The sequence below is a fragment of the Gossypium raimondii genome, chromosome 5, assembly GCF_025698545.1.
Source record: "Gossypium raimondii isolate GPD5lz chromosome 5, ASM2569854v1, whole genome shotgun sequence".
In the NCBI taxonomy this organism is placed as follows: Eukaryota; Viridiplantae; Streptophyta; class Magnoliopsida; order Malvales; family Malvaceae; genus Gossypium; species Gossypium raimondii.
Genome location: NC_068569.1, coordinates 6,597,139 through 6,667,024, shown reverse-complemented (window position 1 = coordinate 6,667,024; position 69,886 = coordinate 6,597,139). Strand labels below are relative to the sequence as shown.

General features: G+C 34.6%; 8 protein-coding genes and 2 non-coding genes across 14 annotated transcripts; 6 read left to right on the top strand and 4 right to left on the bottom strand.

Moving 5' to 3' along the window:
* Positions 1–6,068: 6,068 nt before the first annotated feature.
* Positions 6,069–7,350, bottom strand: LOC105768980 (chlorophyll a-b binding protein 6, chloroplastic). The gene is made up of 4 exons (XM_012589297.2): positions 7,102–7,350; positions 6,917–7,019; positions 6,496–6,784; positions 6,069–6,361 (listed from the first exon to the last, which is right to left on the bottom strand). Exons 1-4 carry the CDS (start codon positions 7,299–7,301, stop codon positions 6,210–6,212), a joined length of 744 nt encoding a protein of 247 aa, XP_012444751.1. The 5' UTR covers positions 7,302–7,350; the 3' UTR covers positions 6,069–6,209.
* A 6,236-nt stretch (positions 7,351–13,586) lies between these two features.
* LOC105768982 (asparagine synthetase [glutamine-hydrolyzing] 1-like) lies at positions 13,587–23,579 on the bottom strand. The gene is made up of 15 exons (XM_052630906.1): positions 23,329–23,579; positions 22,675–22,813; positions 22,448–22,543; positions 22,189–22,330; positions 21,810–22,000; positions 21,616–21,712; positions 18,435–18,447; positions 15,365–15,416; positions 15,196–15,276; positions 14,893–15,114; positions 14,675–14,809; positions 14,507–14,587; positions 14,325–14,411; positions 14,102–14,209; positions 13,587–14,019 (listed from the first exon to the last, which is right to left on the bottom strand). Exons 1-15 carry the CDS (start codon positions 23,406–23,408, stop codon positions 13,786–13,788), a joined length of 1,758 nt encoding a protein of 585 aa, XP_052486866.1. The 5' UTR covers positions 23,409–23,579; the 3' UTR covers positions 13,587–13,785.
* Positions 23,580–28,816: 5,237 nt separating this feature from the next.
* Positions 28,817–30,492, top strand: LOC105768979 (transcription factor FER-LIKE IRON DEFICIENCY-INDUCED TRANSCRIPTION FACTOR). Its single transcript, XM_012589296.2, has 4 exons — positions 28,817–29,328; positions 29,416–29,616; positions 29,744–29,917; positions 30,023–30,492. Exons 1-4 carry the CDS (start codon positions 28,840–28,842, stop codon positions 30,125–30,127), a joined length of 969 nt encoding a protein of 322 aa, XP_012444750.1. The 5' UTR covers positions 28,817–28,839; the 3' UTR covers positions 30,128–30,492.
* A 1,262-nt stretch (positions 30,493–31,754) lies between these two features.
* On the top strand, positions 31,755–34,564 carry LOC105768981 (superoxide dismutase [Cu-Zn], chloroplastic). The gene is made up of 8 exons (XR_008196307.1): positions 31,755–32,101; positions 32,663–32,724; positions 32,827–32,866; positions 32,964–33,059; positions 33,149–33,180; positions 33,293–33,368; positions 33,603–33,656; positions 34,390–34,564. It is a non-coding gene; the product is annotated as a superoxide dismutase [Cu-Zn], chloroplastic (transcript).
* Positions 34,565–42,050: 7,486 nt separating this feature from the next.
* On the top strand, positions 42,051–43,185 carry LOC105770965 (zinc finger protein ZAT5). The gene has a single exon (XM_012592347.2). The coding sequence runs from the start codon at positions 42,206–42,208 to the stop codon at positions 43,082–43,084; it is 879 nt and encodes a 292-aa protein (XP_012447801.1). The 5' UTR covers positions 42,051–42,205; the 3' UTR covers positions 43,085–43,185.
* Positions 43,186–45,559: 2,374 nt separating this feature from the next.
* Positions 45,560–45,632, top strand: TRNAV-UAC (transfer RNA valine (anticodon UAC)). Its single transcript has one exon. It is a non-coding gene; the product is annotated as a tRNA-Val (tRNA).
* Positions 45,633–45,686: 54 nt separating this feature from the next.
* LOC105770492 (50S ribosomal protein L9, chloroplastic) lies at positions 45,687–48,424 on the bottom strand. The gene is made up of 7 exons (XM_052630552.1): positions 48,231–48,424; positions 48,005–48,132; positions 47,774–47,819; positions 47,263–47,360; positions 47,124–47,171; positions 46,154–46,332; positions 45,687–45,874 (listed from the first exon to the last, which is right to left on the bottom strand). Exons 1-6 carry the CDS (start codon positions 48,372–48,374, stop codon positions 46,212–46,214), a joined length of 585 nt encoding a protein of 194 aa, XP_052486512.1. The 5' UTR covers positions 48,375–48,424; the 3' UTR covers positions 45,687–45,874; positions 46,154–46,211.
* Positions 48,425–51,564: 3,140 nt separating this feature from the next.
* Positions 51,565–54,182, top strand: LOC105768948 (protein SENSITIVE TO PROTON RHIZOTOXICITY 2). Of its 3 annotated transcripts, none has more exons than XM_012589249.2 (2): positions 51,565–52,893; positions 53,411–54,182. In XM_012589249.2, the coding sequence occupies exons 1-2, from the start codon at positions 51,699–51,701 to the stop codon at positions 53,431–53,433; spliced, it is 1,218 nt and encodes a 405-aa protein (XP_012444703.1). In that variant the 5' UTR covers positions 51,565–51,698; the 3' UTR covers positions 53,434–54,182. The 3 variants fall into 3 exon arrangements, with proteins under 3 accessions (XP_012444703.1, XP_052486670.1, XP_052486669.1); XM_052630710.1 differs by having other exon boundaries at positions 51,565–52,939; positions 53,417–54,182; XM_052630709.1 differs by having other exon boundaries at positions 51,565–52,939.
* Positions 54,183–54,657: 475 nt separating this feature from the next.
* On the top strand, positions 54,658–55,247 carry LOC105768952 (histone H2B). Its single transcript, XM_012589255.2, has one exon. It carries the CDS (start codon positions 54,691–54,693, stop codon positions 55,114–55,116), a length of 426 nt encoding a protein of 141 aa, XP_012444709.1. The 5' UTR covers positions 54,658–54,690; the 3' UTR covers positions 55,117–55,247.
* A 6,822-nt stretch (positions 55,248–62,069) lies between these two features.
* Positions 62,070–67,373, bottom strand: LOC105768949 (uncharacterized). Of its 3 annotated transcripts, none has more exons than XM_052630106.1 (5): positions 66,634–67,369; positions 66,334–66,546; positions 65,967–66,239; positions 64,611–64,673; positions 62,070–64,508 (listed from the first exon to the last, which is right to left on the bottom strand). In XM_052630106.1, the coding sequence occupies exons 1-5, from the start codon at positions 67,159–67,161 to the stop codon at positions 64,401–64,403; spliced, it is 1,185 nt and encodes a 394-aa protein (XP_052486066.1). In that variant the 5' UTR covers positions 67,162–67,369; the 3' UTR covers positions 62,070–64,400. The 3 variants fall into 3 exon arrangements, with proteins under 3 accessions (XP_052486066.1, XP_012444704.1, XP_052486067.1); XM_012589250.2 differs by having other exon boundaries at positions 64,611–64,658; positions 66,634–67,365; XM_052630107.1 differs by lacking the exons at positions 62,070–64,508; positions 64,611–64,673 and adding an exon at positions 65,320–65,795 and having other exon boundaries at positions 66,634–67,373.
* Between the last annotated feature and the right edge of the window lie 2,513 nt (positions 67,374–69,886).

The window sequence follows — 69,886 nt, the reverse complement described above, 5'->3', positions numbered from 1 at the left end:
AAATCGCAAAAAAAAACAAAAACAATAGAGATAGAGAGTTGTAATCTCGGCTATAAAGGCCTAGAATATCATCCTTGTATTCTTCTTCGATTTTCCTTGTAAAAAACGCACATATAAAAATAAAAAACAGAATAGAAGTTGAAAAGGTTGAGATTCTATTGTTTTATTTTTTGTTTTCTTTTTATTCATCTTTTATTTATTTATTTTCTTTACAAGTGTTTTAACAAATAAAAGGAAAACAAACTTACAGAATCGGCCGTGGCCCCTCCGTGATGGTCTTTTTCCGCGTCGAGATTGGTAAAAATGGGGCAAAGGTCGAATCTTTTCTTCTTTTTTTTTTTACTTTTCAGGCATTTGTCTTCTAGATCTAAAATCTAGGCTTAAAACGGGCTAAAAGGGCACTTTTGGGTTTCCAGCCACCATGCACGGCGGTGTTGTCACCGGTGGCCGTGGTAGCCGACAGACGAGATGGTGGCCCTATTGGCGGGAAGAGGAGAGGAGAGAGGCTTTGAGTCACTCTTCGTTTTATTTGAAGCAAGGCTGAAAATGAATTTATGTTTTTTGGGCTTTTATAATAGCATGAAACGACGTAGTTTCATTTACACCAAAAGCAGCTGCGTTTTGAGCTTTAACTCACATGACCCGACCCGACTTGAAAGGATCCGCGTTTTCTCCTTAGGGATATTTAGCCTTGGTTCCTCGCCCTTTCAGTGGGTTTTATTTTGGTCCTGGTGGCCCTTTTTCATTTATTTGCACTTTAGACCCCAAGTTTTGTTTCTAAATGCAATTTAGTCGATTTGTTTTATTATTTTAATTATTTTACTAATAATATTAATATTTTGATTGCTATCATGATTATTATTATGTGTTTTATTGTTGTTATACGTTATTTATATTTACTTATTTAAATATCAAAGATATTTGTCTTTATATTAATTACTATATTTACATTATATTGATGCTATTTATATCTTTCTTATTCTTCAAACTTTGTTATATATGTGTAATGAATGTGTCTACATACATAGGTTTTTTATTATTTTATAACATATATACATACATATATTCGTTATATATATTTTATAATCTTAAACTACGTACATCTATACATTTTATAATACGTATATGTACCTATATCTTATAATTCATACATTTGTTATATTTTATTATTTTAAAATATGTATATAGAAACACACTTTTTTTATTTTTATGTTTATTTATATATTTGCGTATATGTTCATTATTATTTTAAAAGAACATTTTAATTCTATTCGTTTACTTACTTGTTATTAAGTGTTTGATTCATCTCTTATATTTATTTATTCCATTTTTTATGATTGTCTGTACTATTTATCCTTAACTTGTTATATTCGTTATTGTTTTGTCACATATGTTAACACCAAACATCAAAAGGAAAGTTTTTCTAAATAAGGCAATATTTCGCGTTTGAGAAATCGAGAAAACGTGCCCTAACGTGCTGGGTTTCGATTTCTCGTTCGACTAAATAACCAAATATCATTTTTAAACTTTTAAAATAAGGCAATATTTAGCGTTTGGAAAATCGAGAAAACGTGCCCTAACGTGCTGGGTTTCGATTTCTCATTCGACTAAATAGCCAAATATCCTCTTAAAACTTCAAAGTATGGTTTCATTAAACTATAAGGTGATCTTGGTTTCGATGGTTTAGAGTATCGTGTCCTAACGTGCTAGATGTGATATTCCTTCGGAACAAGAGAATCTTATATTTCAATTCACGTTATCAGAGTTTCTTTTAAGGATCGTATTTTTAAAACTCTTCAAGGTTTTCAATTTTCGACACTAAGACACTAATTAATCAACTAGGTACCAATTTTGGGCGTCGAGGGTGCTAATCCTTCCTAAATGCGAATCGACTCCGAACCCGTTTTCAATTTCAGAGACCAAAATCGTTGTTTTAATAAAAATTAAATCGTTTATTAAAAACAACCACTTTTCGAGGTGACCCGATCACACCTCATCAAAAAAGGATTGGTGGCGACTCCCGTTTTCATTCTTTTTTTCAAAATCCAAGTCGACCCCGTTTTATCAAAAAAATGGTGTCAACAGGCTGGAGGTGAGTATGCCCTGAATCGTGGATCTTCTTCTTCATCTGAACTCCCTTCAACATCTTCAGGTTCAGTTGGAATAGACTCCGGTTCAGAAAATAATCCAACTTCTGCACCATCTGGCCCGGGCTCTCGAGGTGGATCCACATCAGAGTCATCTTCTAACCCACCATCATTTGCAACGTAGGAGGTCTCCTCACCGGTGGACGTCGTAGGGAGTACATCATTCCTTCTTCTAAGCGTTTCGTAACGTCCAAAATTGGATGTAGATTGCCAACCACTAGAAGTTAATGTCGTTCCCCAGTACGTATTTCCAGCATCAAACATCGACCCACCGAGGTGCATGTCCCATGCACTGACAGAGTGTCGTGCAGGGTTGTGTATTCCACACCGCTACCAAACATGGGTTGCTTCGTGTTTTATAACCCACTAACCGAGTGTTGGGCAAGGGTCGTGTATAACTCTCAAACACCAGTCGCAAGTGCATCGTTTTGCGATGTAAATTGTACATATAACTCAATATAGGGTGCTCCACTAGCGAGATGAGTCTGTATCATTGCCTCCAAGCTACGAACACCTTTTATGTCGAACAAGTCATATGTCACCGGATCAACAGAAGAACAAAATCGATATGTAATAGACAAAACTTTCATTGGCGTCGTTCCGAATATTTTACGCCTAATTCTTTTACGAAGTTCTGTCAAATCTATGTTCTAGTTAAAAACCAGTCGCACTGTATTCTCCGATAAAAAAAAAACACCGTTCTCGGTGTGGCAAACCTTACCATCATAGTAAATAACAGCACTAATACGTTCACTCATCTTCAATTTCTATCCTTCTTAGCCTCTCTAAATTTTTCTTCTGTAATTTATGCAATCTGAGGGAAAATTTTGCCTTATTTATAGCCTCAGGCAATGCGCTACTGTAGCAAAAGCGCGTCCACGCGGGAGCTTTTTCAAAGGCTACTGTAGCAAAAGCGCGTCCATGTGGGAGCTTCTTTTAGTACTTCTGCTGATAAAGCATCCTGCTTAAAGCGTTTTTGACACTGTTTGCTCAGAAACGTCTACTCGAAATTATTTTTTCAGGGGATACTGTAGCAAAAGCGCGTCCACGTGGGAGATTCTTTCAGTACTTCTACTGACAAAGCATCCTTCTTAAAGCATTTTTGACACTATTTGCTCAAAAACATCTACTCGAAATTATTTTTTCAGAACCTACTGTAGCAAAAACGCGTCCACGTGGGAGCTTCTTTAAATTAACAAATATATTAAATTAAGTAACCTTAAACCCCAAACCTTAATTTATTTGAGTTTTTACTTAAAAACCCTAAATACTAAACCCTTAACTAATTTATTAAAAATTTATAATTAATTTACTCAAGTAACCATGAACCCTAATTTATTTGATTTTTTCTTAAAAACTTTAACTCTAAACCCTAATTTGATTTTTAAAATTTTTTTAATTAAATTACTTAAGTAACCTTAAACCCTAATTTAATTAATTTTTCTTAAAAACAATAAACACGAAAACTAATCCAATTTTGAAACATTTATAATTAATTTAATTGAAAAACCCTAAACCCTAATTCTTTATTTATTTAATTTTTTTCTCTTAAACCCTAAATTTAGAAACACCAAAACCCTAATCCTAACCCTAACTCTAAACCAATAACCCAAAACCCACCGTAGGAGACACGGGCAAAACGTGTCCTTGAGGAAGCGTTTTGCCTACTTAGACATAAAGCGCGCCCTTAAAGGAGCGATTTTTGTCCACGTAGGCAAAACGCTTCCTCAGAGACGCGTTTTTCTACCACGTCCCCTGACATCGCGTTGACGTGAACGCACTTTCGCTAAAATAGGGTCATTTCGGTAAATAATTATTTACCGGACCCATTTCGGTAAATTTTTAAAAAATAGGGTATGTAATTTGCCCCTTCCTCCTAGTATTTCACTCAATTTTACATTTTAGCGGCAAGCAAATTTGAGACTTTTCTATTTAGCAATGGCTTCATCTCTAGCTCTCACGAGGCTCGTCTCATCCAACATCCTCCCCAGCCCCTTGCGTGTTGCCACCGCTCCATCCACCTCCAGAATCTTTAACACCAACGCTGCCACACGTGATGACCGTGACCTCAATGATGATCGGTGTTGTGCTTACGGTTTCTTCTCAATTTAGCCATTTGTTTTTCATTTCGACTTCTTTTTATTTTTGGTTATCTAAAATTGATGTTGATTTTGTCCCTTCCGATTTCACTGTGCAGATCGGTAGGGGTGGCGCCAGGGGACCAAAAAGGGTAAATTTTCAGTTTAGTCCTTACAAAAATTGTAAAATTATAATTTAGTTATTTTTCCCCCTCAAGAAAAAACTTTTTCGCTTGGCTTTGGCCTCTGTAGATGTGTTTGATTCTGTGTCTCCAACAAGGAGCCTGAGCCAAGTGTTGAACATGAAAGTCGAGGGGAATCGATTTCTCTCCCCATCCCGTGACATTCCAGGGCTTGGGAGCAAGACCAGAGAATCAAACCTTCGTCCATTATCTCCTCATCTTCCTATTTATAAGCCACAGCTTTCTGCAACTCTTTCAATTACCAATAGGATCTCCGGTGCTTTTCTAGCCACTATGTTTTTGTTCTCTTATCTTCTTTCTCTGAAAATGGGTTCAATTTGTTTAACCTTGTCCTATGATCTGTGTTATGGGGTTTGTCATTTATTGGTAGATTTTTCAGGAAAGCTAAGGTGAAGAATGGTGTGCTCAAAAGTGGTCCTTCCTTCCTAAGACGAAGGAGGAGAGGAATGATGTGATTCAGCTTCAAATACACTGATTTGCTGGCTTGGCGAGCTGTTCTCTGGTTTAGGTACGATTGTTTGGCAATATAATAGTTCGAATATTTAACTTTAAATATATCAAATGGATTCCATAAAAGGAAAAAAATAATTCAAATTTTTCATAAAAGGAAATAAAGAAAGAAAGGAAATGACAGTACATGCCTTCCATTATTGGCCAAAGCTCAAGATACGCATATATTTTCCAAATAATAAGCAGATTTACTATCCAAAACTTCATATGGTATATGAATCTCCAAATTCACTCCTTTTTTGGAAATACAGCAATAGATTATTTATGGTAGGATTTGAACAACCATTGACATGTCATCCGTTGGGACACATGAAACACACTTTAAATACCATAGTTTTTGGTCACTCAAATAACCCAACATTTTGCAGTCTATAGAAAATCTAAGGATAAAAGGTTTAAAAAAAAAAAAGAGGCAAGGGAGATTTCACTTGAGATGGAGATGAGGGGTAAAAGAATGGTGGCAATGGCAGCTGTTATAGCTTTGGTGATGTTGACATTCACAAGGCCGATCGAGGCCGATGGGGTGATTGTGATTACATGTTCTCAGCCCGATTGTCAGAACAAATGCTTGAAGGCTTATGGAAGTCGCTTAATTCGATCCGCTTGCGAGAAAGACCCTACAGTTTTTGGAGGAACCCTTTGTGTTTGCTACCACACTCCACCAGCTGATGTTTAATCATCTACATTGCTATCAAACTTAATTGGTTTTTCTTTTGGGGTTATTGTGATGTCAATGACATAAATCCTTTGGATATTTACCTTAAAACTAAGAAATAAAATATTTCTTTCTTTTTTGAAGTTTCTTGTCTTTGAATGTTTTGTGCCTAAATCAGACAAGTTAAATGTGAAATTCATGCTCTTCATTTCGCCATTAGAACATATACACCCTCCTTTGAAAATATAATATATTTTAGAATTTTCGAAGGGTAAAAGAAAAAGAACTAATATCGAAGAAATAACATCAAAGGTCTTTTCCCATTTAAATAAATAATAATAAAATATATTTACCAAATTTCTAACTTACATGTCTAATGAGCTATTTAACCTTTAATTTTTTTCACACAAACAATGATAATCATTACATATGAAATTTACAATAATCCAATTGTAAGTTTTTGATAGATAAAAAGTTTGCAAAATTTAAGACATTCAGATCATATAAAAATTATAATTACACATAACAAAGCCATCAAATTAGAATTCATTACATATGTTTTACGCAATGGAAGAACGGACATTACTTTTAAAATATTCTATCAATCTATCATAATCTAAGGGTAAAGTGATCTAGGAATGATAACATCTCCAATGTTGTTGTGCCATGGATCAGCCAAATGTGTAGCCAAATTCTCCAATGGTCCAGTGCCTGGGTAAGCTGATTGTTGAACACAGAATCCCACAAATGCCAACAATGCTAGACGACCTATTCCAAACAAACAAACAAAAAAACGAATTTAAATTACGGTCAGAAACATGTTTTTAATCGTCTCAAGTTTATTGATATCACATTAAGATCGGCGTTTAAATCCAGAGAAAAGGTGATGAAGGTTTATTTACCGTTCTTGATCTCTTTGACCTTGTATTCTTCGAACTTTTTGGGGTCCTTGGAGAATCCCAAGGGGTCGAAAGCGCCGCCGGGGTACTTCTTCTTCTCGGTGTCCTTCTCCATGCTTCGTTGGTGCTCAACGAAGGCGATAGATAGGAATTCAATGACCAAGATGGTGGGGAGGGTACCCCATGGGACTGGGTTCCCTAAGTAAGTGGCTTGGCCACCTGGAATTGCTGCCCATTCTTGAGCTTTTACCCAGTTTCCTAACCCTAAGCCCTCTGGTACCAATATACCTGGCTGCAAAAATTAACCCAAATTTGAAATAGGAATTGAATAATTAAATGAGACTAAATTTGTAAAAGATGCAAAGCACATGAACCTTCTATACAATTTGTCTGCTAATTAAATTAACAAAGATGGAACACTTACAACAGCAAGCATAGCCCATCTGCAGTGAATCAACTCAGATTCTTTGTACCTCTCAAGGTTCTCAGGGACCTCACCTAGTCTTAGTGGGTCAAACCCAAAGTCACTGAAAAAAAAAGCTTTAGGTGTAAGAAAAATGGCTATAAATACATTTGTTGTTAACTTTTGTAGCTACTTTGAAACCTTACCCTGGTGCTGACCCATCAAGGTAAGGTGGTCTAGGTTGACCAGGCATCCAGTCAGCTGACATGCTAACACGGTGGCCATGATTGGTACCAACAGCACTAGGCAACGATACGGCGGCGCCACTGAACTTGGACTTTGATGAGGAAAGAAGTGAAGGAAATGTGGTGGCTATGCCACAGCTCATTAGTGTGTTGGCGGCCATTGTTGTGTGTTCTATTTTTTTTTTTTTGGGAGATTGGGGGAAGTTTGAACTGTGTGTATGAAGGTTAAGAGAAAGGAAGTGGATAAAGTTGGTCCAAGGATTTGGAGGGAATCAAAAAGTGGAATTTTATTGGCTAAAAGATGGTAGCAATTTCTTTGTTATTGGGCCACGTGGAATTATCAATCTTGGAGTGGATACATTAGATAGGATAGAATATTAAAAGGAAAATTAGGGCATCACAAACGTTCATTCCTTTATAGTTTTTAATATATTATATAAAACACATGTTATATTTTCAATTTGTTTATAAATTTTAAAAAACTCCTAATTTTTTGTTACATTTTCATGCTAAAATGCTCATAAAATTTATCCGTAAGTTATACTTTTTACTCTTAAATAAATCTTTTTTATCTGTATTCAAGTAAATTTTATTTTAATTAAAATGTTAATTTTATTAAGTGATTATAGGACTTAGTGATTTGTTGGAGTTTATTGCTAAAAAGTATCTATTCAACACCTATCTAAACTTCTTAATTGTCAATTTTTTCCTTTTCTTGAAAAATAAATTTGATTTTTTTTAAATATGACCTTTTTTAAGGCAAAAGAAACGGTGTCATTTCGGTTCTAATTCTTTTGTCTTCCCTTTGCGTGAAACGAATTTGTTAAATTTTAAATTTAAAACACTTGAATATTCGTATAATTTCATATAATTTGATTGGTGTTTTCTTTTGTCATTTCCATGTTCATTAATTTGGTTTAAAGTTGAATTGATTGTTGATTTTGTAATTATATTATATTATTGACATTTCCTCTCTAAACATTTTTTCTGGCTAAATACTTAAAAACATAGAGAAGTTAGCCCGTGAGGGCGATTTTATTAAGCTATTTAAAATCGGATTGATGATTAAATTAATTGAATTATTGATTTGTTGATTTAATTGATCTAGACACTACAATTAAATAAATTATTAAATTATATCTCTGGTAAAAGCTGTTGTAGTAAATAGCCAATGTTTGGTGCCTGAGATTTTTCAAATGCATACTTAGTTTTTCTTTGTCTGATACAAGCAGGAGCTTTGAAGGGGTCTAGTAAAATTTTAAAAAAATTTAGAAGTTTAATGAATTTTTTTTAAAAAAATTGGGTTTAATTGAAATTTTTGTGAGATTAATAAGAAATTTCAAAAATTTTAAGAGAGGTAAATTAAAATTTAAAATAAAATAAAAGGTATAATAAGAACTTTAAAAAAATTGAAGGGGCCTAATCAAAATTTTCTAAAAGTTTGAAGGGAAAAGTCAAGATTTTTCAATATTTGGGGGACCAAGGCTTCCTAGGCCCCAAAAGGATCCACCTCTGCATATACAAATACCTAAGCTTGATTTCAATATTTAATTTGTTATCTAAGTTTTTCTTTTATACCAATTAAATACCTATATTTTTACTAGAGTACACATGTCTAATAATTCATCGGGCCATATGATGTTGTTTAGCTTGGATATCTAATTGAACATTGACACCAAACTTAGATACCAAATTGAGATAAAAAAAAACTTTAATACCAAATTGAATATTGAAACCAAATACAAGTACCAAATGAGATATTAGCCCTTATTAATTGAAAATGTGGAGATGGTGGCTTGCGTTATACGTAGGTTACTATATCTTGAATTGGGTTGGGTAAAATAGTTCACATTTGGGTTGGATTGGTCTATTGGATTGGGTTAAATAATTAATAATTGCGTTATTGAATTTGGATTAAGTTTGTAATTTGGGTTGAATTTAATTAAAAAATATAGTATTAATATATTTAAAATAAACAAAAAATAAATATAAAGCCAGAAAATTATTTTAGGGGCAGAATTAAATTGTAATTTTTATGATAGTAAAAATGTAATTTTTAAATGATTAAATCAAAATTTTATCATTTTTAGAGAGGGCCAAAGTGTAATTTTACCTTTACTAATTTAGAATTTTAAAGGGCTTAAATAAAAAAATTTTCATTTTAGGGCGCTGGCCCCTGCCAGGCCCCCTGGCACGCCCTTGTATATAAAGTTAGTTAAGTTAATCAACAAGCGAAAATCAATCAACCTAGTCAAACTTTTAATCAATCTAATCGATATAATAACCTTAATTGAAATTGGAAAAACCAAATATGATAGATAAATTAGTTAAATTAATCTAAACCTATTTTTTTTGTCGCTCTAACCAACAATAACATTTAGTAGAATAATACAAACAATATCATATAAGATTTATCTCATGCGATGCCCGTTAAATTTATATTTGAATAATGAGATTTTTATATTTATGTTAAAGTATTAACACAAAACAAGTAAAAAAACAAAACAAAATCATATTAGAAAAAAAAATATAAAGAAAAATAGAGACATGACATAGTATAATTCAAAGTAGAAATAAACAATCTAGTCAAACAACTACTAAGAGTATTAAGCCAAGTGTCCGGAAGTTGAGGGAACCGATAGGCAACATCCGAGATATGCTCATCCAAAAAATTGTACCGATCATTAACATAGATGATTACTACATCAAACTGAGCATTAACACGGAGAGAAACCCATGTATAGCAGCAAAAAGACTAACGGTACAAGGAGACTAATGAGCCATCAAAGCGGGAATATACGTTCTCGGAGGCGGAGGGTCATCTTCACGTGACACGCCTTCCTCCTGTTGATCAGTAGCCGCTCCTTGTGCTTATTGACCAACACAATCGGGATTGCCAATCCATTAACTATCGCGTTTAATCCAACCACAACTATAAGAAGCTGATATATCGAAATAAAATGTACTAGCTCGACCGAGATCAACATGGACTTTTGACTTCAAGGCTCGAAAAATATTGGAAAAGAAAGTTCCATACCTAAGCTTTTTGTTACTAGCTAGACACAGAAAAATGGATGATGTCGACAATGTTAAGAAAAATAATTGAAACTAAGTCAAAGTGATGGTTGATGTGAAAGCATTGATGCATCCAATTATCGAAATGCTCGTTGGTAGGGACCATTATCCAAGTAAAAATAAGATGAAAATTCCTATTGTGCAAAGGTCAACAACATATTTGTTAGGTTAGATAAGGTCCGGAGAGAATAGGCCATCCGCCATAATTGTTACTGTCACCCTCGTTAGGAATGAAAAGATGTCTCGCAAAGAAGGAAACAAAGATATCATCCTATCCACCCATAACAAAAGAACTGACGAAAATGAAAGTTCAACTATCATCGTCATAGCTAAACTTAATTTTGGAATAGAAAGCTCAAACAAAGTTCTCATAACAAACGCCCCTAATTCAAAGATGAGATAACCAACCCTAATCGCGAAATTAGTTGAAGTACCTAAACTTGAGTTGGTCGGATAAAAAATAAAGGTCTAAAGGACAGGAGATTTGCACATTGCGTAAGCTGAGAGATGGACTTCCAGGGCAGCCCTCCTTAAAGGATCAAGGTTGTTCTTACAGGAAACATCTCACTCAACAGCTTTAGCAGTGCTACATGCCACGCTAACTCCTCCAAGGACTGTCAATCTAGCCGAGTTCTGTTAAAACCAGCAAATAAGGATGATCACTTCAGAAATCAGATGCTATTGACAAATTTAACAACTTCAAACCAGAAATCACCTGAGGAAGAATCTCTCGAAAATTGTTAAGAGTATATTTTGGTAGCCAATTCTGTTATTGAGCTAGACTATTGGCTGTTAGTTTGTTATTCAAGAAGTTGAGTTTGTTAACATCTGGGCCTGGTCAGGTTCATGGGTCGGCTAATGTTAGGCCAACTAGGCCTGGTAGTTTTAATGGACATATTCCACCTGGTCCAAGTCAAGAGTTTGGGCAGCATGGTACTTCTCGTATGAATGGGCTTGTTTCGAACTGTGCTGAATTTGCTGATTCTCGTGGTCATGATCGAGAAATTGGGGCGTCCAGTGATGGTGTTTGCAACATGTCTGGGCCATCCGTTCCTTGGTGGACTAAACCAAGGGCCCATGTGTACACTGGGTCTGATCCGTGCATCGGGCTTTCTCGTCTACCTGAGTTGCATACATCTGATGTTTCTGACTCCACCACACCTCATATAAATGCAACTCAATTCGATTCAAACTATGATGACACTGAGTCTTATATTCCTATTCCCGTTGGAGAAGCATCTTGGTATCCAGTTTCAGGGGACACTTCCCAAGGCGACACCCGTATAAATATTCATCCCCACCATATTTTCACGCATATTTTCAGAGGTAAATGAAAATATATATATTGTTGATTTTTGGTGCCGTCCCCTTTAATGGAGGCATCAAATTGAATAAAATTTTATTTTTTGGTTCCATGCTTTTGTTGGTTTGAAGCAACCAATATCAGGAAAAAAAATTCTCTCTAGTGACTACTTGAAATGTGCGGCACCAATATTTTTTCTGGAATTTTTTGGCACCACCACTATTTTTAGAGACTCCATGTGAAGTGGCGATACCAAAAAATTTCAAAAAAAAAATGGTGCCGCCACATCTAGAGTAGTCACTAGAGATAAAAAAAAAATACTGGTATTAGTGGCTCCAATGAAGGAGGCGGCACAAACAAATATTTATTTTAATCCAATTTGGAGCCGCCACTTAAAAGCATGTAAACAAAAAAAAATTATTCAATTTGGTGCCTCCATTAAAGGAGGCGGCACCAAAAATCAATAATATATATTTTTCATTTACCTCCGGAAATACGCAGGAAAGTACGATGGGGTGAAAATTTATATGGTTGCTGCCTTGGGAAGTGACAACACCAAAAAATAATTTTTTTTTAAATTATGAAGCAATGGTTGTGTTACATTTTGGGATGTTGTCGCCATGGGAAGTGGTTGCACTCATTGCCAATGTAGAAACTAGGTCATTTTTATAATAATATGGTACTATGGTCATTTTCATAATTTTTTAATATTTTTGGATTATTTATCTAAAAAAGCCAAGATAAGTAGGTAGGTAGCTACTTATCACTTAATGTAGAAAATATTAAGTTGATTTAAAAAAACTACTATTTAAAAAATTGAAATATTTAAATTATCATATTTATCTTTTATCCAAAACTATCCAAAATAATATAAAATATTAAATTAATAAAATTAAAATTAAAATATATAATTTTTAAAATAAGTATTTACTTTTATCGGACAATAAAATTATATTAAGTAGTTATATTTACTAATTTATCAAACATTTTTAAATATATATTCAACACTTATAAAATTTAGTATTAAAATTCAGTAATTAAATTTAAGTCAAACAAACTCTTATAAAGGAAATATTATAATTTAGGTCAAATTCGCTAGTAGACCACATATTTTACATAAGTTGTGGGTTTAGTACTTATACTTTAATCAAGTTATTTTAGTCCTTATACTTTTAAAATTTGAAAATTTTAGTACTAACCAAATTATAACATTAAATTCATTAAGTTGTGTTATTTTTAAAATTGATGTATCAAACATATTACCACATGTGTAATGCTATGTACATTTGTTATTTTTACATATTACTCATAAAAATCGTTAATAGATTTAATGCCTATCATTTGCATTAAGACTAAATTTTGAAATTAAAAAATATAGTCACTAAGAATGATCCAATTGGTGAATGTAGACTAAATCTATAACTTTACGTATAATCTGGGACTAATGGCATAATTTAACCAATCGATTTAATTGTTACCATCGATCAAGACTAAAATTTAAAATTGAAAAGTATAGAGACTAAAATTAATCAAATTAAAGTACATGTACTAAATCCAAAATATTTACAAAGTCTAGGATCTAATAGAAGAATTTGAACTATAATTCATAAGTTATAATCACAATTTCACTCGTTTGCATATTTGCATATATTTTCAAAAGGAACTTAATAATATTAATTGTGGGATTTGGATAATTATAAATCTAATTAATTCTTCAAAACAAATTAATAAATCCAATTAAGACTTAATATTTTCAAAAGAAAATTTTGGTGGTTATAACCAGTTGGTATCTTTATCTAATTAATCAATTAATATTCAAAAAAGTAAAAATGAAAATTGGTGGGCCAGTCTCAGGGATAAGAGGTCCAAGCCCAACACTGGCTCGTGCTCAACTTGGTCCCAATCCAACACTAATGATTTCAGTTCCTTGCATAAATCTTCCCTTTCAAATTCAACTAGAAACTTCCTCGATCACCTCGATACTTGTATGGTTCCTTAGCTCATGTCTGATATTGATGTTTAGAATCTAGACTTGTTAATGCTCCATTAAACCAGTAGAGACAACATATTTGGTTACACACATTCAAATATTTGATTGACTTCCACGATAACAGTTACACACATTCAAACATAAGCAACAAGAATGGAAGATCCAAACAATCATAAAGTATTTTAGTAAATGAGAATTTTGATGAATATGCCACAATATACTACTATCACTTATTGATTTCATCGATTCCGATCCCTTTCCAGTAGGCAGGCAGGTACTAAGTGTGTATGGCAACTCCTGGAACTTCCACCATCCGTGGTATACTATCGATAACCTTGGATGGCACGTTGCTGATGAGAGGAGGCTCTGCATCGTAAGCCGAGAGATGGACTCCCAGGGCAGCCCTCCCTGAAGGATCAAGGTTGTTCTTCCAGGCAACATCCCACTCAACAGCTTTAGCAGTGCTGCATGCCACGCTAGCTCCTCCAGGGACTGTCAATCTAGCCGAGTTCTGTTAAACCCAGCAAATAAGGATGACCACTTCAGCAATCAAATGCTATTGACAAAGTTAACAACTTCAAATCAGAAATCACCTGAGGGAAGAATCTCTCGAATATCATCCTGTAGTAATATGCTTCTTTTGTCGTTGGCGTGTTGTGAGGAAATATGTAAGAAGCATTAAGCATCATCTTATCAGTAACCTGAAAGTATAAGGTTGGGATTGATTAATCCTAACACCAGTCTGTTTATTGAGATTCCAAACGGAGATAATTATTAAATTATAAGCAATATGAGGCCAAATAGAAAGGTTTTTACATTTTTGGCAGCATGCGCCTTAAGACCATCGATCCAACTATAACCAACGCCATCGCTAAATTGTTCTTTTTGTCGGTAGAGGATGTGCTGCAGGTCAGGTCATCAAATAGGACTTGTTAGTTGACTTGGGTACTAACGTTAAAATTAACAAATACTACAGACAACAAAAGATTCAATGACACCTTTGGCAAATATGGACGCTCTTCATCGTCAAAGGCCTTTCTAAGAATCCATTTCTCGATGCGTCCTTGATCCTTTTTGATCTGTATCATAATATAGAAAAAGTATTCTTGGTCAGTCTGTATCATAATATAGTTGTCGTTTTAAGGAGAAATTTCTTGTTTACATACCATCTTTGATTCAGGGTCTATAGACATGGCAGCGTTGATAAATTCTATGTCTAAGAAGGGTACTCGAGCCTCCAATCCCCACGCTGATGTTGCTTTGTTAGCTCTCAGGCAATCATACTGATGAAGTGCTTTGATCTGTAAAAGTTTAAAAAGACCAGTTCCATTATATCCTTATATTCCAATTCCGATGGCTACTCCCGTGTATGGTGATCTATTACCTTGTGGCATGTTTCACGGTGGAGTTCTTCCTTATTTGGAGCCTTATGGAAGTACAAATATCCACCAAAATTCTCGTCGGAGCCTTCACCGGAAATAACCATCTTCACTCCTAGTGACTTGATCTTTCGTGACATCAGAAACATAGGAGTGCTCGCCCTGATTGTGGTCACGTCATAGGTTTCAATGTGGTAGATGACATCTTCGATCGCATCAATTCCATCCTGCCATATTAGAGCGAAAATTAGCGAATGTTGGACCACCAGGACTCGAATTAAAAGTATGACTAAATCTTGGGTAGTTACTTGAACGGTAAAGTGAAACTCGTGATGAACAGTGCCCAAATAGTCTGCAACCTCCTTTGCAGCCTTCAAATCTGGTGAACCCTGCGTAGAAATCCATAAACAAATTTTAAGAAAAGTTAATTCCTTTAAAACTATGCTTCAAGGTTTCATCCTATACCACGTGACTTACCTCAAGTCCGACACAGAAAGAATGGAGCTGACTTCCCCATTGTTTGCCTGATCTGAGCAATGGTTGGATTTACTCTCAATGGTGGTGGCTCGACATCATTTTCAACTGCACTCCACAAATCAAGTGCTTGGAGGTAAGTTTTCATTTTAACTACCCAAATGTGGTAGTTTTCTCCAGCAAAAATTGGTGGTGGAGGAGGTGCAAAGCTCATGTTGCTCAAACTGGTTTGACAAACACGATTTTTTGAGTTTATTTTGAAACAAAAAAAAAACTTAAACAACAGAGGTCCTCAAAGACAAGAGGCTCTGATTACCATTTGTTAGAAAAAAGCGTGACAACAATGAACAACAAAGAGCATAAGCTCATGAAAAGCAGGAAGCAAAACAAAACAAAAGAACAAAATGAAAATCCAAGAGAAGCGACAAAGTAACGAATGAGAAAGTCTTCGCTTTCATTTCCATTTCAAAATATAAAGGGTTACAAAATAATAATAATAATAATAATAAGTAAGTTACCTAAGCGTAACTTCTCCTACCAAATTTGGCAAGTTGCCAACTAAAATAATACAAGTCAAAAGTGAAAATAAATCAGCTATTACATCCATCATTTTCATATCTTACTAACTCTAGAAATCAAGTTACATGTCAACTTGATTGCTTTACAAAAAATCAAAATAAACAAAATGAAACAAGCGGCTCCTATTAGATTCTAAAATTTGATGCTGCTGCTTCTTTGGAAGTTTGTTGCATTGCAGTCAATGCTCAACACTCCTCCTTGAATATGTAGGCAACAAACACGATTGAATCCTTAGAAATTCAAACTGATTGTGCCAAGAGGCTTTGTCAAAATGTCGACCAATTGATCTTGTGAATTTGCAATGTGTTAGACACACTTCTTTGGATTGAACAACTTCTCGAACAAAGTAAAACTTGAGCTTAAAATGTTTGGTTTTGCCATGAAAAGCAGGATTTTGGAGATGGCAAGCTAACATTTGGTTATCCACCATAATTTGGTTGGCTCAAAGCATTCTCTTCTTTGAAGCCAAATACATAGCGGCAATTTGCAAGTGATGAATCAGCCCGAAGTTGCTATGTGATTTGAATGAAGAACGACTTGAGCCAAGCTGAAATTATGGTGGATAACTTGAAATGATTGCCATCTCCAAAATCCTGCTTTTCATGGCAAAACCAAACATTTTAAGCTCAAGTTTTACTTTGTTCGAGAAGTTGTTCAATCCAAAGAAGTGTGTCTAACACATTGCAAACTCACAAGATCAATTGGTGACATTTTGACAAAGCCTCTTGGCACAATCAGTTTGAATTTCTAAGGGATTCAATCGGTGTTTGTTGCCTACAAATTCAAGGAGGAGTGTTGAGCATTGACTGCAATGCAACAAACTTCCAAGCAGTATTCAAACTTTAGAATCTAATAGGAGCCGCTTGTTTCATTTTGTTTATTTTGATTTTTTGTAAAGCAATCAAGTTGACATGTAACTTGATTTCTAGAGTTAGTAAGATATGAAAATGATGGATGTAATAGCTGATTTATTTTACTTTTGACTTGTATTATTTTAGTTGGCAACTTGCCAAATTTGGTAGGAGTAGTTACGATTTAGGTAACTTACTTATTATTATTATTATTATTTTTGTAACCCTTTATATTTTGAAATGGAAATGAAAGCTAAGACTTTCTCATCTTGTTACTTGTCGCTTCTCTTGGATTTTCATTTTGTTCTTTTGTTTTGTTTTGCTTTCTGCTTTTCATGAGCTTATGCTCTTTGTTGTTCATTGTTGTCACGCCTTTTTCTAACAAATGGTAATCGAGCCTCTTGTCTTTGAGGACCTCTGTTGTTTAAGTTTTTTTGTTTCAAAATAAACTCAAAAATCGTGTTTGTCAAACCGTTTGAGCAACATGAGCTTTGCACCTCCTCCACCACCAATTTTTTCGGAGAAAACTACCACATTTGGGTAGTTAAATGAAAACTTACCTCCAAGCACTTGATTTGTGGAGTGCAGTTGAAAATGATGTCGAGCCACCACCATTGAGAGTAAATCCAACCATTGCTCAGATCAGGCAGCATGGTGAGGAGCGAGCCAAGAAGCATAAAGCCATGGCTTGCCTACAGAATGGAGTGTCTGATGTTATTTTCACTCGTATCATGGCCTGTGACTCTCCCAAGCAGGCATGGGATAGGCTGAAAGAGGAATTTATGGGATCAGACAAGACCAGACAGCAACAAGTCATCAACCTGAGAAGGGAATTTGAAAATTTGAAGATGAAGGAGTCAGAAACTATCAAGCAATATTCTGATAGGATTATGGCTACTGTCAATAATATTAGACTCCTTGGAGAAGATTTCAGTGACAGTAGGGTTGTTGAGAAGGTTATTACCACCTTACCTGAAAGGTTTGAGTCAAAAATCTCCTCATTGGAGGACTCGAGAGATCTCACAACCATTTCTTTGTCTGAGTTGGTTAACTCACTCTATGCACTTGAGAGAGAAGAGCAAGTAGGCGGGAGGAGAGTCACGAAGGTGCCTTTCAAGCAAAGGTCGAGAAGGCTCCAGCTCAAGTCGAAAGCTAAGAAGCCTTGGTTTGAAAAGAGGAAAGATCAAAGAAAGATACTAGGTAGAAGGAGGTTTCCACCATGCGTTCACTGCAAGAAGACTAATCATTTGGAGAAGTATTCTTGGACGGACCGGACATACTGATTACAAAAAGTGTAAGAAGTATGGCCATCATGAGAAAATCTGTAGAAGTCATGAGAAGGCACAAGCACAACCAAGACAAGCCAAGTCTGCGAAGATGTCCAAGCTCGGGAGGAGCATGTATTCTGACTTCATGTTTTGCGACTAACGGCAAGAAGCGGTTGGCTTGTGGATAGTGGTCACTCACATCACATGGCATCGATGAGAGCCTTTTCAAGAACCTTGCGGGACCTATGTCTCGAAGGTCGGGATAGGCAATGGCAACTTGATTGAAGCAAAAGGCGAGGTGATGTGGTGATTCACTTGGTTCGAGTAACAAAATCATTTCGATGTGCTCTATGTGCGAAATAGACCAAAATTTACTCGGTGTAGGCCACTAGTCAAGAAAGGCTTTTCACTAGTTTTCAAGAATGATTCTTGTGTTATAAGTGATGCTCATGGTAGGGAGATTGTCTCAGCACCTATGGGAGACAAATGTTTTATGCTGGATGTGAGTCAGCTTGAGAAAAGTGCCTATACAAGCTCAGTTGACAATACTGATCTTTGGCACAAGAGATTTAGCCATGTTAACCTCAAATCACTTGATTTGCTGCACAAAATGAACATGACAGAGGACATGGTGAAGGTTAGTGCAAGTGAAGGTGTTTGTGAGGTGTGTCAGCTTGGCAAACAAGCCAGGTTGCCCTTTTCAGCTAACCAGGCATGGAGGGCTCGAGAAAGACTTGAGTTGGTGCGCTCAGATGTCTGTGGACCAATGAAGACTCCTTCACTGAATGGCAGTAAGTATTTTATCTTTGTTTATTGATGATCGACCAGATTTTCTTTGGGTTTATTTCATGAAAGCGAAGTCGAAGTGTTTGAAGTTTTGGAAAGTTCAAGGCATTGGCGGAAAATCAAACAGTGCGAGGATTAAGGCCTTGAGGACAGACAATGGTTCTGAATACTTGTCTGAAAGATTTCAGAAGCTATGTGAGCAGGCTGGGATTCATCATCAGTTAACCACAGTGTACACTCCTCAGCAAAATGGAGTGTGTGAGAGGAAGAACAGAACAGTGATGAACATGACCAGGTGTTTGTTGTTTCAAAGCAAGCTTCCAAGCATTTTTGAAATGAAGGTGTCAACACCTCGGTGTGTACTGCTCAATAAGTCGCCAACACATCTTGTGAATGATAAAACTCCTTTTGAAGCATGGTATGATCTTAAACCAACTGTTTCCCATTTAAAAGTGTTTGGTTGCATGTGTTTTGTACTTGTCCCTGCAGAAAGAAGAACCAAGCTCGAGAAGAGGTCAGTTCTCGGTATATTGTTGGCTCTGATGAGGCGCAAGAAGGGCTCTGAGTATTTGATCCTTCAACCAAGAAGATTTTGGTAAGCAGGGATGTCAAATTCGATGAAGGAAGGTTTTGGAGTCTAGATGGCTCTAACACAAGTCAGTTTGAAGAAGAGCAGATTGACAGCAATCTGGAATTGGCAGAAAATGAAGTCAGTAATGCCAATGTAGATGATGCTCTTGTGAGAGGGACCAGGTCTATTGCTGATATCTACCAAAGATGCAATGTGGCCATTGTTGAGCCTTCAAGCTATGAAGAAGCTGCACGAAGCAAGAGTTGGAAGAAGGCTATGGAGGCTGAAATCGACATGATCCATAAGAATGACACTTGGGATCTGGTAGACAGACCTGATCAGAAGAAGGTCATAGGTGTCAAGTGGGTTTTCAGGACCAAATTCAATGCTGATGGCTCTTTGAACAAACACAAGGCAAGGCTTGTGGTGAAAGGGTACAATCAACAGTTTGGCATTGATTTTGAGGAGACATTTGCTCGAGAGCAAAAAGGTGGACACCATAAAGCTCCTGTTTGCTTTGGCTGCACAAAAACAGTGGAAGGTCCATCAACTTGATGTCAAGTCAGCTTTCCTGAATGGCTTCCTTAAAGAGGAAATTTATGTTGAACAGCCTGATGGATTTAAAGTCCAAGGAAAGGAGGACAAGGTTTACAAGTTGAAGAAGGCACTCTATGGACTAAAACAGGCTCCTCGAGCCTGGTATGACAGGATAGATGCTTACCTGTCTAGGCTCAATTTCGAGAAAAGTTTAAGTGAGCCAACTTTGTTTATAAAGAAGTCCAAAGATGAGACTTTGCCGATTGTCTTAATATATGTGGATGATCTATTAGTGACTGGAAGTAGGGTCGATTTGATTCAGGAGTTCAAGAAGAATATGCAAGACATGTTTGACATGACAGACTTGGGAATCATGACTTACTTCCTTGGTATGGAAGTAGACCAATCTGATCAAGGCATTTTTATCAGCCAGCATGCATTTGCCTTGAAAATTCTCACTAAGTTTCATATGGAAAACTGCAAACCAGTGAGCACACCATTAGCTGTGGGAGAGAAACTAAGCAGCTTTGGAAATGAAGAAAAGGTAGATGAAAAGGAGTATAGAAGCTTGATTGGTTGTTTACTTTACTTGACAGCAACCAGACCTGATCTTATGCATTCAGTAAGTCTATTGTCTAGATTCATGCACAGCTGCAATACAACTCATTTGAAAGCAGCAAAGAGAATACTCAGGTATGTCAAAGGTACTTTGAAGTTTGGTGTAATGTTCAAGAAAGGAAGTGAGTGAAATTAACGGCTACTCGGATAGTGGTGGGTGGATCATTGATGATATGAGAAGTACTTGAGCTACTTCTTTACACTTGGTTCGGGAGTTTTCGGTTGGAGTTCAAAGAAGCAACAAACTGTTGCTTTCGATCTCTCTTGAAGCCAAATACATAAGAAATTGCAGCGATGAATCAAGCCGGGAAGTTGCTATGTGATTTGAATGAAGAACGACTTGAGCCAACTGAAATTATGGTGGATAACCGATCGTGATTGCCATCTCCAAAAATCCTTTTTCATGGCAAAACCAAACATTTTAAGCTCAAGTTTTACTTTGTTAGAAGTTGTTCAATCCAAAGAAGTGTGTCTAACACATTGCACTCACAAGATCAATTGGTGACATTTTGACAAAGCCTCTTGGCACAATCAGTTTGAATTTCTAAGGGATTCAATCGGTGTTTGTTGCCTACAGATCCAAGGAGGAGTGTTGAGCATTGACTGCAATGCAACAAACTTCCAATGACAGCAGACCGACTTTAGAATCGAATAGGAGCTGCTTGTTTCATTTTGTTTATTTTGATTTTTTTTTGTAAAGCAATCAAGTTGACATGTAACTTGATTTCTAGAGTTAGTAAGATATGAAAATGATGGATGTAATAGCTGATTTATTTTCAGCTTTTGACTTGTATTATTTTAGTTGGCAACTTGCCAAATTTGGTAGGAGTAGTTACAGTTTAGGTAACTTACTTATTATTATTATTATTATTATTTTGTAACCCCTTTATATTTTGAAATGGAAATGAAAGCTAAGACTTTCTCATTCGGTTACTTGCTGCTTCTCTTTGGATTTTCATTTTGTTCTTTTGTTTTGTTTTGCTTCCTGTTTTTCATGAGCTTATGCTCTTTGTTGTTCATTGTTGCTGCTGCCTTTTTTCTAACAGTACCGAGCCGTGATAGAAGCAACCAATGATGAATCAAGGCCTCCAGATAGCAAAACTCCGAAAGGCACATCAGTCATCAGCCTTTTGATCACAGCCTACAAATATATTCCATATGACCCATAAGGTAAAATGGCAGAAAATGAAAAGAGAAAAAAAAGTGTCAAATGTTTGGCTGCAAATCATCAAGCTTACATTTTCAAATGCGCGTCTGAGAACAAGCGGGTCATATGGAACTGAAGGAATGGACTCGGAAAACCAGGGTGGGTTGTACCACCTCCTGAATCCTCTTGATTTGCTAGTGTACAAGTGTCCAGGACGAAAGGTCTCAAAGTGTTCACAGTCATCATTCAATCCTTTCATCTCTGATGATATCCAAACCGAACCTGAATATTATAAGAGTTAAACAACTAACTTAGCAAACCAATCTCAAACTGGACATGTTTTTTTCTATCATGAATAGCCAATTCGATAAATATCAGTAGTGAAGAAACTAAAAACCGCGAAATAACAGCTAATTATTATATAAATCACACAGGTATATTAGATATATTGAGAAAGCAAGACATAATACCATCAAGTCCCCAGCCGATATAGAGGGAGGTGACCCCAATAGCATCACGAGCGACAATGAAGCTGTTGTCACGGGTATCCAACAGCACAAATGAGAAGATTCCATCCAACATGTCCACGAAGTCTTCCCCATATTCCTCGTACTGTAATATAGTGCAAGTTTAAGCAACAACTTTTACACTTGAATTTACAAAACAAACTAACAAATTTAGACCCGTAATGAGCTGTATCCCTAAAAGGTTTAGCAATGGGGACCTTACCAGATGGGCAATAACATCACAATCACTGCCAGTCCTGAACTTGTGGTTTACCAACTTCTTCCTCAATTCTTCATGGTTGTAAATCTCTCCATTCACCTAGTTCCCGACACATAATTGACCGATTTCAAATTATGAATTAACCCTTAAATGTTTGAAATTTTAAATAAGTGATCATATTGGCTAAAACTGGATAAGTACTAAAACGAAAGAAGCATAGAGAGGCTTACAGTGACAGCAACACTCTTATCTTCATTAAACAGAGGTTGGTCACCGGAAGCAGGATCGACGATGGCAAGACGTTGATGAGCCAAATAGCTGTCTCTATGTTGATAGAGCCCACTCCAGTCAGGACCACGGTGCTTCAACCTGTTCATACATCATCCAACCATAGCTATTTCAGCTTATTATTTCTCTTTTATCACTATTTGTTTCTCCAGATGATCGTTAAATTACGTCCCACACCCCACGTGAATAATCACTAACTAAGCAGTGATATACATATATTTATCAGCAGTGACATATTTAATGGAACTTAATATTCTCAAATTCATATCTGATTTTATTAGCATCCTAAAACAGACTCTGCCACCTTCTTTTATTTTATTTTTCCTCTTTCTGTTGTTTCAAAAGTAGTAACGTCATTGCTTCAAGACCCTTCGTATAGTTCTCCTCCAAGTTTGGAGATGATCTATCTTTAAAGTAGTAACCATGTTTGTTTGTTTTTTCCTCTTGTTTTTGCAAGGCCAATAAGAGAGATAATTTAAACCTACTTGGCAAATGTTTATTCAACGTATTTAGAGACACAAACGTCAAAATAGGCTAAAATAAAAAGACCCCCGAAATTAAAAGCGAAAACGTAAGAAAGAAAAAAAACTATTTGCCTGCGGGAAAGCTCCAGCACTCGAACCCTTTTAGCCTGAGAATCATCAGAACAACCCAAAACTGCTAAAATCCCACACATTTTCTTTCAATAGTTATCACTCCCCAACACCTTTTTTTTTCTTCCTTTTCCTGAACAACTATAACAAACTAAAGTAAATGCATTTATATTGAAAATAGTAAACAAAACAAAACACAAAGGAGGAGGAAAATTGAAAAAGATGGAGCAGATGACAGTGGAGTGTAAACACGGGAAGACAACACGTCTTGTGTTTTGACATTCATCAAACGCCACGTATTTATAGAACCCTAGTGATTCACTTTTGGCGAAAGCGAGCTGGAGGAGCACATGTGTAATGTGTTACTATTGTTTGTTTTTTAAAAGATTTTCCGTGTCTGATATTTAAGTATAAATATAAATAATAAAAAAAGTAATCCTTTAAATCTATAAAAGTTAAAATATCGGTGTATTGATATTAAATATTTATCTCAAACATATATTCCTGCACCATTAATTTTGAGAAAATGATTGAGTTCAGATGCAAAGAACGTATGGGCCGAAGAATCTCTAGATGTAGTTGTCATATGCTATCTCTGTAGTATTGCAGATTCATAATACACAAAGTGCCAAGTACAAAAACATGGGTTCATCATTCCTCACGTTGTCATGCAAATCAAATTTGAATCACATCTATGTGTTTGCTTAATGTTTTAAGTGTTTATATTCTCAAGTATGATTTGAGTTTGAACTGTACTTGTCGCGTTGCTGTGAAAACTTTACTTTTCTCTTGTAATTCACTAAAGTTTCACAAAATTTTACTAAGAGTTCACTTTTTTTGTTTTTCATCACCTCTAAGTTATTATAAATATTATTATCCTTTATGTTACATAAAATATTATCTAATATGGTTAATTAAACTTTAATTTAGTTGGTAATGCTGTTATTAATTATAATGATAATAATCAAAAGAACGTGTGTTCGAATGTGTTTATCGTGTATTTTATTTTGATTTAAGAGTTCAAACATTATAGGTAGAAATAGATATTGTATTAAAAATATTATTTAATTTGTATAATTAAGTAATGTTTTGTATAAAAAATTACATTCATATAAAGTTTGTGGAATTTTATAAACTTGACATGTAAGTTTAGGGTATGACATGTGATCTATAGGTATTGTAAAAAGTTTTAAAATTATATATATATACCCTTATCATATTTTCAACCATATTTACAGAGTTCAAAATTTCACAAATTGTGTATAAAGTTATTGCCCTGTTGCATATATAATTTCCTAAAATATTTTAAATGTTTTGTGTAATTGCACAAATCGTTACCTAATAATGGTGGGGTTATTTGATATTGTAAGTAATAGAATTTGTATAGCTTGGGGTTTGTTTACATTGGAACTTCCCATGTTGTTTTGTTGTAGCAGATGATTTTCTATTTCTGGATAAATCATTTTTACAGATTTATCCAAAAAAAACAACAGATCTCCCAATTTGAAGAATCAAAGCATTGAAATCTCTTTTACTCAGCAACTCATGTTGAGAGAAAACACAAAAATAAAATAATACTAATTGTGGGTAGGCCTAAAACTATGTATTTATAAGTTGGAAAAGCAGTTTTTTCAAGTTTTGTCAGATTTCTGTCATAGACTTCAAGACTGTGTTTTTCGCATTTTCTTGATTTCAGTCTTAATCTATCAATTCCCTTAGAAAAAGTAAATTGGAATTTTATAGCTTAAGATATGATACAAACAGCTTGAATTCTCTAAATGAGTCCCAATCATAAAACCTTCTTAAAATTAACTTTCAAACTTTTCTGTATCCAATTCTTCCACTTAGGCAAGATTTGAAATATAAGTTAAAATAAAATAATTGAGCACTTAAATAGTAAATTTCAAAGGAAAAATATCACAATTTATGCATGATATTAGATAACATAAGCTATGATAAATGTATGCAAAGCACAAACAAAATTATAATAATTTGTATAATTACACAACTATATAAAATATTACAAATAGAGGTGGAACTAAAGGGCATGTCCGGACTCAACCCTCTAAAATGTAAATTTTCACTTTTATCGATTCTTTATAATTTATAAAATTTTAAATTAGTATGTGGTAAATTTGTACATTGGCCCTAAAATGAGAATTTTTTAATTTAGTCATTTAAAAATTATAAAGATGTAGACTACTAAAATAATAAGATTACATTTTACTATCGTAAATATATACAACTTAATTCTGAGCCTTTAAAAAATTTCTAACTTTATATTTAAGTAATGATTGATCTCTCCTATTCTTTTTATAAATTTTATACATAAAAATTATTATTTGAATGTATAAACTCCAAAGTTCCTGCAAGAAAATAAAACGACTTTGTTTCATCCAATTTCCGAAATTGGAGCTTCAATTTCTTTCCAGCTTTCTGAGTCTTATTCTGTATTAATGGTTTAGCAGTTTATATTTTAATTTTCCTTTATCACCACCAATTTCTTCTTTCATTCTCTCCTTTTCTTTTCTTTGTCACAAAAAGGTTGTACACAAAACTGTTAACTAAAGATCTAATTTAAGAGCAGAATGATAAATAAATGTAATCTGTAGAATTCGTGGATCACTGAAAGTGAAAAAAGAAAGTCAAAGATTTAGACATAAGAAAACTTAAACTCCATTCAAAGTGCAGCAATGATAGCTTTGATGATATAAAGGTAGAAGACTGCTGCACTCAAAAAATCTTATAGGTTTTAATTGAAAGGGCGGTTTAGTGGTCCTTAATCAAACAAACAAAATATAATAAATAAAAACAGGATACATATTCAATTTATACATGAATGTGTAATTTAATAAATGAATTCTGATTTACTGTAATTATACACATGAAATTTAAATTGGGGATCATATGTATACATAAAGTTTTGATTTTGATTAAATCCCATATGATGTTCACTGCCCCAATTGTAGCTTGAATTCGAGTTGCATTAGTCGCGTCTGTTGTTCGGTTATGATTCACTAAAAAAATGTTTTGATTTTAATTAGAAGTAACACAAGTGATAGAAGGAATAAGCAAGGAATATTAGCGCTTCTTGTGTTTTATTTTGACTAGAAATTATGCCAATAAAAATTTACAATTATGCGCCCACCAGAGACAGTCTTCATGTTGCTTATGTGTGTGCATATGTATTAAGATTCATTTTATTATTGTTATGATATGTAAACCCCTATCATGTTGGACAAGTTGATATTTTCTATTCAAATGCCATTTAAATGACTGTAAATTGATTTTTCATTTGCTTATCAGTAAAACCTAAATACTATATCCTCAGGATAGACAAGAGATATGTTAATGTTTTTCTGTAATCACTCGATTGGTTTATTTGTAAGATAAAAAGAAATTAAAAAGCGTTAAGACTTGTGTTCTATGACACTTTCTTATGTTTAATCTGTTAACGACCGTGAATGAGGTTGAAGATAATAATAAAAATGTTCTGAACGGATTAAATTGAAACTTGAATATTGAAATCTAAAGTTGGATAATATTCTTATTTCTTGGAAGGAGTACGAAGACCTTGACAAAGTTCTTTCTTTTTGAACTTTGATTTTATTGTGAATTCTTCTTATATCTGTTTTTTTTATATAATATTTAAAACTACCAATAGTCCCTTCTCAACTCTTAAATAGGAGGATAATGCGCTTCACCACACTTGAACCCACGTCCTTATACACTGATAATAATACTGATGTCAATCGAATTAAGACTCAGGCAAAGTTGATTCCAGTTTAAAATCAATAGATTTAAGCCCAACATAAACTTTTGGCAAGGCTAATATCAAGGCCGAGCTAACCCTTATGGCCCATGTCAAAATTGGTTATGTTTGAAGAACAAAACCAATGTATGGTCTGGCCTGAAACTTGAACATTAAGCATTAAAATACGAAAAACATAATAAATTAATCCCGTGGAGACCCACTGTTGCTTCATTAATTTATTCATATTTCAACCAAAGAGCACCTCAACTTCATGTAAGGCACGTTCCCCCACGCGTAGTACCATCGAATTCCTCACATGCAAATTTTCTGAACTCTATATTTGACGGAATCATGATCTTATACGTATTTATACGTATTTTCAAATATCACTAAATGATTAATATTAACACTAACCAAATTATTTTTAGTTCATTAGACTACATTTAATAAATTAAAATTGTCTAATATAAATTTATATACAAGTGTTGCGCTAAATTAAATTATCAATTGCACTAAGCTTGCTCTAAATAAAATATTAGACATTATGTCGTCAGGTGAGATGCAAGCAAAGTCCCCACCTCAAATTAGAATATGCTAAAAAAAAAAATCATTGGTATTATACGGTGCAGGTAACAACCATTTTTTCTATATATGGCGAATTTATAAAATTATTTTCTTTTTCGAGAAACATCTTTGATAGTCCCTTTTAAAGAACAATATATGTGTGTGTGTGCATGCCAATCCATGCATGAGATGGATATGGTTATCTTAATTTCAAGCTATAGAAAGTCAAAAGAATATTTGAGGTTTGATGCAAATTTCATGCCGCCTATGATTGTTTGCTTAATATCAAAGGATCGGGTTTTATTGAACTTAATGACGTTGAGTTTTCATTTTGTATATGTTGGATGTTTGCGTACAACACGTATTAGAGGCAATCTATCAACTTTGGATTTGACTGTAGATGAGTTAACAATCACAGATACTGACAGCAGCAAGTATTTTTGTTGTTCCTCCTGGTGGATATGTATATGTATGTCTTAATCTTGTAAATGTTTGAACTGTAGATTATTTATGTTTAAAACCACTGTTTATTAAACAAAAGCATACGATTCCATTCACACCCATGAAATTTGGATAAACTAACTATCCCCTGAAATCTTTATTAAAACAAAACTGCATGTCACCTCAAAAATGTGAATACCAGAGGCTGGAAATAGATTCCCCGGAAAGTTAAAAAGAAAAAAAGTAAAATCGAATGTTGATGTCATTGCTGATCATTTGAGAGGAGTATAGTAAACTTGGAGAACTTGGTCATTGATTTTGATCTCATAATAGCAGTTAGAAGATCAGCATCTCAAGCTTAACCTTGAATTCAGACATGTTTGACAAAAGTAATTCTGCAGAAATTGCGAAACTCTGAATTCAGATCGGTCTTCCTTTAAAGAAAAAGTCACCCTACAGAATATAAAAGCAAGTCAACATCAATCCTAAAATCTCGGCTCAACTACAATACAGTGTTTGTTTAATGGAATTGAATATTATATTTGTTATATATTTTTTTATCAATTTCCAGGGCTTGATTGATGTTGCTATGTTACTAGTATTTGAAGTAATTAAAAAATAATCGCTGGCAGCCTTAGGTTCTTCAGTCGATTCCTTTCACACCATGAAATGACGTGAAGCAGGTCCAGATTTTAATTTGAAGGTTACAATATATACAGCTACACCTCTCACAGTCAGGCAGTGCATAGGAACCAATGGATGCATCGAGAAATTACCCTCTGCAGTTCCCAAACCAGTTTGAACTATATGATTTCATTGATGATCCGAATTTTGATCAGTTCATCGATCTGATTCGTGGTGAAAGTGAAGATGCAGGCGTCGGCTATGATTGCGATCTTCTCAATGGTAGTTTTGTTGAGGATAAGCAGATTAGTTCCACACCTGGGGATACTTTTTGCCTTGATGCTTCAACCACCATTGTGCCGGATTCTAACTATGTTTTCGATCCATTTCCAAGTACTTTTTATGGCGAAATGATGAAGGATGGTGAGGATGATAACGACGAGGAAAACTCTTCCGGGACAACCACCGCAACCGCAACCGCAACCACCCCCACAACACCAACAGCCACAAAGAAACCAAGGGTTGATCGGTCGAGAACTTTGATCTCGGAGCGACTGCGGAGGGGTCGGATGAAGGAGAAGCTCTATGCATTGCGTTCCCTAGTTCCTAACATAACAAAGGTATGTGTTACGTATATATATAACATGTGTTGGATCCAGTTGCGAATATAATTTGATGGATAAGGCTTTAATTTTATGTTGCTGCAGATGGATAAGGCTTCGATTATTGGAGATGCCGTATTGTATGTGCAAGACCTGCAAATGCAGGCTAAGAAACTAAAAGCTGAGATTGCGGGTCTTGAAGCAACATTGGCAGGATCCGAAAGGTACCAACAATCAATTGAAAACCCTGTTAAGATTCGAGTTGCAAGAAGCAACAGCCACCCAGTTTGCAAGAAGATAATGCAGGTAAAGAAAATAATAATAATAATAATACTAATAACATAACAATCACTTGTTTTTAATAATTGTGATATTATTTACTGCCTTTTTTCTTCCATGGAAATGAAACAATGGTTTTCACTTTACAATGCAGTTGAATATGTTTCAAGTGGAGGAAAGAGAGTTTTACATTAGATTGATATGCAACAAAGGTGAAGGGGTTGCAATATCACTTTACAAGGCCCTTGAGTCCCTCACTAACTTCAAAGTTCTGAATTCCAATTTGGCCACTCTTTCTGACAGATTTGTATTAACATTTACTCTAAATGTAAGTCAACCTTTACTCTTTTTCTATTCTTACGCGAATTCCAGTAACATAGCTGCTGAGGTTTTAAAATGCAAAACTTGCAGACTGATTTATATAAAACTGCAGATGAGAGATTGTGAGCAGTCAATGAACTTGCCAAACCTGAAGTTATGGGTGTGCGGGGCTCTTCTGAATCAAGGATTTGAGTTTACAACACCTTTATCTTCCTAATCTGTCTCGTCAGTGCCTGTTAATGATGCTTGTTCTTCATCGACAATGAAGTCCCATAACTGTTAGTCTGTTATGTAATAGTTCTATTTTCTTGAATACTCGAGGTTGAACTTGATTAGCGAAACCAAGACTTTAATACTCTTCCAATAGACTACACGGGTTGCAAGAACAAATTGGTTTGTTTTCTTACTGGTGTTAATGATCTGTGGCATTTGGATCATGCCTGAAAGACAAATTTGTGCTAATATACGTGTATTAATGTCTTGTTTCCGCAAAATGATCTTATAATTTTCACTGACTAATCTGCCGACTGTAATTTATCGTTATTTGAATAAACAATCCTGACGAAGCAGAAAATTAGAAAATTGATCCAAATTAAGATTAAGCCATTTTATTTTAATTTATTGTTAATTTGTTCCCTACAATTGTGATCTAATCTCGCTAAATTGCTCAAAAATGTATAATAAAAAAATTTGTTGAGGGGTCTACTTTTTCAGTTTTCGGGGTGCCATTTTTCGAGCTGTCAACCGAATTCCAATAATGGTTGGCATTATTTTTGGGCTGTGCTCTCTCACCTCTATAAAAAAATTAGCATATTATGAGTAATTTTGTTTACAGAGGGAGAGTGCCTCGAGGAATTAGGTTATTTGTTAGCGCACGACCACCCACCAAGGGTAGGAGCGAAGTTGAGGGCAGAGACCCTAACACTCCATAAATAAAAAATTTCCTCTTTAGTCTCTTGAGCATTTACAATGTTTTAAGTTAATTTAGTGTAAAATTATATTTTGTCTCTTAAAAATTAAAATTCAATTATGCTTTCGACAAAAATTTTATATGAATACAATGACAAAATTACATTTTTAACTCTCTCAAAAATTTATAATTTAAATTTGGCTCATCCAAAAAGGGGCCGTGAGCATTAGCCATTGTTAGGTTTCGAACCTCTTATCTCTAGCATATAGGTCACCACTTAAGGGATAAGTGTCTCGTATTGGCGATCTAAAATCCTATATGCCCAAGTGAACTCCAGAATTATTGACGCGCCTTATACTGGCACCTCTCTTGGGGCTTGTAGCTCCACCAATTTAAGTACTCTTAGCTCTGCGAACCAAGCTCACCGGGCAGCTGCTCATAGCACATTGACTCTCGATAGAGCACGGGAGATAAAACTCCCATCGAAAAACAATATCTTTTATTGTTGGGAGATCAATTGGGTACCTGATAAGCAACATTTAAAATATTTATTCCAAAAAATTCCACCCCTCAACAAACTTAATTTTTAACTATAAAAGCAATAACTTAATAAATTTAATTAAACATTTGTATACTGATAATTATATTTTCTTAAGCATTTAACTTTTTATACAATTAAACACTCAGTTTTAACAAATCTTTTTGTATTAGATGATTTTTCTTTTAAATTTGTGATGTTCACCGAACTTTTAAATGTTATTATACAGTCATTAACGATAGCGGTTTGTTAAGTGTCATTAGTGACTCAATGATCATGATTTAAGCAAATATAAGTTACCGAAGTTGTAATTTACCAAAAAAAAACACATTTTATGATGAGAAAACATCTCTTAAGGTCCGTGCAAACCAGATTGTCCTCATTCCCAGACACGATTTAAGCTAAAGCACAGTAGATTCTAGTTAAATCCCAGGGGTCACTGCAGCCACGACAACCTCGTCTCACATTATCTCCATCGTAATCCTACACTGTTCACTCACTCATCAAATGCAAGCTGCAGCAATAGTAGCCATGGTAGTCCACGCTATTCTCACTATAATCCCATCTCACCACACTCTCCTTCATGCACTGTCGTCACCTAACCCCTCGTCCATCCCTTTCCAATGCTGCTACTGTCCCCAAGAAGCAGTTTTCCGTGCTTGCTGTATCCAAGAATGCTGTCGCGGTTCTTAAAGGTGATTCTAAAGTTGAAGGCGTTGTCACCTTGACTCAAGAAGATGATGGTCTGTTTTCTTTTCAATCTTTGTGTATTTACTTGTTTTCTAATGCATCTTGTGGTTTGGGTTTTTGGTTTTGTACTTGTTATTGGAGAAATTCTGTTTCTTTTTGTGAATTCATTGTTTGTTTATGGAGAAGAAGCGAGAGAAAGAGCATGAATATATATTTTTTTTTTTTGGGGGGGGGGTTTCCTTCTAACTTTTTGTTGATGAATTCATTTCCATCTTCGATGCTTTGAGGTTGGATAGGATTATGGTTAGGGTGGTGCTCAGTTCTGGATCATATTTGCTTCAATGTTGCGATTGCGAATGCCAGATTTTTAGTTCTAACTGTTAGCTCGATTTTCGTCTGTTTATTTAGAGCTGATTTTGATATAAGTGTTTCCTTGGTGATGTATACTTATATTAAATATTCCAGTGTTCACGTTAAAGTTGAAACGACTGTCTAGCCTCTTACAAATTTTAGACATTGTGAAACTTTACATCAATACATGTTCTGTTGGCTTATCTTTTTGGCAATTGAGTGTTGCTGTCTTCTGTGAATGCTTTCAATTTCACTATAAATAGGTCCAACAACTGTGAATGTTCGCGTTACTGGTCTTACTCCAGGGCTTCACGGGTTCCACCTTGTAAGTGTTTTTTGGCTTTAGCTGCTCATTCTCAGTGTATATCAGCACATAAAAGTTTTTTTGAAGTCTGGTTTTAATCTTTACTTTTTGTTTTACATGTAGCATGAGTATAGTGACACAACAAATGGATGCATGTCAACGGGTAGGACTTGTTGCATTTGAATCTCATTCCATAGGATCTTATGTTTTAGAGTTTTTTTATGTATAACTTTTTTTATTTTTAAAATTTTAAATGATAGGAGCACATTTCAATCCTAACCGTATGACACATGGTGCTCCTGAGAGCGAAGTCCGCCATGCGGGTGACCTGGGAAACATAGTTGCTAATGCTGATGGTAATGCATTCTTAAATTTTACTCATTTTCTTTTCTAAATTAGTTTGGACAAATTAAATTATTCATTACTTAAAGTTTGAGTGACGCAGGAGTGGCAGAGGCAACAATCGTGGACAAGCAGGTGTTGTAATGCATGCATATTCCCTTGTGTGCTTTGCAGGCATGAATTTCCTTTTCAATGAGAGAGGGATCTCAGTCTTGCTTCCTTTGTAATTCTTGACTTTCATGTGCAGATACCACTAAGTGGCCCAAATGCTGTCATTGGAAGAGCATTTGTAGTTCATGAGCTTGAGGATGACCTTGGAAAGGGTAATTATTTATTTGGCTTGCAATTCTTACCTTTGCGTTGTGCGGAAACTTCCCCAATAAGTTAGAGAAGGGAGACCTGTAGTGGCTATTTTTATGTTGTTTGGAGGGTGGCTTTTGATCCTAAAAATAAATTTCTTTTTGTGTACGCTTACACACTGACGTATTCTGCAAAACTTCCTTCGTATTTGCTTGTTTTAAATTTTCTTATATTGCTATTTACTAATGCATCTACAGGTGGACATGAACTTAGTCTAACGACAGGCAATGCAGGTGGAAGATTGGCATGTGGTATGTGCACAAGCACTTTAATCTATAGTTCTATATCTATATGTTTCCAGAGAAAACAAGAAGTTCATATTTTTTCCAGACTCATCTCTGATTTGTTTCTTGCATCTATGTTTTGAGCATAAATATCTTTGACTTGGTTACTATTTTAGCTATGCAAAAACATAAGTTATTAACTTGGGGGACTCTCAGTACCTTCTGCGGCTTGTTTTACCAGTTTCCGATGGATTTCAATTTATTTTGAGGTTCATTGGCCCGGTTCAAGCATTGGTTTTGTTTAAGGGGCTCCAACTTTTCTCAATACCTGAATAAATTAGACTTGACTTTTATTTATACAAAATTTGGAGGAGAAGTAGTGGAAAGGACAAGGGGTTGTAAATATCATGGTTTTCATGTTGATAGATTGGCAGTCTGCTAGGAGTAGGAAAAAGTCTTGGATGGACTCTTGAACTGATGATTTAGTTGGTATGCCTTTGGCTTGGAATGAATGTGATGTATCTGCTCCCTAGTGTGCCAAATTAGTACCTTCAGTAGTATAGGGGCAAGGGATGTTCAATTCCTGTGGGAGGGTTTGAACGTTGGATATCAGTTAGGTGGTGTTGTCCTGTTGTGCCTATGAATTCTGACAATCATGGATGGGCATGCCTGCCTGAAGAATTCTTCCCAGGCATAACGTTTATTATATTGAAACTTTAAGTTCATCTCATAATTACTTGTTCTGGTAATGTATATGCAGGTGTCGTGGGTTTGACACCAATATAAAGAAACCAGCTTGGTCTTCCGCCATTGTTGTTTGCTTTTCCTACACATTAGTTACTCATTGAATCCAGTAATTTGGCTTTAAAACCAACAAATTTGAATTTAATTATGAATAGAAAATTGATTTTAGATATTCTATTATTTTTAAATAATAGTACTGACCATGGTATCTGATTGGAATAGGGCTTAAATTTTTCCTTTAGAAAATGAAATTGTAGCTGGGCTCGGCCCGTGACCTACCTCCTCCTATTGAGACTATTTCTTTTTGGATGTCTCTTAATTAATGGCGTAAAATAAAGAAGATGGCCTCAGGTTTATGTTAATGTCCATTCTTTATAGTGTCAAATTGGATAAGATTACATCACTTTCACAAGTTGTAATATTAATTAAACTAGCAAATAAGTCATTCTTAAATTTATGGTTCATTCTCTCATTGAACTTACACAAAAACAAGTCATGTTAAAATATGTATTTTTTTGTTTACATCAATCTAACACTACTTGGGGGAAAAAAAAGTAGAAGCTTTTAATGTCACATTCATGTTCGTTGCTGATTGGAATTTTACTATAAATTATTTCATCTAATTCCAAATAAATTATTTATTTGCCGATCGCTTTAGACTGTTTCCTTTTTTATACATCATGATACAATAAACTGTATATTGTGTAGTAAAATAAAGAAAACTGAACATGTCAACTGAACTTTAATAAGGGTTTTTTTTTGGGGGGGGGGAGAGGAGAATGCAACATTTGACTTTATATATATTATAGAAAATTATTTGATATGATAGTTGTATTGTTCTAGAATCGACGGTTTGTGGAAATTAATATTTTCGGGTCTGTGATTTCTCTCAATGATATTGTTTACAAGATTACTGTTGTACCCAATGATAGTTATAATTTACAAATACAAAATGTGGCAACAATAACAAAATTGCACTTGCACAAAATAAGTAAGTTGGTTACACAATCATTGGAAAGAAAATCATGAACTGAGAAGAAAACACAATACTCTAAATGATTAGGTTGGAATTAAGGGACAAAGAATACCGGCAGTTAGGCCAGGCCACCTAAGCAAAACTCAAATTAACCACAAAAATTGGCGAGAAAATTCACTCTTGTATATACCAAACAAGCATGAAATGTGCTATAATTGCATAACTAATTTCTGCTTCTAGATTGTGAGAATATGCATATGGTAATAGGATGCTATGCGTATGCCTCTTCTACCATTCAGAAGCTAACAAATATTATATTTATATATATAGCTTTACCTCAACATTAGGTAAACGAGACAATGTATAAATTATCTCACAAAAGTGGGTTGCTAATATAGGGCTAGTTTGAAAAGTTCTTTTGAGAAATGTTTTTAAAAAAATTGAGTGTTTGATATTCTTGTCAAAAGTGCTTTTGAGAAATAAAATATTCATTTTAAACATGATATTATAAAGTAACAAATATGTATTTAAATAATGTTCAAATTAGTTAATATTATGATATTTTAGAAAAATATAAAAACAATTTATTATAACTTATTGTTAATATTTTAATATATAATATTAATTTAAATATTTATAAGTAATTAATATTAATTATTTATTAAATTTAATTAGAATATATAAACTATATTTAAATGTAATAATTAAATATTTGTAATTAAATATTGACACAATTGTATTATTTTAAAAATTATTTAAATATAAAGTTTAGACAAAAGAGAAAAGGGGAAAAAAAAGTCCTCTAACGTCTATTTGAAAGAAAAAATAGTATGGTTAAAAAAGTAAAATACCAGCCAAAAGCACATTTGGGCTGAAAAAAGTTAAAAATTTATGTTTATTCATCTGTGAAAAAGCACTTAAAATAAGTTAAAAATTTTCTACACTGACGTCTGTTCTTCATTGCTTTTTAGGGAAAAACACTTTTTAATGGAAAAACTCATCTGAAAAGCATTGGAGAACACAGCCATAATCAAGGTGAACTCTAACAACTTGAAAATGAAAAATATGTTGTTATTACTATGGGGGTATCACAAAAGAAAATAAAAATAGTTAAAATAAATAAATGAATAAATCATATATCAATAGTTTGCTTCTTCTATATTATATATATCTTAAAAACTATAAGATAAACTTTTGGTTTGGGTCATAGAGTTGTTTAATGATCTAAAAATAATAATGAGAATTTGATTAGAAGAACAAATATATGTAAGTTAGATTTGGTACTTCAATTATATGAACATAAAGTTAAAGTAAATTATTAAAAGATTCAAAATTCAAAACATGAATATAATATATTGATATTAAACATGTATATTTATTGTAATAAAGAGACTGTATGACAACTTTGAGATCATATTTGGAATTGGAAATTAAGAGAGGTAATGTGAAGGGTGGTGTGAGCAATGAATAGGAATAGAGTTAAAAGGTGGTTGGGTTGATTTAACATGAGTGCTTGAAGAGTTATAGAACTGAAATCACGAGGCAATTGTGAGAAGCAAGTTAGAAACAAGTGAGAAAGAGTAAGCAGTGTAGTAGTGTAAAGCCTAATTTAAGGGATATAGTTGGCATAAAGTCGTTGTTTTTAGTGGAAAGGACTTCGATTTTGATAGCTACCCTTTCTTCTTTGCTTCACCCAAAGTTGTTCTCAAAAGCATCATATCTGCTACTACAAGTCATCCCTCAAACTAACACTATGCTACCAAATTTCTTCCTTTAATTTTTGAAAGGGGGAAGGGGGCTATTTGGCATGCAATTTAAACTTCCCTTCTATCTCATCTTCTTTCATGCAATTGGGGTTGTTCTTAACTATCAAAGAAGGCATTGACTTCGCCCCCTTCTGCCTATGCATTGCTTTTACTTTAGGTTTAGGGTTTCCTCATTTAAATATAGACATTTAAGAAGTTTGAGCCCAAAGCTAAGCCAAAAATCTTTATTCATATCTCACGCCTATCACACTAAGGTGATATCATCTAACATCAACAGTTTAAACTACTCTCTAATAAATATATAGAATTAATAAAGTTGGACGTTTCAATTGGTTACTTTACTTAATTTCTTCACTTCACTATACATAATAATAGTAATAGTGTTAGATAAGGAGAAGAAGACAAGGTGCTTTGCACAATATACTAACTCATCAGCTGCCACCAAGTAAATCTCCAAATGCTTACCAAGTAAAGAACATGATTTGGGACGAAAAATCATGTCAAATTTCAGACTAATTTATCATGTATATATTCAATCAGAGGATAGGTATATCTTAGCTACAAATCAACTTGAAAAGAGGTTTTTTTTTTTTTTTAGCTTGGCATAATAATTGTTGGTAAAATATAAAATTCAAAGAGGTTACAAAATTGAAACACCTACTCAAACATCTCCGACTCATCGAACTCCCTATAAAAATATGATGACAAAACATATCAAATCTTTGTCAAATTTGGAGGAAAAAAAACACTCAAATTACCATATCACAACACCCAGCATACTTGAAAAGAGTTTTAAAAAAATAAAAACGTTTAAGGTGTGAGAACGGGTTGAGAGAGACTTTAGACCAGGCATCCTTTTCTTTCCTATAAGCTAAGCATGAATGGTATATATAAATATATGATTTTCCTCTTAAATCTCTGCAAGTGACAAAGTAATTTGTTGATGTTGTTGTCAGTTCAAAGACAGTTGGATCCTGACATGATAACCATGGCTGCTGCCACCCAGTCCAAAGTGACATCCATATAAAAAAGCCAATAACATACAAATCTTGAGACTGAAAATGAGTGGATATTCAGCATTAACTCATCACACCACCTGGCCCCACTTCTCCATAAACACAAGCAAAATTAGCACCACCTAATTATAATTAAATAACATGACAACTCATTCTATATATGATATGATAGAAATCATCCAACAGTTTTAATTTTATCAAATTTGGATTTAAGCCTGCATGAGTGTCACAAATACACTGAAATTTGGCTTCTTAACTTCACATGTTAAATGAGATCCAGATCATATCTGCTTTTTACTTGCTTCTTCTTCTTTTTCTTCATATGAAATTCCCATTTATTTTCTTAATTACAATTTATTCTCAATTAATCACCAAGATAAAAAAATAAAAATAAAAAGTCCATTAACCGCCGCACCACGATTAATTAAGTTATTGATATAACGTTGAATTATTTATCCATGCTTATAAAAAATCAATTACGTAGTTTGTAACATAAGGAATGGGTATTCTTACTTTCTCTCTCCTAACCATTTGGCAATTGGCATCATAAAAATAGTCATTCTCTCTACGGTTTCAACTGACTCTCACTTGATAAGATTATGTTTTTTTTTATATATCAGGAATTGAATTAAAGTTGAATAATTTTGAAAACAAATATTTTAAATTAAATTCAACGGGTATAATTTGTATGTAATATATTTTAGTTTTTTGGTAATTTGGCTATATATATATATATATAGATTTTCTCAAAAATAATTTTGATGTGTTTTCGTATATATTTTAATTATTAGTATAATTGTGTTATATAATTATACTTGTAAAGTTAAAAGAAAACTAACCTATTAATGGAATAAATCCAAAAATAATTAAAACATAATTTATATTAAAATTACTAAATATACGTTTAAATACCATAGTTAAATTTCTGAACGAATAAAAAACGAGTATTGAAAAAGTTGAAGATTTGCGGCCGTGCCTTTGCGTACCTTACTTTACGTGCCTCGCATAACTAACAGCATCAAGAATCAGGCCACTTTTGCCCCACTCTGCAAAACATTACATCTTACTATCATCATATACAATGAACCTTTCTTTTATTTATTTATTTATTATCAGTAGTAGTAGTATTTATTGGAGAAACTATAATTGTTAAAAAAAAGGATTCATGTACTAATTATTTAAGGGTTACGTTTATATTATTTATGCCTCATCTGGTTGTTAATATAATAAAATAAAATAAAATTTATTTTTACATATATATATTAGTAGTTAGATATAAAATAAAGAATAATTAATGTAATTTAAACTTGAAATTGAAAATATAAGTAATAACACTTATAAAAATAAAATAAAACCTCTTCAAAGTAAGAAAAAATTCCTTCTCTTTGCTAAACCATATACAAAAACATGTGTAAAAATAATACTCTTACCAAACATAGTATTAGTGTACCACTATAATATCATCTGATTAATTTAGTCAATTAATTGTTTTAGAGGAGAAAATAAAGTTAAGCTATGTTCAAAAACTATTTCGATAGTAGACATTATTTTGGTTGATAATTATGTTTATAGAGTTTACAATTAAAAATATAATAAATAAATTCATGTTTGAACAATTACAATGTAGAATCAAAAGAATACAAAAGATGAAAGAATAAAAATAATCCAAATCAAAACTCACACATACCGACACATTTTGATGATAGAGACACAATTGCACATCGTCAAAATGAAAATTATTTTATAATTTTAGTTATTTTGTTCGTAAGATTGTGAGCAATGAATCGCATGTAGATGTGGTTAAAAGTTGATAAATTTTTAAAATTTATAATTGTAAATAACAATGAGCTAAAATCAAAGTAAAATATTAGAAAGAATAATGGGCTAACAAAAAAACTAAATTTGGAGATATAAGGTAAGGTGTTAGTGAAATCTCAAATACTGATAGATTTTTTTAGAAATACAAATTGAAGATAAACGGGGATTGTTGGCATGTGAAGAATAAGATTAAAAAGGTTTAGAAAAATGATAAGAAATACAGAAGAATTAATGGCACCCTAATACCCTCAAGTTAGGGAAGCAATACAAAAATGAAAATGAAGACAAATTAATTTGGTTTGGCGGAAAGGCATGGGAATTAGGCATTTGTCTAAGAATAGCAAACGTGACCCAATTACATTACTACTTTTGCACTTTCGCATTTCATTCTTCAGTTAATGGCATGGATCAATGTTAGGATTTTCTTTTGGTCTTAAACCTAACTTAATTCGTTTGGGGTTATAATTCAAACCACCTAGCTAATCCGAAAAACATTTTATTTAAATTGCCTATTTCTTTTCTAAAAATAAATTCACCTTTTTTTTTCTTAATTTACTCCAAATATGAATACGTATTTAAATAAAATATTTTGGGAGTACCTTCAATTTACAACTTCAAATTTAAGATTTTAATAAATGTAGTATTTTAATTTAGATAACATGTGGTGGGGAAATTATTTTAATAACATGTAGATATGTGGTGGGCGAAAATTATAAATGGTAAATTAAATAGAGAAAAGCGAAAAGAGAAAATGAGTCACAGAAGCCATGTGTTAACATATTTTCTTGACTTGTGAAATAAACATGCTCTGTTCAACAAAAGCCCACTTGACAGTTTGACGGTTGATGAGTTGTGTCCCTTTCTTTTCTTGTTGGATTGGGGCACTTCCCCCCTACTCCTAACCCTAATTACTTACAGCCTAGCTAGCTATTCCCACAGGCTTTTCATGAGACTACAGCCAAACATAACAATTCACAACAATAAATTTAGTGATTAATCATTCACGTTAATGATGAGTTTAAAGTTATTCTATATCCAAAATAAAAATCGAGCCCTCAGTAACTAACAAAAGCAAGAGAAACTCTTACTATCTTGCCGTAAATACAATATACCGTGCTTTGATCGTATCAAAATCAGTATTAAATGTAACCGAAAAAGGAAGGGATAATAAAATTGGGTTTCCTTAGGAGTAAAAATGAGGGTAGCATTCGTATGCTTTTAACGTGCAAATCGTGGCTTTTCTTTTAATGGGGATATTTTTTTATAATTATTTTGAGTTATATTAGTTTGTAACTTGGGTGCCAAACTGTGTGCGATAAAGTTAAGACCAACTCAATTGAACTGTCCTAACTCCCTCTTTTGCCCTCTTTTTCAGCACCTTATCAACTTCACCTAATTCTCGACTCTACTCTTTACCTACACTTATCTTCTCCTCTCTAAGATAAGATATTACCAAAGCTACATATATAACCCCTTCAAATTCTAACTGATTAAACAAGAAATAAAATTTTTAAAATTATTATAATATTGTCACCAAAGATTTAAGTAATGAATGCTTAATATGATATATAGTATTGTCAATTCTAAACCAAAAATCAGATAAGCCATTGTAATTAGTGATTTTTTTAAATTTAGTTAACTTTATTTAGTTTTAAAACAAAAGGGTATAGTTTCAAATAACAACTTTAAATATATATTTAGTTTATAAATTTTATACATCATTTTACCCTTTTAATTTCGGTTATAAAGATTCAATAACAACTTTAAATATATATTTATACTTTCAAAAAAAAGCATGATCACTAAATTAAGGAATATCTAAAAAGAAGAATGGAAGGATTTTTTATTTATTTTATGAAAAATGATTTTTTTATTGGAAAAATGATGAATAAAAAAAGTGAAAATAAAACTTTAATTTCTACTAGCTAGTAATAACACCTTTGTATGTTAGAAACCAAAACAAATGGTGACAGTAACTATTCACGGGGGCGGCTTTCTTTTCTCTTTTCTCTCTTCTTTTATGAGTTTTGACTTTAAAAAAAAAAAACACTTAATACTACAAACATTTTCAATATATAAAGGAAAATACACCAACAACTGGTACCACCATTCGCTATATATTAAAATCCCCCCTTACTCTCTCTATCTTTGCTTCATTGCATTTGTTTTCTGTAGCCCTTAGTCTGTTACTCTGTTAGGTCAGCTGCCTTATTTTGATTTCCTTTTAGTACTATTTTTCTTTAGATTTGGGTGGATATGCAAGCTCAACCGGATTTTGAGGTGTCTAATATTGATCATCAAGCCTTGATCATGAAAGGCAAGCGTACCAAGCGTCAAAGATCATCGTCCCCGTTCGGTGTCACTGTGACTTCTAGCTCCTCAAGTGCTTGCGGCGGCGGCGGTGGAGTGGCGGAGGAATACAATTCGATTTCCTCTCCGGTGACTTCCGGTGAGATTTACGAGAGCACCGAGGAAGAAGAAGACATGGCTAACTGCCTAATCATGTTAGCACAAAGTGATGGCCCAAAAAGGAGGAGCAATATTGAAGAGAAACAGGAGATGGTTACTGCAACAAACAAGGCTGGAGTTTATGCGTACGAGTGTAAAACCTGTAACCGGTCTTTCCCATCATTCCAAGCACTAGGAGGGCATAGGGCAAGCCACAAGAAGCCCAAGGGAGCCACCGCAGATGAGAAAAAACCACTTTTTTTGGCATTCAAAGATCATGGTGTTGAAGACGCTGATCAATTCAATAGAGAAAGCCCTGCGGTTCTTGCTTTACAAGTAGGTAACAACAACAACAACAACAACAAGACTAATAGTCATGGGAACAAGGGTAACAAGATTCACGAGTGTTCAATCTGTGGCTCTGAATTCTTGTCTGGTCAAGCCCTTGGAGGCCACATGAGACGGCACAGGGCGGCGGCAAGCAATCAAGCTGCTGTGAGTGTTGATACTACTAGCATTCCAATTGAGTCAGGCAATGGTGATGGAACCAAGCCTAGAAATATCCTAGCTCTGGATCTTAATCTTCCTGCACCAGAAGATGATCTCAGGGATGCCAAGTTCCAATTCGGAGCACCCCAACAAGCTATTGTTTTCACCACACCAGCTTTGATAGATTGCCATTACTAAACCCAAAAAGAAGAAAAATCATGTATCAATGTGAATCATATATAATTTGTATTGTTTCAATTCAATATTATTATTTACAATTATTAACTATATTCTTTGAATTCTTTGGTTTTCTTTTTACTTCTTATTTCTGATGATCCACTTGTTGAAGTTGAATACTTTGAACTAGTAAGTGGTTAGTGTTCATGGTTGCCTTCCATTCACGAAAAGTGAGTGACGGAAGCATATTTTATTTTATGAACTTTTTCCTTTTAAAAATCTATTATAATAATTTTATTTTCCTGTATAATAAAATCGTATTTTGAAAATGAAAGACACCTCTAAATATCGACAAGTAAAATTGAATTTTCGAATTATTTCCTTTTTTTTAAAGTGGGAAGAGAGTGATGTATAACACTTAAAAAGAGTGTAAAAACACACAAGAAATATGGGGGGTTAGCATTGGCCATTGGCTATCTAGGGTTTGGCAGCACCAGCACCACAACCTAAAGTCGTGGATTAGGTTATCTTTCCTTTGTGAGTTTTGGGTTGGGGGTGTTGTCATTAATACTCTTTTATATATATATATTTATTTATTTTCCTTTTTTTTGGGTCTGATATCTATTCTTTTCTTCACTCTCACAGTCACTCTCTCTCACTACATGCCACAGTCTGTTTCATTAAATGACAAAGAATAAATGGATAGCAAAGCTGAGTTGTTAACTGCCCAACCCATACATACATTTAATTTCCATCATTATTTTATATATATATATATATATATATATATTAATGGACTATCCTGCTGCTGGGTAAGCTAGATCTGATTTATATTTTTCTTGTTTAAATTACATTCATCGATCAAGAGTAAAACCATAATTAGAAAAAGTAATGGAAATGAAGTACCGCACCTAATTAACTAACTACAATATCCCTTAGTTTGCAAGTCACTTAACCAAATTATCATTATTTGAATTCACACAAATAATTTGTATTTACATGAAATTACCACATAACAAAGGATGCCCTTTGGAACAAAAAAGAGGGTGTGACATAATTGACTCACTCATACTCACTTCACTAGTTGTGTATAAATGGAATTTGTTAAGTGCACGTTTAGGTAAATGTTGGTAAGCAAATCATGTGGACACTTTGCGTGAGATCATGTCCAAATATAAAGAGAATTAGATAGAAATATCATCATTTGACATTTGCACATGTAGTTGCCTTGTCATCTAACCTCCCAGTATTATTCTCTTCATATATAAATATAAACATAAACAAAGGGCTTCAATATAAAATATTTAAGCTTACTTTGCTTGGTTCCTATGAAAACGCTTCTCTCTCTTTCATATGCTCACTCAACTACTCAAAGTAACCTAAAATAGCTTTGTTTTGTGTAGAGGAAATGTCACAATAATGCTTTTCCAAGTCCTTTTCTTTTGTTTATTACACTTCTTAACCAATAATTTTTATTATCCAATTTTTTTCAGCCAAGTACTTGTATGCATATGTTGTCATGTTCTTATTACTACTAAAAAAGTGGTTTTTGAATCTAACTGGAACCAATTAATAGTAGCCGATGACACTGGAAAATTATATATACACATAAAGGGTTCCTTTTGGTGTACTTTAAGGGGAAGGGGGGGTTCCAATATGGTCCAACAAATTGACACGTGGAAGTTGATGATGATATGTATCTCTTAAACTGGCCAGTGGCCTTCAACTTCACAGCTGGATGGCTATCCAAATCTCTTGGCGTTCAGCTTTTGTGCTTCTTTTTCTAAATAGAAAAAAAAATTCGGGTCAGGTTATCATGAAAGTGACCAAAGCTTCATAGTGTTTGCTAACCATGACAACTATGTAAGGCAACAATAATACAGAACTAAGCTTCTATGAATCAGATTATTAAAAACAATTAACTAATGGTTGGAATGGGATGAGCCAGATTATTGAAAACAAACACATGGAAAATGCAATAAAATGATCTCTCACCGGCTATTCATATGAACCCCCCAAAAAATATAGCTAGTGTGGTTAGTCCTTCCTTTTTGGTGAGATATTGCCTACCTAATGCGCTTCATACTGATTTTTTTTTGGTTTGGGGGGTTGTTAGGTTTATTCAAAGGTTATGGTAGTTACCAAATGAAAAGTATGTGTGAATGGCAAAGTAAATGTAGATATCAATATCATCTATTTGCAAGCTTACCGTTCATGCAGATAAAGGCATGTAATTATATTATTTCAAGTTGGAATTTTGCTTATTAATAAGAAGTAATATCTCAATTTATTGAATGAGAAACTTAAAATTTGTGATCAACCTGATCTGTTCCCACTTTAGTTAATTACTTGCCTTACTAGCTTAATGATTCATGTCATTAGGTCTTTAATTTGACTTAAATCTTCTTTGTAATAAATGCGAAGATGAAGACCGTTGCCATGTGAGTCTCGTAATTTCGAATATTAATAAAACAAATCATTTTTCTCACACGAGGGGTTGCTGTGGTGTAGTGGTTATCACGTCAGTCTTACACACTGAAGGTCCTCAGTTCGGTCCTGGGCAGTAACAGTTTGTCTTTTTTATAGGATAGCAAGTTTAGAATATAAAACACAGTAGAGCCCATAGAGAATAGATGTTTCAGATAAAATTAAGCAATCTAATCATGCTTTTCAACGTCTCATTACGTTCTAAAAGATAATAATGAACTGGAAATACAAATAAAGCTAAATACATGTTCTACAAAAAAAAAATGAACGTTGCCACACGCTTAAACAGGCAGCAAGCTGAAGTTTCCCTGTATCTTGTACCTCCTGCAATCAAACAATGGAAGTGTTGAGCATTGTGAAACTTTTGACTCCAGTTGGGATCATAAAACACCTCTCATTAAAACCTTATTTAGACATTATGATCTCAGTGCTCAACTGTCTTAAGTGATGTGAACATGGGGTTGAGAAGAGAAGTGCCTTCTCTTTCAATGTACTTTATTTTCTTTTATCTTGCATAATTACCGCTTCTTTCCAAACCTGTTACTCAGGCTTTTTGTGTATGAGTGTTAGATACAGGTATCCTACTCGGATTTAGATGCTCACATAGCTTAGACTGATGCAAATGGCTGACAAAGCTGCACATTTGGAGAGGAAGTTGTCCTCAGTTAGCATAAACATTAACTCGGACTCGGGCAGTAACTTCAGGGTGGAGCTTCAGCTCTGCTACATATTCTCCTGTTTCCCTGATCTCTGGAAGAAAAACAATTCTTTTGTCCACATCCCTACAGATCAACAAATTAATAGTTGAAAAATTAAACAGCCATCATTAGGGATAACGGCAGATGTGATATCTGCAAGACTGCAACTTACCATGTGAATATTACAATACTATTCCTTCTATTTAAAAAGCAATATTCATCGGATATCCAAACCAGGCCAAAACTAAAGCAGAATTGAACAACGCACATCCAAAGGTTCATATTGAAATCCACTGCAAACAGTAAAATATAATACCTCGGTCCTCAAAAAATGGATCATATGGTGTCAGGTATCCAATTTTTTACTATATATTGCCATTTTTAGACCAGAACGATGCATATGGAAAAGTTGCAAGGAGAAATGCATGTTGCAGTCAGAATTTTTTTTATCTCATGTTTCTTGATTAAGATTTTTTCATTCAGAAAGGATTCTTGTCTAGGGCTAATACACGAGTTTAAACAAATGGATATGGGAATCCATAGTTGGTGTCTCTTCATCCAGCTTTGGCATTATTACTAAAGGCGTGACACTGAAACTTATAGAAGATCACAATTTGCTAACGAAATGCAAATGATTCACGATGTCATGTCAATCAACAGACAAACTAAGTTTATGGATCAGAATGCCAGCTTCATTTGTTTGCTGTAACTTGTAACCACAGATGCAGATTGCACTAACAATGATGGTGAGGGCATATACATAATCTAAGGCAAATAGCTTGAATTCTTATTTAAAGCAATAAATTTTGAAAATAATTTGCAGAGTTGTGATGCTTGTTAACATCTAAATCCCACAAAGATTTTACGATCAGTACCTTTGAAGTTGTGCCTTGATAATGTCTACAAGATCTTGAGCAGTAACACTGACAGAAACAAGCGAATGTCAGAGAGTAAAATGATAAGCAGAAAAAACAAACGCATGAACTGCTTAGTGTGGATTTGGACCCTACTCACCTTCCAAAAATTTGCTTTCCTTTTCCACCTTTTCTCTTCACCTTAAAAGCTCCAACTGTTTCGAATATTAGAGCAAGTTGCTGTGCCTCTTCTTTCACCTGCAGTAAAACAAGATCATTTAAAAGATTCACAAGATCATGGTCATGTTGAACAAATTACCCTTGTAATGCCACAGATGCCAAGCAAAGAAATAGCCATAAAACACCATTTAGAAACAACATTAGTATATCTTGCTCATTGTATAACAGCATTGAACAAATGAATATAGTGCTCGATTTCAACACCATAAAGAAGTATCGTCGACATTATTCCATATAATCTGAGCAAACATACATACATAAACACAATATGGTAGGACAAGTTTCACTTCAATCAGGGAAGGTTGAAATTTGGCATAGCAAACATGTTTTCAGCCTCAAATCATTAAGATGCTCAGTTGCCTAATGGAAAGTCATGACCAAAATGATATTCACTAAAATAAAAAATTCAAAACATAAGCCACTAAATTTACCCGTTGCTTCTCCGCTTCAATTCTTTCCTCCTCCATTTTCATTTCCCTGAGGGAAAAAAAACCACTAATTATTTTCTCAATCATGTATGTTTATATATTATACTCCCAAATCAATTTTATATCAATCCTTCTATTTCTCAATTGAATGCTATCATAACAGCAAGAAAAAAGGAAAACAAATTCACAAAAGGGGGGGGGGGGGGAAGAACTGAGATTAAGGTTACAACACACTTAAGCAAAGAAGAAGTGATAATCTGGGCTTTTCCCGTAGGCAAAAGATAATTCCTGAAATAGCCAGCTTTCACATCCAAAAGCTGTCCCTTTTTCCCCAGGTATTCCACATCCTCCTTCAGTATTATCTGAAACCCATTATTAACAACGACCACTCAATCAAATTACTAAACAAAAAAACAAAAAGAAACCAAATTTCAACAATGTATGAAACAATTTGCTTTACCTTTCGAGTCTTTTTAGCTTTCTTCTGGGCGAAAACCACGAAGACCCTGTTTTTGTCTGCTACTTTTGTTGTCTCGTTTTGTGTTCCTCCAAAGCTGTGAAGCCATGAAAGTGTAGATGCTGCTGTAACTGTAGCGGTTGCCATTGCCACTCCCTTGGAAGAAAAAAAACCCCAGTCTCTTTTACCTCTGTTCTCTCCCTCCCTTTTGTAATCTTATCTGTTATTGGACGACACTCTTAGCAACCGTTTTGTGTATTATGTTCTGTCGTTTTGAAACAACCTTGTAAATTTGGGTGGGCTATTTTTATGGATTAAATTTAGTTCCCAAAAACATCAATTCCAACCCCTACCGCTACCGGTCCGACTTTGGGTGGGCTTTTTATATGGATTAAATTTAGTAAATCCGAGCTCAAGAAGACCAAGTCTGAAATCGATCTGGTCCAAACTTGATATAAATCCAATCCAAATCTCGGAAAAACTCGAAATTATAACTAAACATCTATAATAAATATTAATAATTAATATAATTATATGATATCAGTTAAAATAAAATTAAATAATAAATAAATTTGTTGAGGAGAAGTATTTGCTTTGGAGTATCTCAAACCTCAATCGAAAGTATTATAAATAAATTATAATTATTAAAATCTATAAATTTTAAATTTAATGATCATACAAAATATATAATAACATGGTATATTGATTTAATTAGTGTTATACTTATCACTAGTGGTTAAACATGATTTATTCTAATAAAACCACTAGTAAATTTAATTTCAAATCATGTTCTTTTAATAAATAAAATTATCTATAACAATGTAAATTACAAATTTTAAAGTTTGTTTAAATTTTAAAAGAAAATATAATATTAAAATACAATAATTAATCAAAATATATTTTGAAATTCATAAAGTTACATAAATATATAAATCCGATTATTAATATAATTATATAACAAGTCATCCTAAATTATAAATCACAATGAAAAAATTATAAGTATATAACTATTACTATTTTAATACGTTTATATAACTAGTATTATATTGTAGATTATAATAAATAATAGTCTTACATAATATTGTAATCTTGTTATACCCCTCACCCAGGCTGGACACGTGGCATTATAAGAGAGTATATAGGAAAGACGTCTACGAATAGCTCTCCACCTCTCATCCTCTTAATCATCATCAACTGCTTAGCCTACCATACAAGTTATCTCTCATAGGGATTATCCGATGGTAGCAGGAACATATCCAGCATAAAGCCATTTGTTGTTATGGTCAAGTCACTCGTTTTCAATGCAAACACTCTCCTTTTAGAGACTATCGAGGTCCACTTAAGCATAACAACCTCATACCACTTCAAAAGAAATAACATAATGGGTTTCACCATGCATGTCCCCTATGCACTCCATGATTATAATCAATCTATAACGACATTGTCATGTCATCACTATCAAATAAGAGGACCTCACTTATAAACACCCACCATAATGATGAGAAAGGGATCTTCTTCATCGTTAGCAACCTTAAGCAGTTATTCTCTACACGTAGCCTTCTCAAACTTCAGAGTAACCTTCCTCCTCCTCTTGTCATTCTCCGGTTCTCCTCCTATTTATATGAATCAACCTTATTTGCCAAAATCTATATATATAAAACATTTCTAACTAATAAAAAAAATATAGACATATCAAGAATTAATTAAGTCCATACGATCTTACATGATAAAGACAACGACAATTACAATATCAAGGACCAATCCACAAAATTACCCTATTCGCAATTATCCTCCGACTGGTTCAATTCTCGATCTATATAATAATTCATTTCAATTTATCAATTTTAAAATGCCTTATAACAGTTTATTTTATGCATATACCAGTCCAATTTAATTTTACAACTATTCCATGAAGTTTTATATTTTATTTGATTTAACCCTTAAAACTGACATAGCTATATCTTTCAATTTTTAAGCTTCATTTTTTCAATCTAATTTCAATTTCATCCTTCTATAACCACATAAGGCTCATCCTAGCTTCGAGGCATTAGGCTCATTCGCTATCTCTACATTCCCACAAGATTAGTAGGTGGTCCACCTACTACTTAACCCAATGAACTGTCACTTCCCGAAGCCCCTCTTACAAAGCATTATCTAATGATCGCAAAGGCAACTCGATGGACTTTGGGCGGAGGACCCTGCTGGGCATAAAGAAATCGAAGGTCTAACCCCAACTTTCTGGTTATTGTTCGATTCAGGGCCCACTGGTCACAAATCTTCCTTAGGTTTCCTCTTGAGGAGGCATTGAACATCCACTTATCCGGTGGCCACACACCATGGCATCTTTCTTGTCATGAATCGTTTGTTTGCACCAAGCAAATCCCATCAACTAGCCAAGGTGAGGGGGAGGTGGAGATATGACACCTATCACTACCTGTAAAGAGCTTAATAGCTTTTATCGCTATGCTCATAGGGAACATTAAAATGATTGAAACAAGGGTAGTTTTCTCACCTAGCACTCCAAAGCCATCACAAGGCATTCTCCAAGCACACTTCCCCCACAAATGGGCTCCTTGTAGCTCAACCCATTGAATGGAATCACCATCCCCCTTTGATCTCATTCACACATGGCCTGTCATCATGTTGCTGCTTGATGCTCTTGCATGACATTTGCCCTTCAAGATCCACCATCAGAGAACTCTCACTCAAGGCTTTGACCTTGTCTGATCCACCAAGTGAGATCTCATGGTTGTGCCAGACCATGACACTCTCACAATATGTTTATTTAGGAGAGGGTAAGATGGATGCACAAACTAGGCTAAGGCAAAGATGACAGATTGGTGACTGAAGTTGACAACTTGAAGTTTAACTTTGATAAGAAGAATGCAAATAGGGCTGCAAACTCCATTGCAGGACAGTCAAAAAAGTGTTTGTGCATGATCAACTCCACCACCCTCTTTGATTAAGGACGGACTCCTGTGGAATAATCTTAGTTACTTGTTGGAATAATCTCTTTGTTCTAACTAGGAGTTGATCCATAATGTTGTTTAGTTGTAATGACTTACGCTGTCTACTCACAAAATGAAATAAGACCAGCAGTATTTTAGCTAAAAAGGGGAAAAAAAACTTATTTCTTAAAATTAGAAAAAAACAATACATTAATATAAAAAATATTAAATTAATAATTTTAATAGCAAAGCAAACTTAAACAAATTCATTATGAAAACGTATGCCAACTTTGTCATTGACTTTAAAATTATTTTTAATCGTCGCCAATCGACAAAGTTGCTAGATTAGTGAATAACTGAGGAAGGTCTTAAGTGGGGATGAACGTAAACAAGCTCTTAAGTTGACTTAGAGCTCTCTTTGTTCTCCCTCAATGTCTTCCTCAAAAACAAGCCTGTTAGTTTTAGAGAGTGCTATCCAAATCCCAACAAAGAAAAGATAAAATCAACCAATAATTTCTTGAAAATGATTTCAGGGTCCGCTTCATGTTTCCCCAGTGCATCACAAGGTTCGCCAATGTATCCCTTGGCTGAAGAAAACATGGTTCCATCTTCCCTCGAAGCTGGTTCAGGTTCAGGCCCAGATCAGTCTCATTCAACCACTCTCCTCTACAATCTCTCCATCCTGAAAGATAAAGTTCACGAGGCTCAGTCACTTGTTAGCATCCTTATATCTCCTGATCAAGCTCATCCGGAGTCAACTTCTTTAGCCGTCTCAAGCATGGATTCTTTGGTTCAAGATATCATTGTCACAGCATCTTCCATGATATTTATTTGCCAACAGATGTCTCTTGGAACTGCTTCAGGTAACAATATCAACACTGAATTGCATCAGCAGCATGTTAGGGTGATTCCTGATAATCGGATCTCTCAACCACCCAACTTCAGTGATATTTGTGTTGGTAACATTGTTCAAGAAAAAGGGCAAAGCTTTTATTATAGTGCTGAAACGATTAGCTGGTATGGCGACCACTGCAATAATGACCGTAACAACAACAATGGCAATAATAGGAATCGAAGTTTACAAGTCAGTAATGACGATAAGCTGGAAAGGAAAGAATTTGTTGAATTGCCTCGAAGAAGTGAAATTAGCGGAGGGTGTGAAGCGGTTTCAGCTATGAAATATGACATAATCGAATTGGATGCTGAAGACTTATTAGCTAAGTACACACATTACTGTCAAGTTTGCGGTAAAGGGTTCAAGCGAGACGCAAATTTGAGAATGCACATGAGAGCTCACGGGGATGAATACAAGAGCAGTGCTGCTTTGATTAACCCCATGAAGAATCCTAGAGAGGGAAGTAGTAGTAGTAGTGCCATGGGAAACTGTTCAACGAAAATGAATAAGAAGTATTCATGTCCTCAGGAAGGTTGTAGGTGGAACCAGAAACATGCCAAGTTCCAACCCTTGAAATCCATGATTTGTGTGAAGAATCATTACAAGAGGAGCCATTGTCCCAAGATGTATGTTTGCAAACGATGTAACTGCAAGCAATTCTCGGTGTTGTCAGATCTCAGGACTCATGAAAAGCACTGTGGTGATCTCAAGTGGCAGTGCTCTTGCGGTACCACTTTTTCAAGGAAAGATAAGCTTATGGGTCACGTTGCTTTGTTCGTTGGCCATACTCCAGCTCTTGTTACTAATCCTAAGGCGAACCCAGGTTAGCTCCAACTCTAGAGCTCCTCTACTACGCGACTAGATTATAGGTAAGATAGATCTCTTGCATATAAATAAATAAATAAAATGTGTGCATGTATGCCATTTTGTTTAATTTTCTTGTAACTTCTCTCGGTGTCAGCCTTCTAAGCTTTAACTCAAATTTACGTTTCATGGAACACATTGATTTCCATGCATAGTATATATCACACATGTATACCAGTATTTATTTATCGTATTGATTTTTAGTTAACTGAAACTCATTGCATATGGGTTTCATGCAAAACTAACCATTAGCATTCATGTTATTACTGAAAGGTGAGTATCAAACACTGATTATATTTACACTCATGTTTGAAGAATGGAAATCTTAGTACTCCCTTTTGTCCCACAAGCTAAAGTTTAATGTTTATCATTTGAATATATATATTAAACACTAACATCGAGAAAATGAAAATTTTGAATAATATGGTTTTTATGGGAATCTGCATAGTATATATAATCTTTTCGTTGGCATGAAGGGACAGATCACCCATCTCTTTGACAGCAGCACAAAGAAAAACAAATATAGTATCAACACTGAGGCCGATGAATTTACAGCTTTTGGTAATATCACCATGGACCTTGAAAATTTCACGAGCAGTGGGGACGAGAGGCGATGGGATTTTGTATTTGCTAACGCTTTCCCACGCCCCTCCTAATAAATATTTGAAGCTGTTGGTGTCCAAGTTGCTGGCAATGTTTCCATCAGTAAGTCTAGTGATAAGATTATCCACAAGATCATCAGAGTAGTACTGCATGTCGGGCCTCGTCCCGCTCAATGTGGAAAAAGAATTTTAGACTAATTCCACCCTCATCTGACACCTGAAATGTTTATATAAGTTGGAGGAAACAGAAAAGTTGAGTAGAATGGAAATGAAACTTAGCTTGCTGAACCGGAGAAGAAAAGGAAAAACCCAGAGGTGTTACATTGTCAGGGTCCCAGTTCAAATCCAATAACAGCGACCCGCATGGGAATTTTCAGAAGCACTTGCTTCCACAATTAAAAGGGAAGGCAAATACGTGTACTGGAAAGATTGAAGGTGTGTATAATCAATGTACATACCATAAAACCAAAAGAAATAAAAATGCCCCCTATATATAATAGGATCGTAAGTACTAATAATTCTACCCTTAAACTAATTTGTGCTATATCTTTAATCATTGTCAAAATTGTATCTGCTGTTGATTACATGTCTCCAAATTGTTTGCTCTAGATAAGTAAACGAGTGTGATCAAGGAATTCTATGCCAAGGAACTTTTACCTTCTTTTCAACCCAAATTTTTGTCACTTCTGATTACCATGACCAATTTTTTCATGTAATTTTTTGGCTGTTTTTTGGTCTTTCTGAAAATTATATATGCAAAGAAGAAAGGCTTGAATTTCAAATAAAGAAGCGTTTCTACTTTGGATTTTCCTTGCGACGGAAAGAAGCGCTCTTATCACTGAATTGCCACGTGGAGAGATGCAGCTGGTTTGTTACGGATTATCATTCATCCATAAATTCGCCCGCGAAATACAAAAACTCAGCCAAAAGTTCAAAAATTTGGAAAGGAAAAAAAACCCCGCTTAAATTCTTAAACTTCAAAGACGAAAAAGCAAATCCTATCCGTCCAATGCCATCCTCTCAAATCCAACGCTTCCTACTTCCCACGCCATCGATCTTCTCAGAGAAAAACCCACCAATCAGATCTCATCCGGTCACCTATATATCATAAATTCACCTCCGTGTTCTCCATCATCTTGGAAATCAAAATTCCTATGGCACCAAAGGCCGAGAAGAAGCCTGCTGAGAAAAAACCAGCGGAAGGCAAAAAAGCCGAGAAGGCACCAACCGAGAAAAAGCCCAGAGCCGAGAAGAAGCTCCCCAAGGAAGCCGGCGACAAGAAGAAGAAGCGACCAAAGAAGAGCGTCGAAACCTACAAGATCTACATCTTTAAGGTTCTGAAGCAAGTGCATCCTGATATCGGGATTTCGAGCAAGGCCATGGGGATTATGAACAGTTTCATTAATGACATTTTCGAGAAGCTTGCTCAGGAAGCTTCGAGGCTCGCTCGTTACAACAAGAAGCCCACAATTACATCTCGGGAGATTCAAACAGCTGTGAGGCTGGTTCTGCCCGGGGAGTTGGCTAAGCATGCTGTTTCTGAAGGGACTAAGGCTGTCACCAAGTTTACTAGTTCTTAGGTTTTGGAAATTATGATTTGGTTGTAAAGATTAGTAGCTTTTAAGGATGATTAATCGGTGGGTCTTTTGGTATTTCTTGAGCTCAAATTGAAGTCTTATTATCTTTTTAATTTTATTAGCCATTTATGTTACTTCTTAGCTTTGATTCATCTCTTTAAAATTTAAAGGAATTCTTATGTGTTGTACATACAAAATTTAGAGAAGTATTCGAGGAAACCCAAAATTTAGGTTTTGGGACTGACTGTTAGTGTTAATCGTTGTAGGTTTTGTTCTTATATGCGTCAATCGTTGGGACTGACTAAAGCCTACATAAATACAATAGAAAAAAAAGACGAAAATATTTAACAAAAATTATATTATATTTATGAAATTAATAAATAGCTTAAATTTGATTAAAATGATATCTATATCCAATAATATTTTTATTAATATTAAATAATTAAGAATAATAATATATCAAGAATAATGTCTTATAAATCTAATAAATAATTAAACTTTATTGAAACTAATTTTATTTGAAATAATATTATGCATATGTAATTAAATTTATTTACTGTATTAATTATTTTTAAAATAATAAAATTTTAATAAACAAAATTTAACAAATATTAGAATAATAAAACATCTTTGAAAATGAAATGATGAAGCAACTCTAAAAAGAAAAAAAAATAGCATATATGTAGGTAAAAGAAGAAAAGAAAATACAACTAGGGTTAATTGGAACAAAATACTTCCGTCTAAAATTTTAAGTCTATTACGATCAAACCTTTTAATGGCCAAAAAGTTAAAATGCATTCAAAGGTATAACAATAGTGCATTTGCACCAAAACCTGTAACAATCACGCCTCATTGGAGGCTGCTGGGCTCGGACAAAGCGTTAAAGATGGTAAATCCTTTACCACAAATGGTTTCATGGATTCCAGGCAAATCTTGCATTTGTCAGATGTTAGGAGTCTCTGTTTGGCTTCGCTGTCTTGTATTTCTTGAGAATTCTTTTCAAGTTCCTTTCTCAATGTTTTGTAATAGCCAGTTTTTCAGTAATGTCAATAATAGTAGTTTCGAAGCCACTAAATTTAACGAATAAGTTTGTAAATATTATTATTTAATATTTACGAGTCAAATGTGATTTTTAAAAAGGTTTTTAATTTGATAATTTGTGTTATATAAGTTATTTATTAAGTTCAAGTGGTTTTAGAAAATAAGGTATCGGGACCTTTTTTTAAAATTGAGCCGTAAATATTTTTATAAATATATACGGAGTGTCATTAAGGTGATATTAAAGTTTCATTAAGAAATTTTAACGTTTTAATGGTTAATTAATTAAAAGGATCAAATTAAAAAAGCGCATTCGAGACTCTATTCCAGTAAATCGGACTCTTAAATATTTATTAAAAATATTTACGAAGCTAGTTGTGTAGTTTATTACGTTTTGGTTAAGTGAATTTACTTGAATTAAAAGTAAATTAAGTATAAGGACTAAATTGCATATAAGGTGAACGTTGAATAATAAATTTAAAAAACTAATAAGACTAAAGAATTATGCCATTATTTCCTTTTGAGGCGATAGATTTTTTGTAAAATCATTATAAAACTTTAAGTTTATATATATTATAATATTTACTTAAGTATTAAGTATATATATTATATTATATTATAATAATATATAATAAAAAATAATGAATAAATAAAAGAAAGAAAGAAACGAAATAGAAAGAAAGAAAAAAAAAAAGAAAAAGAAAGAAAGGAAGGAGAAAGCCACGGTTTTAGGGGTTTAAATTGTTAAAAGTTTACTTGGTTAGTCAATTTAGTCTCTTTTCTTCTAATATTTATATTTTAGAATTCGTGTTAAATGCTACCCGACCTATGTCAAAATTTTAGAAATTATTATGTTTTTAAATATTGTTAATATTGAATAATTTTAGTATTAGGGATTAAATTGATAGATTTTAAGCTAGAAATGAAAAAGTATTAAATTGTAGAGCAAATTGTAAATTTTGACTAATAGGGACTAAATTATGAAAAATTCAAAATTTAGGGATTTAAGTGAAATTAGAGATTTAAATCTAGTTTAAAGTGAAAATTGAATGAAAATATAGAATTGATTGTGAAGAAATAAAATTAGTCTCGGTTTAGGGACTAATTTGGAATTTAGACAAATGTTGAGTAAAAATTGAAATATGCAATATGAAATTGAATTGTAGTGTATTGATGAATTTTAATTGTTTTAATTCCGTAGCTAACGTCATACTGGAATCCTTGACTAAAAAGGGGAAATATAAAGTTGACGAGAAATAGCTCAGAATTTCTGGTTTGTATTTCTATAATCCGAGTTTAGTTGTTAATTGTTATAATTCAATTTAATGTATATGGTAATTGTTGAGGTGAGAATTATTGTGTTTTGCAATTGAAATGGATTGATTTAGTATGTGATGAATTTATTAAATTTATATTGATTAAATTGGTATATATATATTGAATATATTGATTATTTGAATTGAAATGAATATTGGTTGTATTTGAAAAGTGAATTGAAACTCTATTAACTGTATTGGGCTGAGTCGAATATAGATGGCATGCCATAGGATTGCAAGAGTTCAGAAATTTCTTCGACTGCAAGTCGATGAGACATTGGGTGTCAATTTACTACTTCGGATTAATTCGATGAGGCATTGAGTGTCAATTTACTTCGGTTTAACCGATGAGGCACTAGGTGTCAAATTATTACTTCGAATTATCTGATGAGGCCTTGGGTGCCAAACTGGTGTGTTTTGGTTGGATCTGTGTATCCGTCCGAGTTCGAGTCGTGTTAATAGAGGTAAATGAGTAATAAAGTTTTATAATTGATATTGAAATGATATGGTATGAGAAATGGAAGTGAAATAGTGAATTGAAAATAGAATGTGAAATATGTTGCAAATTTATGGAATATATGAGTTATATACTCATGAAATGACTATGGAATGAATATTGAATGAATATTGCAATTGTATAATAAAATATGAAATAAATTGTGAAAAGCTATTTATATAGCAAGTATGAGAATTGAGATATTTGTTAAACAAATGAAATATGATATAGTTGTTGTAATAATTAAATATTAATATGTGTTTATATTTCAATTGTATATTTGTAATTTCTTCTCTTTAAATATTCGGATTATAGAAATACCACTGAGTTTATGCTCAGTGTACGGTTTTGTTTCCCGTGTGCAGGTTAGGTACTTAACTTTTGATCGTCAATTCAACATCCAACAAGATTCCGAACTCAAATGTGGTGATGTTTATCCATTGTGTCGGCATATACCTAGGGTGTCTAAATAATAGTTATTTTGTGGTTTGATTGTAAATGAGGTTATAAGTTTAATTTTGATTAGTTTTATACATATAAATATGTGTTTGTTTTTGAAGCCATATTATGACATGATAAATTGAACTAAATCTAGATAGGTGCATGTGAATTTAATTCTATGTTTAAGTACTCATGAACTAGGCAAAATTGATTTGGATTTGATATGTTTATAATTTGTATTAAAATGATGCTTTGATGACTTGTTTTGATGATATGTAATGTTTGAAATTTTTGTCTATTTGATCTGTAAACTTCGATAATGCTCCGTAATCCGATTCCGACGAGGGATACGAGTTGGGAGTGTTACATACCCTTAGACTTGCTACCCATTGTTCCAATTTATCTCGGTCCTGGCGAGCTTTGAGACTAAAGTAACCATGACCTATTGTGATCAAACCTTTCATGGAAAATTCGGCGTCAAATTCGACGCGTTTAGCATCCATGATTGGATGTCTCAACTTCCTTATAATCCCTTCATTCACATCTTGAAGGGACACGTCAACCATCTCTTTGATAGCAACACAAAAAAAAAACAAATATATTTTGAACAGTAAGACCACTCAATTTACATTTTGTCGTAATATCACCATGGTCGTTGAAAATATGTCGAGCAGTGGAGACCAGGGGCGACGGGATTTCGTATTTGTTAATGAAAGAATATGATAAACAGTAGAGAGAAATGATGAAAAATATTCTTTTGTTATTCAAAAATTCTTAACCTCTCAACTCACCAGATACCGTATATATAGGCATCCTTCTTTCTTAATATTTGCTCTCAACAATATAGCTGCATTAAACAAACTTAACAACTTTCTAACTACTTAATACTAACTGCTTAATATTCATCCATCTTCTCTCTAGGCAAAACCCTTAGACAACTCCTAAAATGAGCAAAATTTGATAGCGAAAGTGGTTTAGTGAGAACATCAGCGACTTGATCACACGCAGGAACTTCTCCTACTACTATTGAACCACTTGCAACCTTTTCACGAACGAAAAACAAATCTAACTCAACGTGCTTAAACTTGGAATGTAGAACAGGGTTAGCAGCAACCGCAACTGTACCGGAACTATCACACCAAACATTTGGTACATCTGAGGATTTAACATGCAATTCCTGAAGCAATGATAGCAACCATGTAACCTCACTAGTGACAGCAGCAAGACTCCTGTATTCCGCCTCAGCAGTAGATCGAGCAACAACTTGCTGTTTCTTAGAACACCATGACACAGGAGTATAACCGAAATACACACAATATCCAGTAGTGGATCTCCGATCATCAAAATCTAACCCCCAGTTTGCATCAGCATAACCAACTAAGGATAGACTAGTATTTGGACGAAATGCAATCCCAAATTCAAGCGTACCACCTAGATATCGCAATATGCGCTTTAAAGCAGTCATATGAATAGAGGTGGGACAATGCATAAACTGACATATGCGATTAACCGCATATGCCACATCAGGTCTCGTGAGTGCCACATACTGTAGTGCCCCAGCAAGACTCCTGTATTCAGTTGGGTCCGCTAAACATTGACCCTCATCTCGAGTCATAATATTAGAACTTATCATCGGTGTATTAACACTCTTCGCATTCTCCATCGAGCATCGAATAAGAATATCTCGGATATACTTCTTCTGACAAAGATGAAGGCATCCTGAGGAAGAACGAGTAACCTCCATTCCAAGAAAGTAATGAAGTTCGCCCATATCCTTAAGCGAAAACTCATTATTCAACAACTGAACAAACCAATCTATAACAGTGGACACATCCCCTGTAACAACAATATCATCAACATACACAAGAACATAGAGTGTTGAACCTGATTGAACCCTGACAAACAAAGAAGCATCAGACTTCGATACCGTAAACCCTACCGATATTAAAAACCCTTTAAGCTTCTCAAACCAGGCACGAGGAGCCTGACGAAGACCATAAAGCGCTTTCTTCAGACGACACACCAAAGGTCTACCATGAGAATCGAGCTGAACGTACCCAGGAGGCTGATGCATGAACACCTCAGTGTCAAGATCGCCATTTAGAAATGCATTATTCACATCCACTTGCCGAAGGGACCATCTCCGAGACACAGCAATAGACAAAATAACTCTGATAGTAGCTGGTTTTACCACCGGACTAAAAGTTTCCTTAAAATCACACCCTGGAACCTGCGAACAGCCTTTTGCAACTAAGCGAGCCTTATGTCGAGCAATAGTACCATCAGAATTCCTTTTGATTCTGAACAACCATTTGCACCCAATAATTTTACGATTAGACGGAGTAGGAACTAGCTCCCATGTAGAATTACGCATAAGAGCATCATACTCAGCTTGCGCAGCATCGCGCCACTCAACAATAGCCAGAGCTTCTTCAATCGTAGTTGGTTCAACAGCTTCAACATTTAAAACCTTAGGCTTGTAAACCCCGCTTTAGCTCGAGTGACCATTGGGTGAGTATTACCCATAGGTGGCCTACTACTTTGACTATCAGATGCCGATGAAACATCTGCAGATATTCTCATAGTAGACTGAGAGTGAGTATTATTATTACTTGATGATCCTGAGCCATGTACTGCTGGAAGGTCACTCAACTCAATCCCATCATCAGCTGACGAATCATGAGCTGGAGGATTACCCGACCTAGTCCCAACATCAGCTGAAGAATCATGAGACTGAGACTGCTCCAAATTAACATCTAATACAGGATCAGGAGACTGAGAATGCAACCCTTGTAAAGATGGTGTCATCATGCAAGGCTCAAGAGTTGAGTAATAAGACGGCCACACGAGAGGAACAATATTCGAACTAGTCTAACTGGTCGTCGATACAGACTTGTCTGGACTAGTCTCAGCAAACAGAAATCTCTGCTCATCAAATACCACATGTCTTGAAATTATAACCTTACCATCTGGTAAAAGACATTGATACCCCTTGTGACGAGGACTGTATCCCAAAAATGTAGACGGCTGAGATAGAAATTCCAACTTATGACTTACAAACGGACGTAAGTAAGGATAACAACAGCAACCAAACACTCTAAGATGATCATAGGTCGGATCATATCCATATAGTGCCTTAAACGGAGAACTTTCCTGAAGGATAACAGTAGGAAGTCGATTTATAAGATGTACTGCACAGCAAAACGCATACCCCCAGTATTCCATAGGCAAATTTGCGTGAGCCAACAATGCAATACCCACTTCAACAATGTGCCGATGTTTACGCTCAGCTACTCCATTTTGTTTTGAAGTATACGGACATGTCAGTCGATGTATGATTCCTTGATATTCTAAGACCGACGTAAACCCACGGTATTCGCCTCCCCAATCACTCTGGAACTGCTTAATAAACTTACCAAACTGTGTCTTAATTAATTGTTGAAACTGAGTGAAGCATTCTAGTGCTTGAGCTTTTTGACGTAAAAGATAAACCCAAGTAAAACGAGTACACATATCAATAAATGAAACATAATATCTTTTATCACCACATGCAACAGGTGCAGGACCCCAAAGATCAGACACGACCAACTCAAAAGGACGATATGTAGTGGTCGAAGGGGAGAAAGGCAATTTATGTGACCTACCTTTTTGACATGCAGTACATATACCATCCAAACTATATTTACTTGAAGCAACAGTACATTTATTTAAAACTGTTTTGACCACAGAATTTGATGGGTGGCCTAAACGATTATGCCATAATGGAAAAACATTATTATTTGAAACTGTATGTGGAACTTGTGAATGAGCAACAAATGGAGCAACCTTAGACGTAGTAGAGCCCATTGGCACAGAAAACTGATATAGTCTATCATGAACGCGGCCGTCAGCAATGTCTCCCAAGTCACCATATCCTTAATAACACAACGGTTAGGATGAAACTCAAAAAACACACCATTATCACGAGCAAACTGTGAGACGGATAAGAGGTTTTTCCGTATACTCGGCACAACTAAGACATTTGATAATCGTAATGACTTATACTGAGTAGGTAAAATAGCAGTACCAATTGACGAAATTACCGCAGAGTACCATCACCCATTAAAAGAGACGACTTACCTACATATGGCGTGACATCACGTAATGCTGACACATCACGACAAACATGATGACTTGCTCCCGAGTCAGGGTACCAGGTTGTGGTGCCACCGTGCATTGGAAGATACGAACCATCATCACCAGTACGAGATCCGAGTTGAGCAGTATTAACATGAGATTCCGACACTGAAGAATCAGTATAATCAGACGCATTTAGATCCCCTAGTCGAGGAAGCCCAATACACATATCTGACCCAGTATACACCCGAGCACGCGGTTTGGTCAATCGTACAACCCGATCAATCTCAATCGGTTCAGGCGAACCGGGATCAGCTTGATCAACTTGAACAAAATTTGAGGATGGAACACCATGCGGCCCAACGTTTGATTCAATATGTGGCCCAAGTGATGAGTGTGCAAACACAGGTCGACTATTTCCATCAACAAATTCTCTTGACTTAGAACCATTAAAACCATGCCCATCATTACTACCAAATTGACACACATTAGGCCTCTGAACATTGCCATAGAAGCGGCCAGATTCATTCTGCTCAGAACGCACATGTGGCACACGCACCAAACTATCATTTTGCATGCCAGCACACCAATTTTGACCATCAACATGCCTATTTTGACTAGCATAATTCCCTTGGCCATAGAAAGTCCTTTGACTTTTCGGATGAGGAACCCCATACTGTTCTTCATCATGTTGCGCAACCACACCAGAACTAGACCGCTCAACACCAGACGAACCCCCTTGATGCTCCACGGATGAGGTATTCGAGTCGCGATGATAACGATAGTAGCATTTCTATGCCACATGACCGAAGCGACTACAGATCTGGCATTGAACACGAGATCTGAACGTTCTGCCACGTCCACGCACCGGCGGACGACCCGCACGATTGGCTCCTTCAACCGACGGCGCATCTTCAATGAGGTTGGCATTCAAATGAACTTCCTGCAGCACTTGAGCTTGACGGCTCTCACAGTCAACCAACGCATCAACCAAACGTTGTAAAGACAGAATACCGGTCGACAATCCAGCGGAAGATATAACCGCCTCAAACTCCGACGGCAATCCCGCGAGAGTTATCTCAATTTTCTCTTCATCAGATATACGAGATCCAGATGCAGCTAACATAGCACACAACTCTTTAATTCTAGCAACATAAGCTTTAACAGAAAGAGTACCTTTCTTCAAAGAATGAAGTTCATGCCGGAACCGTGACTGTTTAGCACCAGTATCAGCGGCAAACACATTACTCGCCGTTGTCCATATGTCACACGCCGTGCATGTATCATCAAACGAAGATTGATGCGACGAACTGATGGTGGACAAAAGCCATGAAGTCAGCAGCCGGTCTTGTTGCGTAAACACCGCTTCGGCCGGATTTGGAGCACGAGATCCATCGGGCAAAGAAAGAAACCGTGACGGCGGAACAACCGTACCATCTAGAAAACCTGTAAGGCCATAGCCATCAACGATTAGTTTTACCTGTTTACGCCATTGGAGATATGTGTCGTCATCGAGTTTAACCACCTCATGCCGAGGAAACAGACTCGTGACATGATCACCGGCGAACGGACCAGAGCTCGGTTCACCAAACACAGAGTCAGAGGAAGCCATGATACAACAATCCAGAATCAAATGGCGAATGATACTATGAAAGAATATGATAAACAGTAGAGAGAAATGATGAAAAATATTCTTTTGTTATTCAAAAATTCTTAACCTCTCAACTCACCAGATACCGTATATATAGGCATCCTTCTTTCTTAATATTTGCTCTCAACAATATAGCTGCATTAAACAAACTTAACAACTTTCTAACTGCTTAATACTAACTGCTTAATAGTTAACCCTTTTCGGCGCCCCTCCTAATAAATCCCCAAAGCTATTGGTGGCCAAGTCGCTCAACAAGCCCATCAGAGTACTGCATGTTTGGGGCTATCCCACGGACGGTGGTAAAGAAATTTAGATTAATTCCACGCTGATCTGGCACCTGAGATATTAATATAAGTCAGACAAAACAGACAGGAAATTAACATACTGAATCCGAGAAACAAAATGGAAAAAAGCAAGTTCTGTAACGCAGTAGCCCTACATTGTCAAAGTCGCTTATCAAGTCCAATAGCTGCGATCCTTTTTTCTCCTGCAGGTTGGATATCTATATGATGTCAAGTGTGCAAACCCATAATGGCCAATTACGGCCAAGAATATTAGGAGAGAAAGAGGCAAAAGATTAGTTATACTTTTTTATCATCTATTTTGAGTTTGGATAGGTGGTGTCAATGACAGAGTCAGGATATTAATTGGAGGAAAACTAAAATTAGAATTATTATGTAACAGTTTATTTAAATATATAAACAATCGATTCAAAAGAAGCAATATTCTAACATCACAATCGATTTAAGCATATAAAAAAATATATTCAAAAGAAGCAATATTCTAACAATTAAGACGAAATAACTATCATTTGACTCGGTTAATCATTTTTTATTCCGTTTTCATAAAAATGCTTACTACTTCACAAGCTATTATTTGACATAATTTTAAACAAAGTGGCCGATGTTTTCTTCTTCCCCTTGAAATTTGGAGGAAAAATGATAAAGAAATTTTTTCCTTTTCTTGTTAAGCACCAATATGAAGAAGAAAGATGATAAAAGTCTCTTCATCTTTTCTTTTCTTTTTATATATATATATATATATATTATTATATTACTTATAAAATATTATTATGTTAAAGTAAACTATTAAATAAACATTAATTTATTATTATTTAATAAAATATCATTCAAAAGTCATTATGGGTAATTTAGCTTATTCAATAAGATTTTCTCTTTGTTTTTATCAAGAATAAAATTTTTAATATTATTTTTAATCCTATAAAAATATTGGAGGGGCCTACTTATTTTTTTTAGGAGGGCTATAATATATATACAAAGGGGAAGATTGCAAAAATCTTAAATCTTTGGGGGCCTACTTATATTTTTGGGAGGGCAATAGTGTAAATTTACAAAGGATTAAATTGAAAAAACTTAAACTTTGAGGGGCCATGGCCTCCCTGGGCCTTAACATGGCTCCGCCACTGAGTGGAGCGTTTATTGCGGTAAGTGCAAAAACTGCAGTGATGACGGTGAGATTAAACACTATAGTGTGAGATGAAAAATAAGCTAAACCTAACGCAATGTAGCCAACTCTCATCCAAACCTACCATCCATCTAGGGCCCACATAGGACTGCTTGCACGAAGTAAAAATCGGTTGGCTTGGGAATCTACAGAAGCACTTCTTTCTCACAAACAAGACGGAGAATAACTTTAGGAACATGCTTTTCACCTTACATATGTGTATTGAATATTAATGACGTACATGGACTGAATGTGTGTGTAATCAATGTGTAACCCGATTATGACGTATGGAAGAATAAGTGTGAGGACATATAGGGCAAGAGAAACATACCAGTGGACTACCAGGAGATGCCTGAAATGATTCAACTTCCTTTTGGCTAACCATTTGCTTCTGCTTTTCCCACTGCAACTCCATTTTTTTAATCCTATTTTTTGCGGGTTCGGTTTCATCAATTCCCTTCAACTTATGTAATTCGTCCACCATTCCCTTCACCTTGTCCACTATGAACTCTTCTTCATTAATCTCCAAGATAGATTTTATCTGATTTAGTTTATTGTAATCAGCTTCCAGTTTCTCAATTCCTCCATTCTTGGTCTCCAATTCCTTCTCATTCACATTAAAAATCATAAATCTCTACATCAGTCAAACTCACAGGAAACTTAATATAATGTAGAGAAAATTACAGCCCGTGAAATACCTTATATTTGTCCAACATGAACTTCATTTTATCAATTCCTTCATACCTGGACACCATTTGCTGTAGTGGACGAAGCTCGGTTCCAATTAATTGCTGGAACCTATCGAAATCGACCTCTTTTTTACAGAGTCTAGGTAACTCAGACTCGATTTGGTCGATCCCTCCACATCTTGATACTCTTTTCTCTAGGTCTTTCAGCTTTTCACACTCCATCTTCATTTTCAAAAGACCAAAAAATAAAAAAAGAAAACGTCACTAATACGAAAGCAACAGAGATATTTAAGAAGGATTCAAATTTACCTTACGGGCCGTCCGATACTTCTTATCATTCTCTCTTTTCTTCTGTTTTTGAGCTTGCTCCGCTTCTGTGAGTTGGGGACCCTTTCGCTTCTTTTCATTGCAACCTCTAGATGATGTTCCCCCTTGGCTATTGGCGTTTCCCAATGGTGGCATCCTTGCTTCATCATCCTTGTGAATTCGTCCATTTGACGCTTGACCAGCATGATCCAAGTCCTTTGGATCTGGTTCAATACAGACAACTCCGCCTTCAACGTCTCTTTGAGAGTTGTCACGAGAATTAAACTGCTGTGACAACTCGTTAGGGTTAGTGTTTGCTACCCCATCTGGAAACGACGGCACGGGTACCATTATAGATGCTGCCCAAGTTGGAAACGTGTCGTCATGCTGCAATATTTCAAGGCTTGGTCCGTTATTGATGAACGAGTGATCATCAAAAAGTCCTCTAGGGAACTGTTGGTACCGTTCAAAGCCAAACGGCGACGTGTCTGAAGGGAAAATATTCCAACTCTGACTTTCCGTGTGTCCCATGGAACCGGCCTCCACCTCAAAGCACGACGCCGGCGACTGATAAAAAGCAGCAGCTACTGCGTAGCAGTTGGAAAAAACAAGTTGAGTTGCTAACTAAAGAAAGCTGTAGGACTATAAGAGATGAAAGGTAGACAGAACAATTTTAGGACCGAATGAAATTTTTTATTTGCCGGGCCGCGGCCATGCCAGCTAAAATCTCCTCTGTGTGACCATAATATATTTATTACCATCTTCTTTTTAAACAGTAATATTAACATATTAATGCCGAAAGCTCAGTTATACCTACGGCTTTTTTGACGTGTGTGATGTATCTGAGTGCGCGAGTTCTATTAATTGGGAAGTCGTCTGAGTTTTGAATGTTAAACCCGTTTAATTAAAATGGCTTTTGTTCTGGATAATAGCATCCATCATTTCCTTGTACTGCATCGTATATAAATATTAGTAGTCTTATCTTTCTGTTCCCCCTACTCCAGAATGGAAAAAAGGCACATTATGGTTTCTTTTTTCTTTTTTTTTCTGATTTAGTTCTCATGTAATGTAGCAGTGAAACAAAGTAGAATGATTTAGTTACTACATTATGTAGGTGAAGAGAAAAGGTGTAAATTTTATGACGTTAAAATAAATAAGATTTTAAGTGATTTTTCTACGTCGGCGACCATTTTTTTTAATGCCAAGGGATTGGGTTTCATTTCAAGCCGTAGTTATTGACTTGGTCAATGGTCTTTGTCTTTTTTTTTTATAAAACTAACCTAAAAATATTAATTAATTATAAAAATTACTTATTTTTTAATAAAATACGTAAATAACTGAAAATTTACAGTAAAAACTCTTTTGTCCTTTAGTGTATGATTCACATAAAAGACTCTTTTCCTAAAACAACAAAAGAAGAGCAGAAATAGTAATTTATACTAATAGAGGAGGTGTTATTTGTATATTTTGAGTAGTTTCTACAGATAATTTTACAGTATCTAAAAGCGGAACACCATATAACTGTTAAGATTTAGGAATTGCCAGCCTAAATGACCTAATAGGATTCGGATCTCCGACCTAGAAGAAGAATATTCGTCTACATGCATAGTTCGCTAGGGATCTCGTTGGAATGCTAGATGTTCGCAAAGATAGTTCACAACGAGAGCTCGCATAAGCCTCACAGGAATGAGGTCACGAGCTATGTCCGTAGAAGGAATCGCAAGCCCTACAAGGGATCTCCGCTCGTGACTAGCAGGTATGAGGCTCGCTTGGGGAGTCAATCCCATGATCAGAAATGACCGCATGCTCCGCAGACATGCGTCCAATAAGCTAAGGGATGTCCAGAGAATGTCAGTACCATCAACCCCGAGACCGAGACAAAATAATAGACCCTATTGTGAACCATAATATTAGCAGTAGGAACATGTATAAATACCCCTGCATTTTTTTTAATACGATACGAGAAAAATATTACTCTGCAATAACTAAGTTCAAAGCTGCTGCAAGGCAAACTATACATAATTGACTAATTCTAGTTATGCAATTAAAATTGTTTAATATTTGTCCAGATTTGTTGCTGTAAAATTACGAAATTTAATATATATTAAAAGAGTATATTAAAATCCAGATTAGGCTACATGAATATATTTGGTTCATTAAATAAATGATGATGAATTTTGAAATTGCATAATAATAATAAAACTAAATTTGATTAATTTTAACATTTTTAATGAAATTTATTATTTATTATTTACAGACAAATAATTTAATCTATTTATTTTAATGATATTAATTTCTTTATTTCAAATAAATTTAAAAATATTTAATTTTTAATTATATTATAATTATAAAAAAAAGAGTACATATATATATATTACATTTTTTAAATTCAAAATTTATTACTTTAAGGCCAATAATAACATCATCTTCTGCAACGATGAGGTATCAGTTATTACATATACGTACTTTGGTTTATTCATGTGTCTAAATGCTTTAGGAGACACTTTATTTTGGATTCCTCCAGCTCTGGCATGCCTGCTTCAATGGAACAGTTGGATTGGAGACGAAATTGGATCGAAAACGAACTTGTTAGCTGCCTCAGTATAGGAACTCCATCCCAAACTACACGAAATGGATTGTCACATGAACCCACAAATTCCTCCACAGAAAGCTTTTAGTGTTGTATTTGTACTGACCTCCATAGCCACAACATGTCACAAGTGGAAGCTCAAACCCTGAAAAATTAATCCAGAATCAGATATGATACTTAAACTCCGATGGTAGTGTCCGATGACCATGTTTTGGGGGTTCAACAAATCGAGAATACCGGTGGTCTGTTGATGTGTGGTGGAAGCTAGGGAGTTTGATTATAGCGGGAATTCTTGGGTTATTTTTGTTTAGAAATAAAGTTTTTTTCCCAAATAATTTGAAGTGAAATTTAAATTATAAAAAAACAACATTGGTTGCTAAATTTGGATGAATTTATATATTTAAATTTTGGGCTAATATTTTCTACGCCACTAATTTAAAAATTAAAATTTTTGAGTGAATTGAGTTTTTCCGTTATGTGAACTCTATAGCTTTTCTCCTATTATAAAAAAATTTAAATCCAAATCTTAATTATCTCATGTCTTATTAATTACTTTTAAATAAATGACCCAGTTTCATTTTGCAATTTTTATAACATATATTATTTCTTTTCATTTATTTGTTGTAAAGTTTAATGACAATTTGAAAGGTAATTGCATTAAAATTG

What these genes read in the sequence shown, in the direction of transcription:
- LOC105768952 (XM_012589255.2), top strand. Translation starts at nt 54,691, where the DNA reads ATGGCACCAAAGGCCGAGAAGAAGCCTGCTGAGAAAAAACCAGCGGAA.
- LOC105768949 (XM_052630106.1), bottom strand. Translation starts at nt 67,161, where the DNA reads ATGGGACACACGGAAAGTCAGAGTTGGAATATTTTCCCTTCAGACACG. An exon ending in TCATGTTGGACAAATATAAG is followed by an intron (nt 66,240 to 66,333) that starts GTATTTCACGGG and finishes GTGAATGAGAAG; the next exon opens with GAATTGGAGACCAAGAATGG. An exon ending in CATCTCCTGGTAGTCCACTG is followed by an intron (nt 64,674 to 65,966) that starts GTATGTTTCTCT and finishes GACATCATATAG; the next exon opens with ATATCCAACCTGCAGGAGAA.
- LOC105770492 (XM_052630552.1), bottom strand. Translation starts at nt 48,374, where the DNA reads ATGGCAACCGCTACAGTTACAGCAGCATCTACACTTTCATGGCTTCAC. An exon ending in AAGCTAAAAAGACTCGAAAG is followed by an intron (nt 48,133 to 48,230) that starts GTAAAGCAAATT and finishes AATGGGTTTCAG; the next exon opens with ATAATACTGAAGGAGGATGT. An exon ending in ATCACTTCTTCTTTGCTTAA is followed by an intron (nt 47,820 to 48,004) that starts GTGTGTTGTAAC and finishes TTTTTCCCTCAG; the next exon opens with GGAAATGAAAATGGAGGAGG.
- LOC105768980 (XM_012589297.2), bottom strand. Translation starts at nt 7,301, where the DNA reads ATGGCCGCCAACACACTAATGAGCTGTGGCATAGCCACCACATTTCCT. An exon ending in CTTGATGGGTCAGCACCAGG is followed by an intron (nt 7,020 to 7,101) that starts GTAAGGTTTCAA and finishes TTTTTTTTTCAG; the next exon opens with TGACTTTGGGTTTGACCCAC. An exon ending in GGTCAAAGAGATCAAGAACG is followed by an intron (nt 6,362 to 6,495) that starts GTAAATAAACCT and finishes TGTTTGGAATAG; the next exon opens with GTCGTCTAGCATTGTTGGCA.
- LOC105768982 (XM_052630906.1), bottom strand. Translation starts at nt 23,408, where the DNA reads ATGTGTGGGATTTTAGCAGTTTTGGGTTGTTCTGATGATTCTCAGGCT. An exon ending in CTTTCTGTGTCGGACTTGAG is followed by an intron (nt 15,277 to 15,364) that starts GTAAGTCACGTG and finishes ATTTCTACGCAG; the next exon opens with GGTTCACCAGATTTGAAGGC. An exon ending in AGCGTCCATATTTGCCAAAG is followed by an intron (nt 14,412 to 14,506) that starts GTGTCATTGAAT and finishes CCTGACCTGCAG; the next exon opens with CACATCCTCTACCGACAAAA.
- LOC105770965 (XM_012592347.2), top strand. Translation starts at nt 42,206, where the DNA reads ATGCAAGCTCAACCGGATTTTGAGGTGTCTAATATTGATCATCAAGCC.
- LOC105768948 (XM_012589249.2), top strand. Translation starts at nt 51,699, where the DNA reads ATGATTTCAGGGTCCGCTTCATGTTTCCCCAGTGCATCACAAGGTTCG. An exon ending in TAATCCTAAGGCGAACCCAG is followed by an intron (nt 52,894 to 53,410) that starts GTTAGCTCCAAC and finishes GTTGGCATGAAG; the next exon opens with GGACAGATCACCCATCTCTT.
- LOC105768979 (XM_012589296.2), top strand. Translation starts at nt 28,840, where the DNA reads ATGGATGCATCGAGAAATTACCCTCTGCAGTTCCCAAACCAGTTTGAA. An exon ending in TAGTTCCTAACATAACAAAG is followed by an intron (nt 29,329 to 29,415) that starts GTATGTGTTACG and finishes ATGTTGCTGCAG; the next exon opens with ATGGATAAGGCTTCGATTAT. An exon ending in TTTGCAAGAAGATAATGCAG is followed by an intron (nt 29,617 to 29,743) that starts GTAAAGAAAATA and finishes TTTACAATGCAG; the next exon opens with TTGAATATGTTTCAAGTGGA.